Source organism: Trachurus trachurus (genome assembly GCF_905171665.1).
Source record: "Trachurus trachurus genome assembly, chromosome: 1".
NCBI classification, from domain to species: Eukaryota; Metazoa; Chordata; class Actinopteri; order Carangiformes; family Carangidae; genus Trachurus; species Trachurus trachurus.
The window spans coordinates 9,843,486-9,915,574 of record NC_139891.1 but is presented as its reverse complement, the minus strand read 5'-3'; the positions used below and the strand labels follow the sequence as shown (position 1 = coordinate 9,915,574).

Sequence of the window (72,089 nt, the reverse complement as noted above, 5' to 3'; positions counted from 1 at the left end):
AAAAGTCTGCCTGTGATGTACACATGGTCACTGGCCTGCAGCCACTATGCTGCACACACACAAACGCACACACACAAAAAAAAGTAGATACTGTACACCAACGTATACACAGGCTCTGACGAACAACACACACAGCCATGTACACACAGAGTTGCCAAGGTCCTGCTGGGCAGCTGAAGTTAACACTGCAGAGTCACATATGAGAGCTCACCTGGCGAACAGCCCAGATCTGACATACTGCAGCGAGGCTCTCTCGCTCTCTCTCTCTCTCCCTCTCTCTCTCGCTCTCTCTCTTTCTCTGTTTGGAGATGTGCCAAGTTACACAGTTAGCCTAAACCGTTCCCCTTTGTGTCTCTGGTCTCATCCGTTCACCTAAAGGCCACCTCAAGTGTGGGTGAGCATCAGTAACTGAACTGCACATGGCAGGGCACTGTGTGTGCCTGCCTGTGCATTAGGGGTGTACAGCCAGTGCACTATTTGTATTCGGTTTTGTATTTTTTTGAAACCGGAAGTGGGCGCACTGACTTCAGTCAAGCTAGTGCTACGCCGAGCTAGCTGGCTAACTTCCGCTTTAGCTTTCAGCTAACTAGAACGGGAATAAAATAATTTAATCGTGCGGCTCTTCTAGACTTTCCAAACGTGATCGGACTGAATGGATCAAATTCTGGTAGTGAAATGAGTCGTTTTGTGGGGGTTGTGACACTCAAAATAAATTATCCAGCGTTTTATAGCCGCTTCTTTTCCCATTATCGTCTATGAGAAAAATGCTAAGTTGTTGAACGGTGACCCTGGAAGTATCGATGAGCACTTCCTGTCTACTGTAATGGAATGCATGCAGGGAGTTGCTGTTTCTTAACAATCCTAACGTGAACTACAAATGAAACAGAGTGACTCCCATCGCGGCAGCCAGCCGTGCTGCTGCCTGCTCGTGTTTGGCACTCTACTCGTGTTGTGCTTCTATGGCGGGCGCATCAACATTAAGGTGCATTACAGCCACCTACTGTGTTGGAGTGTGAACCAGAATCACCTGGTTATGTGCTGTTGCTGATCCAAACGTTTCTTTTTCTTTAGAAAAAAGCTCCCGAATAATAAGGAGAAACTTCGGACAGCAAGACTATTCTGGATGCGAATACATATTTGGGTTTGGGTACACCCTTCTACAGTGACTTTGATCTTTTTCACTCTCAGCGTGGCTTACACCCAGTTTTGATTTAGCAAAGCACATACACATGAAGCAACTGCTGACAGCTATGGCTGTCTGCTATAGAAAGCAGTCATCAAACTATTGTTAAGGGACCATACCCGTGGTTTTTATGTTTTATCCCATTTAGTTTTAGTGATATTATCTTTTATGAGGTGATGAAGTTCAGACTTCCCCCGGATTACACTTCTGTGCCATGCAGCAGCAGTGTAACAATAACAAGAAGGCTGTAGGCTCAAAGCTAACTGTGAAGGATTCTTCAACATGAGCAGGTTCCTCAGAGTCTGTTTACCGGTTTTAATGCAGTAGAGTGATGACAGGAATCAAATGTGGGAAGACATAAATCCAGACATCAGAAAGTGTTCAGCACTACCACTTTGAGTGCATGTGAGACAAAGCCTACAGAGAGATGCACACAGTCTTTGTTCAGAAAGTGTGTCTGAAAATGAGCCATCAGGACTCACGTGAGTTTATGATGTCACAAAAAAAGAAAAGAATAGTGAATGCTTCAAGGTAAGGCACAAGCCTGTTAGAGATCACATATTGGATAACTTTGAAAACAGTCAGCCAATCAGGTAAGAGACTCATCATCTTTTTGATCACCAACCTGTTGTTTCTAGAGCCCCAGAGAGAAGCTATAAAGGAGATATAAAACTACATTTAGATGGATTATGGTACTTTAAACCAAGTATATCCTCTCATTGATATCAACATTTTATAAAACACCAGACAAAGTGTAAAAAAATGAACTTGACATGACATTTTGAGAAAAACAAAACAAAAAATGTGAGTGTTGAATGAGAAGACTGATACCACCACCATGTCTGCAAGCAAAATATGAAGGTAATAGCTGATGATCTTAGCTCAGCATAATGACTGATCAAGTATGATGATGATGATGATGATGATGATGCCAGTAGCCTTATATTTACCATCCATATATCTTGATCACCATGTCTTACACTCAATAGATAAAATATTCCCTTGATGTGTGTGGTGCATTTTCTGTGTATGAGCTCTTAAAATCACGTTAAAATCATCCGAAAACCCCGAACGATTGGGAATGAGAATAGATTTAACCAACAGCAGGAAATCTTGTGGGTTCGTGGCTAGCAAAAAACAACAACAAACAAATTCTGACATCTACCGGTAATAGTTAGTCTTTCTTTAGAAAGCTGGATAAGAAAAAGAAACTCTTAACAGGTCGGGGTGTGAACTGATGCTGTTCCTGGTAGAGTGGGGATTACAGCAAAAACCATAGAGCGGGGAAAATAAGTATTGAACTGTCAATAGACTTGCATGAGTATGCATAGAGGCCATGGCGGCCATGCATTACTCATTGTTATTTTTTAAACAACTGAACCTGCTAATTGCAGGTCTCTCTAAAGCGCTCTGTCAGTGATGCTTGGCTATTGGACAACTCTTCTTAGTTTTCTTTTGAGAAATCTTGCGAGGAGCACCTGGTCGTGGCCAGTTTATGGAGAAATTATGTTCTTTTCAGTTATGGATAAAACGGTGCATTCAGACATGTCTGTAACCGATGCCATCAGTATGTTCTGCAACATAAGTTTCTGAAGGTCTTGAGAACCTCTTTTCTTTTCCCCATCATGAGATGCCTCTTGTGTGACACCTTGGTGATGAGAAACCTTTTTATAGGCGTCAACTGGACTAAACCAGCTGATATTACTTTGCACTGATAGGGGACAGAATTACTTTCTAAATACTGACAGAATCCAGCTTTTTGCACTTCCCTTTCTTCATGTGTTCAATACTTATTCCCTGTGTCATTTCACTTTATTACACAAAGGTATAATGTGTAGGAATTACCCCCATCTAGTGGTGCGGTTGCATATCGGAACGTATTCTTGATGTTGCATTCACGTGAAATCAGGCAGATGTCAGACAGACAACAGACGCTGCAATAATATTAATGATAATAATGATCAAACAAAATATGCAAATATGGCTCTAATATACATACTGGGGCTTTAAATTATGGAGTTTGGATTTCATTGTATGTGTGCATTACTTGCATTGTTGCCAACATCTGGTGAAGATTTCATGTCAATAGCTCTATTAGAAACGTATTTTCTGAGAAGAATGTTGACACAGATGCCAGTCCTCCAAAGGTGGAGGACTGGCATCTGTATTCAAATCCACCTTTCATGTCCAGCAGCCTCCAGCTGTCAACGGCTCTAGCTTTGAGCTGCAACTTTTCGAGGTAAAAATCCCTGTGACTGTCCTCTGCGCTGTGGTCTATCGCCCACCGAAATTTAATAAAGACTTTATACAGGACTTTGCAAACTTTGTGTCGGGCATTATCCTCGAGTACGATCACCTTTTAATTGTCGGCGACTTTAATGTGCATGTCTGCTGTGAGACCAGACCACTGGCCAGAGACTTTCTGAATCTAATTGACTCTCTTAATCTCACGCAGTCTGTTTCGGAACCGACGCACGAAAAAGGCCATATTTTGGATCTTGTACTGTCACATGGACTGGATGTACAAATAACCGAAATATGCCACATACCTCTTTCCGACCATCTACCTGTCTTATTTTCCCTCTCGCTACCCACGCCCCCCACCACAGACACTGCGCCCACTCGCTGCCTCCGTGCTTTTAACACTTCGACTCCTCTGCAGTTTTCTGCTGCCTGGAAAGACTCATATTCCCTTGACAACTTTGGCGACCTCAATGTGGATGCTTGTTTAAAATTGTTTGACTCTCGCTGTACGGAGATCCTAGACTCCATTGCGCCCATGTCGCTAAGGCGCGTAAAGCCACAAACTGAGCCGTGGCTGAATGAGTCCACCCGTGCACTCCGACGCGCGTGTAGACGAGCGGAGAGAAAGTGGAAAAAAGACAATCTCCAGATCTCTCGGCATCTCCTACGTGATTGCCTTCTTAATTATCAGCAGGCTGTTAAAGCTGCTAAAACTGAATATTTTTCTTCACTTGTTTCAAAAAATGCTCACAAACCTCAGGTTCTTTTTAATGTGTTCGACTCACTAGTGAACCCTTGTGATGCAGTCTCTGTTCAACCGTCTGTTTCTCTGTGTGAAGACTTTTTGCAATTCTTTGTCAATAAGATTTCGGTCCTTAGATCCTCACTCCCCCAGCATGCTCAGGACCCCGCAATTCCTATAGCAAGCTCAGCTGTTTTCCACCAGTTTGAGCATGTTTCACTTCCTGCTCTCACTGAAATAGTTCAACACCTACGCCCTGCTAACTGCCCATCTGACGGCATTCCATCCCATCTGTTTAAGGAGGTTTTCAGCTCAGTTGGGTCTTTTATTCTGTTTCTTATTAACTTGTGTCTCACCTCTGGTTGCGTCCCAGCTTCCTTCAAGCATGCCACAGTACAGCCTGTTTTAAAAAAGAAAAAATTGGATCCCTTGGTCCTTTCTAATTTCAGGCCAATTTCCAAACTCCCGTTTATCTCCAAGGTCTTAGAGAAAGTTGTTTTTAACCAACTGCAAGAATTCCTACATCAGGCAAATGTTGGTGAACAATTTCAGTCTGGTTTTAAGTCCCTTCACAGCACCGAAACAGCTCTTTTAAAAGTTTTTAATGACCTTCTTTTAAACCTTGATTCTGGTAACTGTGCACTTTTAATGCTGCTAGATCTCACAGCAGCATTTGACACGGTAGATCACACCATTCTATTGTCACGCCTCGAGCACTGTGTGGGCATTAAAGGTACTGCTCTAGAATGGTTTAAATCCTACCTTGCAGACAGATCATTCTGCGTACAATTAGGGCAGTTCTCCTCCTCAGTGGCCCCCCTGACCTGCGGGGTCCCCCAGGGGTCAGTTCTTGGCCCGTTATTGTTCTCCCTTTATATGCTACCCCTGGGGTCAATATTTAGGAAACATGGCATCACTTTCCATTGCTTCGCGGATGATGTGCAGGTATACCTACCAGTGAAGGCCACCTCCAAAGAATCCTTCCATACAGTGTTTAATTGCATGGCAGACATTAAAACATGGATGGACCTTAATTTCCTAAAATTAAATGAAAACAAAACAGAAATCATTCTATTTGGTCACCCTGACCTGGTCCAGGTCCTTGCCAGTTCCCTTGGCCCACTAGCACCTTACGTAAGTTCCCAGGCTAGAAACCTTGGTGTTATTATTGATGGGGCGTTCAAATTGGACAAGCAGATCAGTTCCGTGGTCAAAGCCAGCTTCTTTCAGCTTCGGCTCTTAGCCAAGGTCAAGCCCTATCTTAGAAGGGCTGATCTTGAAAAAGTCATGCATGCTTTTATTTCATCACGTTTAGACTACTGTAACTCCCTGTATGTCGGCATCGGCCAATCTGAACTAAACCGTCTGCAGCTTGTGCAGAATGCAGCAGCCCGGCTCCTAACTGGGACAAAGAAACGCGAGCATATAACACCGGTGCTCTCCTCCCTTCACTGGCTCCCGGTTAAGTTCAGGATTGATTTTAAGATTCTTTTATTTGTTTTTAAGTCTCTGAATGGATTGGCCCCAGAATACCTGTCCAACCTTATTAATGTACACCGACCCCCCAGAGCCCTGAGGTCATCTGACCAGTTGGTTCTGGACGTTCCCCGATCCTTCCTTAGAACCAAAGGCGATCGAGCCTTTGCAGTTGCGGCTCCCACATTGTGGAACTCTCTGCCACTTTCTGTGCGGTCTGCTACGAGCCTCGCTACTTTCAAAACGCACCTTAAGACCTACTTGTTTACCCTGGCCTTTGGCTGAGTTAAGTCACTGTATTTTGGATTTATACTGTATTACTCCTCTCATGTGTATTGCTTATCTGTTCATTTATTGTACTGCTTTGCTTGTATTGCTCGTTGTATTGCTGACTTTTATCCTGTAAAGCACTTTGGCTGGCCTCCGGCCTTTAAAGGTGCTATATAAATAAAGCTGACATTGACATTGACATTGACGTTTAATGCTTATTTTCCCCATATGCCTCTTTCTTGAATCTGTGGTGTTCTTATTGAATTTTTTTGTCATTTTGACTCCCGAGGCTGCTTAATCTCCACAATGACAGGATGTCAGGTTGGCACAACAGTCTGACAAATTGAAACCATGTGACTTTTGTTTACATGCCAATTGGCTTGTATGAATCCAATCCAATCAAAGCAAACAAACAAAAAAAGTAAACTTAAGTAACTTATCAATGATGCTGTGGTGCACGGAGAGAGAGAAAAAAAGACTCTGTGTGGGGCTGTGTGTTCTATCTCAAAAATGAAACTGTGAATGTGCAATTTAATACTCAATACATCATGACGATCAGCATGGATTGAGCCATTTTCTATTTGTTCGCTCACATTCAGCTCTGAGAATGCAGCCACAGAGAGAGTGTGTGTTCCTCCATTGATTCTATAATTCACACTCACCTGTCACACAGATGCATACATCTCGCCGCTGCAGAATGGCACAGTAGGTACATAGCCCTTTATAGCATAATGTCAGGGAGATTGCAACTATCGTCTTAAAAAAAAAAAGTTCAATGCAAAAAGTAGGATAAATGTCCTTGGAGGGAGCCGTCCAGGTATAATACCATGTTTTCTGAATAAAATGAGCCCATCTCTTCAGTGGCTGGTGAACAACAATGCTCCTCCTGTATAATATAGCAGCTTTTGTCTGCACACAAAGGAATTACTTGTATTAGAAAAAAAAAATCGAATGCATTTAGTCTCTCCAAATGTTGTGTGCTATTGAATCTCTGTGTGCACATGCTGGCAAATGTCTAAGAGCCACAGGACAAAGTTACCTTGTCGCATGGAGCTGCACTCAGTGTTTTTACCCTCGTCTGTGTGTGTGTGCACGTGCATGTGCCTACGTGCTTACACTACTGTGTGTGTTACTATAATTAATCACAATTATCAGGTTGACTAATGCAGGTGCAGTCTCAAAGGGAGAGGCCATTTACAAGCTCAGCAGCACAAAATACAACCCAGAGACAAAATGGTGGAGAGTAGAGCATAAATACATCCAAAAACAAGAAGAGGAGAGTTCCCAACGGCCGGTTACCTGCTGCCTCCGAATTATAGAGTTTAACTTTTGCAAACTGCAAACGGTCAGCATGGAAAATAAACAGATTTAAAAGCGAAACTTTCCACTGGCGCTCCACTCAAATGAATGTGTTTTAAGAGGGCGAAACAATTTATTCATGACACCACATGTTAATAAAATGCATGAAGCGCTTGGAAGATGACAATGTAGGTCCCACATCAAAGTGACACTGTTCATTTCTTTTTTATTTTGTTATTCCTGGCAGTTTATCAAGCACAGGCACAAAACTGGCACAGGTCCCTTCTTCCTTGGGCGAAAGAAAAATAAAAATAAAATGAAAAGAAGCTTTTATCAAAGTAAAGAATGGAACAAGTTAAAGTTCAGGACAACCAATCGAGGGCCAGCTTATCCAGCCATCAGAGAGGATGGAAAGAGGGAGAAATAAGGGTGTGTGTGTGTGTTGGTGGAGAGGGGAGGAGAAAGAGAAGGAGGAAAAGTGGAGAAGGAGGGGTGTGTGTGTGTGTGTGTGTGTGTGGGGGGGGGGGGGGGGGGGGCATTGGCAGTATAAGAAGGCAGCCCTCGTTCCTGTTGCAACGCTAATGAGAGTCCAAATCCACTACTGGCTAATTAACCATGATACCCTGTGACATGGAGGGAGGGAGGGAGGGAAAGCTGAGAGGCAAGAAAAGAGAAGGGAGGCAGCTGTGGAGGGAGGGAGGGGGTGTTGAAAAAAGAAGAGTGGTAGGAAAGGGGGAGACCCAAGGAGGAGAAGGGGAGGACGGAGAGGCAAATACAACTGACAAAAAAGGGAGGGAAGTAGGAGGAGGGAGGTAAAGAGGGAGGACAGGAGGGAGAGGAATGAGGCCGAGTGGATGAGAGTGGGATAAACTGCAGAAGAATGGAGGGAGGAGAGAGAAAGAGAAGAGGTAGAGGGAAGGAAGTGGGGCCTGCAACTTTTATAAGGTCAGGGAGAAAGCGAGGGCAGAGAGAAGGAGGGAAAGAGAGGGAAGTGGATGGGAGGGAAGGAGGGGGAATCATCCTTTTTCATTTTGAGAATAATGAAGGGTCTATGCATTTATCAGGAGTTGCTGTGTTAACTGCTTCTCTCTACCCTTTCATCTCCTCTCTCCCTCACTATCCATCCGTTTACATGTGGAGCATGTTAATCGATTTGCTCACAGTTAGAGTAAACACGCACGGCAAAGGAATGGCTGGTGAATGAATCATTCAGTGACGCAAGCAAGCAATTGTGTGTGTCTTTGTGTTGTTGTATGAGTGCGTGCGTGTGTGCCCTTTTTCTCTTTCAGGGGAGACACTACAGGTGAGGTGAATAAGGTAAACATTTTAACTAATACATATCACCATGGAACTTCTCAAGTTTATCACTTACATTAAGACAAATATTTTTTGTATTACAAGTTTTGTCAAATTTCATGTTTAAATATGTAAATGAGGCAGTATTTAATGAAATATGCGCTAATTTGCATACATTTCCAGAACCGAAATCTGAACAATAAATAGAGCCACTTTCAAAATTCCTGTTTTATTTTAGACATATTAGAGTCAGACGTTTTTACAGAGGGGATTTTGGCTATCTCTTTTTATCACTCTGTAAATGAGAAAATACTGTCACCAGCCCTAAAAAAAAATCAGATTTTGCCCTGTTTTTACGAATAAAATGTTGTATAAATCAGGCTGTGAATGATATATCAACAGACCCCTCTGTGCAAACCTTCAGAATATAGCCCAAAATCTAAAAATTGATCAGTGCATGAAAAAACAGTGTTTTTGCCTCTAGTGTCTCGCCTTCATGCCCGCAATGCACATAGTTCACCCTGTAGTAAACAGGCATTATAACCTGTAGGTGTCCACACAATCAAACACACATACACACACAGTGTACAGTGGCCACGGAGGATCTTTGGTATTCTGTGGCCATGTGAGCTCTATGAGCTGGGCTGTTTTCTGACAGCTTGACCTTTTCTTATATATTCCTCCAATCACACAGCCCTAAATACTGTATTCATCACACATATACTGTACACACACACACACACACACACACACACACACACATGCACACTGTACTTCTATCTTTGTGAGGACACTCGTTGACATAATTCATTCCCTAACCATAACCATCAACCATTCTGTTCCCTCAAACAGCTCTTATGGATGAGTGTCGGAAAGTTGTTGGGGGAAAAAAAATCTTCTTGTTGTCTACAGGTACACACACACACACAAACACGTACACATTCAAAATGTGCACACAAGCACACACATGCGTGTACCAGAAAGTGGGCAACACAAAATGAAGTCTGGTGGTCTGTGCAAGAAGAATCCTGGAAGACAGCTTGTGTTGTGACGGGTGATAGTGTAGTGTTGACAAAACAGTGAGGAGTGTGTGTGTGTGTGTGTGTGTGTGTGTGTGTGTGTGTGTGTGTGTGTGTGTGTGTGTGTGTGTGTGTGTGTGTGTGCTTTAATGACAGCCAGAACACAGTTTAATCCAACCAGGTGGCCAGAGGATTGCATGTATGTTGACCGTGGAAGAATGCTTTTTTTGGGTTATGGATTCATTTTGTCCTCTTAGCCTGCCTATTTGTCAGCCTGTCTGTCTGTCTGTCTGTCTGTCTGTCTGTCTGTCTGTCTGTCTGTCTGTCAGCCTGTCTGTCTGTCTGTCTGTCTGTCTGTCTGTCTGTCTGTCTGTCTCTGTTTGTTCCTCTGTCTATTGGACTGCCTATCTCCCATCTGGGGGTTTGAATCTTCTTTTTTCTTCACCATATCTGTCTTATTTTTATCATTATTCCATCTGAATATCTGTCTGACGCTCTGTCCAGCTGTCTTTCTCCCAGTCCCTCACCTGTCAGTCTTTATTAACTATTTGTCTTTGCTGCCTGTCTTTTTCATCTGTTGTAGTCACTCATGGTCTCTGACACACACCTCTTCCCTCCCTCCCTCCCCTTTCCTCCTCTTTTCTCCTCCTCTTCCCCGTTAGTCCTAGTAACAAACTGACATAACGTCTGTGAACCGCCTCGGGGGTTCTAGTTGTCGGGCTGATAATGTGTGTAATAATGCCTTAGCGTTTCCTTAGCAACACCATGGAGACACCTCGCTACGTTTGTGGTTTGATTCGTTGCAGGGGGAAAGAGAGAGAGAGAAAAAAAAGAGCTGCTGTCAGAGAGCGGTGGCTCTAAATTCTGCTGTTTCATCCTTGCAGTTCTGCAGGCGGTCAACGGAGGGCGCTAGAATGCAAGGGAAGGGCCGAGGGTGAGCGGCGGCAAACAGAAGAAAAAAAAAAAAAAAAACAGGCCGGGGATCTCTCACAATGACTGAGCAACATTATAGCTCTCACACCGGGTAACTGCTGGAATCTGCTGGAGATCGAAATGAACTTCTATAGAATGGATTTCCTTTTTCCTCCTCTCTTTCTCCATTTCTCCTGATATCCATCTATCAATTCTCTCTCTTCTGTTATTTAGAGCATGTTAGCGCTGACACAAGTTTGCTCTACCCATAAGTCAATGCAGACTCCAGTGAATTGTTGTGATGGAGAGGCCCGCCCCGCACTACACCCGGAGAATTATGATCAACAATCAATAGCCATTGACGCACCCACTTCACAAACCCACACACACACACACACAATATAGGCCACACATGGACACAAGGCTTCCATCACTTTGATGCCATTGTCACCACACCTGTTTTTAATCAACTTCCAAGGCCACACACACACTTTCTTCATCCTGTCTTCCCCCATCTCTCTCTCTCTCTCTCTTTAGACTCAAAAGCACGGAATAAAAAAAAAGAAAAAGAAAGAAAGAAAGAAAGTTACCAATAAATTATTATTGATCTGCAGCGTTGGCTCTGGGCTCAGGATGGATCTCACTAGTAATTTTCACAGTCTCACAGTTTATCACCCAAACTGTTTGTGTGTGTTTCTGTGTGTACAGTTACATGACTGGTGTGTGTATGTGTCCATCTTTCATCCTCCTCTGCCCTGCATGCAGCTTTTTATACAGTATAACCTGATTAGACAGGGTGACAGATACTAGTAGAGGTTTGAACTGGACTCCTTAACCTCAATCGAGTTGTAGATTTCAGCTAATTCTCCAGTCTTTGTTTTAGACTTGCGCTGCCTTCTCACTTTTCACCACTTTACAGGTCACATTATAGGTCATCATACTACAGCAACAACACCTGCACAGTGTAACTCCTGTTTTCTGTCCGCCCCTACACTGCCATGTGAAAAGTCTCTAATTAACACCATTTCACTATTCCTTTGTTTTTGTGAAAGAAAAAAAAAAGTTATCCAGTGACAAAGAAAATATATTTTTAAAAAACAAACAAAAAAAAGAAAAACCCAACTAAATACTAATTAGGAAATCTTATAACAGTGAGCTGTTTGTTAATTTTAAAAATCATGACAGGAAGTACACAAACATTCATGGCGTAAAAACTAACAAAGGCTTTGTGTTGATAATTAATTGATGTAGCGTCTCTTAGAATGAAAAAACTCATGTAATTTGCTTTAGTGTGATTTCATGTCATGTCACGCTGCTTTTTCGTGTTTTTTTTTTCTTTTCTTCTTTTGTGTGTGTGTGTGTGTGTGTGTGTAGTCCTCTGGTATATTCTTCAAGTTTCTTTACAGTATTTGGAGCCCACGAGAAAGAAATTGAATGTGCTCAGAGGATTTTCAGTAAGCCTCCTTCAGACTTAAGCTTCTTGTCTTGTATATTACCTGTCAGGAGCACTTGTCAGATGCGATCCATTCAAACACACTTGCAACATTCACCGACCGAAAAGGACCAGTTTGGTCAGTGTTTTGCGTTCGATGAATTGTCTTTGTTAACTTTATGAAAATGAACTTTAAGAAAATGAGTTCACAATAGTTGTTTTCTTTTCTACCATTTTACAGACTTGGATGTGTTATTAAATGCCAGGATTGATTTTGTATATAAAGTTGATGTTACAGGTCATTCTGACCTTTATTGACTGATTTTGCTTCAAGTGCTGCCTCCGCTGCTTCTGTGTGGATAGAAAGATAGAAGGTATCTGATGCTGATGAGTCAAGTGTGTGTGGAGGGCCAGACTCAGGTCAACTTTTTATTCAAGTAGGTGCAAACAAAGCCAGTTTCACATTCTCTCGTGGGAGATTATAATCAATATGTTGTATGTACTCGCAAATAGGTGATGCCCTATTTCATACTGTATAGCGTGGACACCCTTTTTCTACAAGTGTATGAGTGAAGGTTTACAGTTTGGTAGACGCTGTTTCATAATAAGATACAAAAAGCAAAGTGAAGAGAAAGTCTTCCACAGCCTTCTCTACATTTCATCCAAATGCAAAAACCATTCACCAGACATGAAAAGCCACAGATATGTAAAAATGGCCATAATGAATCACAATCACCATTACAAAGCTGAGGCAGGCTGTCAGCTCTCAGTGTAACATGTAATCAGAACGGATCCGAGACCTAAAAGCTTTGCCACTCAAATCCATGACATGACCTGCTCATTTGAGCTCTTCATACGTCAACTCGTACAGAAAATTATACCGGACGTAACCAGTGTGGCAACCTGCCAACCTGCCAACCAGAGTTGGCACGTTGGCAGGTTGATTTGATGTCAGGTAGAGGGGCTTGACAAAACACTTGTACGCAAAGAACTACTTGATTTTTCTGGTGCGCAAAATGTTTGAAGTGGGCCATTGAAAATTTTAAAAAAGATGTACAATTGTGGAACCAAGAAATGCAAATCATTTTCACCAACGTTGCACGTGAAATGAATCTTCCCTGTGTAAATCTGCAAGGTGAAAGTGAAATTCATTTTTCTGCTTGCACAGATGACAATTCCTCAACATATATGTAGATGATTTTTTTTTCATGTCTAGAGATATTACTTGTCTTTTTTAGTCTCAGTTTTATGTTAATTTTGAATTTTAGGTTTCACTGTCTTAAAGATGAACTATGCAAGATTTGCACCTTAATTAAACAGCTTCAGAGTAATTGTGATGGTTAAATGACTTGTTACGGGGAGAATGGAGGCTCTCTGCCTTCCACCTAGTGTCTCTTGGCTGATAACCAACCTTGTAAGATCAGCGCCTCCGACCCGGTGTCCCAGTTCTCGTCTTGCCAGAAACATGGACCACTTTACGACAAACACACGCCTGGTAATCTGTAATCTCTTGTTACCCACCTCACTAGACATGGCTGCATGGATTGCCTTCTGTCCGGCTTTGTTGAAAACAAATGCACATGGCAGGAGGAGGGTTAGCAGTGAGTTTTTACGACAGTGAAAATATGCACTCCAAAACTGTAGGGGGAGCTCCGAAGAGAAAAAAAAAGCAGCCAAAACAGCAAAAAAAAAAAAGGACCGGCTTGCATAGTTCCCCTTTTATTTTTTTGTCATATGTTTTCATCCTCTACTGAAAAGAGTTCTCTAGACTTCACATGGTCCAAAAAAAAAGAAAAAAGATTGTCATTGTTTCCACTGTTTCTTCATTACACAAATAGACCCTGAGAGTTACCCTCCTTCATTGAACTTTGATTTAGAGCAATGGACAACCCACTGTAAAGTAATGTCTTCCGCCCTGTCTTCATTTAACTTCCTCCCATCAATCTCTCTTTGCATTTACAGCCTGCACTACTTACAAGCCCGCCTCCCCACCTCCATTGTAGCTTTCCTGGATGTGTGTTCAACAATAAATGATGGTGTTGTTGGCTGGATTTTTTTTTTTCTGCACCACTCCTTTCTTTGACTCAATTTTAGAACGAACGATAAATCTGTAATAAAGCCAGTTTTTCCTCAACTCTTTCAACATTACATTTTTCTGAATTGTCCACACATTGACAGGGGAACTTGAAACACAGTGAACAAAGCCTGAAAATCATAAACTTCATCTTACACCAGCTCTGTAATAGATATTTCTTGCTTTCCACTCCAGGGATGCAACTTTGGGACTTCCTAATTTTACTATACCCGCGTTCAAGGAGGTTGTTAATACAGGACTGACTTGTGCCAACTTGATGGACATGGGCCAGAGAGTACTTCATTAAATTTGGGGTCAGATTCATATAATTTACTATGATATAAATTCACAAATTTGGAAGTACAAAGATTCTCCTTAGGCTGTGGTGCCTGTTGGGCCAGGAGGGCCCAAAGAGGGAGGCGGCAATGTGGCTCTGTCTTCCTCTTCATATCTGCTTGCCCAGCAAACCACGTTTGGTCGGCTCCCATGTGGCAACAGACCGGAGCAGAGCAGCAGTGTGGGAGCAGGACGCAGCTGGCACTCAGTTCAGTTTTACAGAATAAGCAGTTAACAGAAGACTACAGGAACCTACAGGAAATCTACAGAGTTTTATCACTGAAAGACAAAGAGGGGGAAAAACTGCTAACATTTAAATATGTCTGCTGCTGTGTTTACTGATCTACTGTTCAGTTTGAGTTATAATTTCATACTCTCAGAAACTAACTTGTATAGTGGAAAGTGATGGTTTTAATGAGTCAGTCCATGTTCCAGGCTGACTCTTATTCCTACTCCATGCCTAGTGTGCGTTGTTCAACACTGGCTGTGGTGGAGCTCTGCTGCTACTGGCCACATACTTAATGTTCTACTTCTTAAAACTTACGTGCATTAACTGAATGTCATTTGAATTCCTTATGGCTGTTCAGTGTTCTAGGCAAGACTGGATGGCACTGGGCAGACAACATGGCACTCAATACAACACATGCGAATTGAAGGTTTACTTGAACCTCTAGAAGATGCCCTGTGAACATGTCTGTCTGACTCATTTTGCAGTTTCTAAGCCACACTTCTTGCGAAATATTATACATGATGATACATTTGCAACAACCACTGACTCTGACTAATGGATTTCAGTAATTAAAGAGCATTATTTTTTCTCCAGATTTTAAGATACACCACTTGGTAGCAATTGACCTCACAAGCTATAGGCACAATTGCTGCTTTACATTCAATTAGCAATAACAAATCACAGCTCCATCCCAAGGTTTGAAAATGCCAGTACACAAACCAATTTGTTACGTCACCGTGGACATCACTTAAGCATATGAAAGCACATGACATCAGAGAATGTAGATGAGACACAAAAAACAAAAGGAGAAAAGAAAAAAAACTGACCATCATCATTGAATTGAACTTAGCTATGTGGAGAATGCCATAAAAAGAGACTGTTTAGCAATTTGTTAAGGAAAGCGAAGGTGAATGTGTAGGCTACTTAGTGAGAAAAGGTTTTATTGTATTGCATAAAGATAATTGTTGTGAAATTTCAGGTGTTGTTCATCAACATGGTGAAACACTTTTTTTCCCTTCTATTTGAACCTCCATATGAGCAAAGTTTCTTCTCTGTGTGTGGGGATTTACAACACAAACCCCCATGGACTCTGTTTCTAATGACAGCAACTCATCTTCATCGTGCCAGTGAGAGGTCCCACTGTGTGTTATTGGACTGGTGAATTTCTCACCACCGAAGCAGTAGGAGTGTTGGATTAAAAAAAATGTACACAAGCTAAGTTTGAACTGAAGTGAATCATCCATAACTGGAACTGGATGTTAGTGGTAGTATATTTTACATAAATTTTATCTCATAATGCTCAGTATTATCATTAGAAGTATAATCATGTTACAGAATAGTATTTGTAGTAGAATGGCTTACTGTATTTTGTTGCTCTCTTACAGTAGCTACATATGAAAAGGAGATAAGTTAATTCAAGATAGTAAGAAAGCCAGAATATGCACACAACCTCATAGACCTCAACATCATATTCACAGGCTGAACGATGATAAAAAAGCCAAGAAATGTAGATGGCATTTCTGTGGAAAATTATTTCCAAAGAAGATGCACCCTTGTGTGCAAAGTAAAAAGCCTATTTTCTATCTTGTTTTTTTATCTACTTCAAACCATCTTAACAGTATCTACAGTATGTGATATCAGTTCATGCCAGAAATACCTTACACCATGCCCTATATATCTGTGAGAATACAATCTACTACTACAGGAGTACTATCATAAAGTTTTACGTGAGGACTGTGAAAAACTTTTACAGCAATCTGATGTCATGCTCACTGGTGGTCTTTAAAAAAAGTGTGTGACATTTTGCAGAAATTGTCTCTAAGCATTTTTTAAAAACTGAATAAATACATAAATACATAAAAGGGGCGTTACCCTGTCTTGGAGAACAATGGATGCCAACTTTGCTGAGAGAAGTGAAGTATGAGGAGTGAGAGTCAGATGATGAGAATCAAGCATGACAACAGGAACACAGCCTATAATATTTAGATGTTCAAAAGCCTGCTTTAATTGTCTGATTCACTTTACCCATTACCTGACATGGGTGGCATGCCTTGATTTAAACTTAAATTTTTGTTAAAGTTAGTTGTTTTTCCCACAAGGCAAAAAGAAATGTCTCAGAATCCAATCATGTCATCCTGACACACACAAAACTATATTAAGAAAAATGGTGGGCACAACAATTCCATGAGCACTCTGCAACCTCTTCCTGAAACAATATCCAGGGTTATCCATAAAGTTGAAATAATTTAGTTTTCAGACACAACCCTCTTTTTATTACCATTAAAAAGGTTAACTGTGGTTTAACTTTAACATTAAACATTTTATGTTTGGAAGAGACTGATCAATAAAGTTTGAGAAGATAAACACTTTATCAAGACTAAATCACAAAAAATATTTATTCCAACTTTATGGGCAACAGACAGTGTATAATCTGGCACATGTAGGACATACATGTTCACATCTGATACACATACAAACGATCCTAAATCAGATTTGGCCCATACACTGTACGTCTCATAAATTAATCAAATGCTCCTGATCCATCACTCACACCCAGACACACTTGAAAATGAACAGTTTATTAAACTTCGCCTCTCAAATTACAGATCCAGTTTTGCCATCTCTGTCTGCAACCTAGTTGTTCTTGTGTTCTCAAAATCAGCTTCCTGACGTATGATGATGGCTTATGTGGATGATAATTGAGGCAAAACCATCAAAAGTATATAAAGATAGACACAGCCTCTGTGATGTGACCCCTAGGTTTCCTGCAAGTAATTCTGAAGCTCTGAGTGGGCTGCCAGTCCTTGACTCCTCCTAACCCCAGCTAATCCAAAAATGGGCAAGGAGTGGGGCATGTGTGAAGTTGCAGACTTTGGTGCATGCTGCTGTACTGTAATAACTGTGGGAATCATGCACCTACGTTCACACAGCTGGGTGCCATCCTTAAAGGCTAACCCAAGGCTAATTAATTTTCAGGATAATTAGCTAGTTAACAAAGTAACAATCCAGCTATGGTGAGTGCAGATATCTGCTAGTTATTGCCTGCATACAAATAAAAAAAAATCTACAAATTTATTTAGCAAAAAACTGAAGCTCAGATTTCTTAGATATTTATGAAAAGATGCCTACTCTAAAAACATTGCTAACCTGAATAATGTCTGGCAGACACCTAGTGGAGTTTAATCGAACCCACTGTGACTCAATGCAGCCACACCCTCAATTATGTATCCCTTTTAACCTTAATAGAATTTAAACGGGTTAATTAAAAAATTCACCCCCAGGGAAAGAGTAGAAGAGTACATTTTTTTTCTTGTACCATGCTTTTAAATAGGTTTGTTTCTTCTGTAAAGGTGAGCTTTTTAACATGGGAGTCTATTGAGATGACTTTTTTTGCAATCAGTCCTTAAGTGTTAATTCAAACAGCTGCATCCCCATGTTTTTAGCACAGGAAACGGTTTGCCACATGATCGAAATCCACTGCCATGGCAGAGCAACTGGAAACTGGAAACTCCGCCAAAACCACAGATGTGCTCTTGAGACACCCGCTCCAGCTGTCACCTCGAACTTCACACCTGAAGCTACGGATCCTAAATAGAATACAAGAGAATCACTCTTCTGCTGAACAAAGGAGGTCGCTCAATCACCACACAATATACAAACAGCCAAAATGTACTTTCCCTTGTACCATTCACGCTACAACACAGGTGGCAATGCAAAACAATGCTATTCCTAACCTAATCATGGTGATGACATTATTATTACAGAGGGAACCCACTCCAACTACGTCACCCACAAGCTGGCATCTGCAGAGAGAGAACCTCAAAACAAACGCTCACAATAACAAGACAAAAGATGCTGTGAAGGTGGGCGTGGTTTGGCTAGTCAGCTGTGGGAGAGAGTGGTAAATTTATAGCCACAGGATTTCAGGGTCAGATGCAGACACGCTTTAGGACTTGTAGATGTGTTGAAGGTAATGCATAAACAGGTTTACAGGCAGATGTAGTGAACCAGTAGGCTGTCAGGGATCGAGCACAGCTTGGAAATCAGAAATAAAACAGAGGACCAACAAAGAGACGAGGAAAGACAGAGACTTAAAGGAACCAAATATCTTAAACAGATGAAACACATGAGGGATTCAGATTAACAAACAACCAATAAAGAGACAAACAAGGGAATTTATTAAAAAGGAAAGAGTAAATGATAAATGATAGTGACCAAACAATATCAATCAGAGACATAGCAACCTAGTTCACCTAATTCGTTTTGGTCCAATTCTGAGCAAAAAAGTTAACACATGCAAGTGAAGAGTTTAACTAACAGGATTCACAAAACAAATGCTAAATTGACAAAAAAAAAAAACTCCAACAGAACACAACAATGAATCAGGGAGGACGAAGCCCCCTTGGGTGCCAAGATGGGCAGGACTTCTCTAATCTATCCGGAGGACAGTGGCCAGCTGCCAGCTGTCACTTCCCTAATGGCCTCGAGCTCCACCCAAGCAGGAACCCTCTACATGTAACACGGGACACACTACACAGACACACCACACACACGCCCTGGCAGAGGCCCTGTGGCTATCACTGAACACAATTACCTCTGATGAGATTCAAAGCTCTTTGGTTGAACACGTGGTCAATCATGATCTGATGATGATGATGATGATGATGATGATGATGATGATGATGATGATGATGATGAGGAGGAGGAGGAGGAGGAGATGGGAGGTAGGGCTGAGAGTCCAACCAAATTTGGGCCACTTCACTCTGGCTCCCAAGGTTTAAATCAGTTAAAGGGATAGTTTTAGGAGTAGGTTTGTTACCTTTAATTGTCGGTGCAAGCTGTTTTTAGAACGGCAGAGCAGAGCCGCGAGCTGCTCAGAGCTACGCTAAGGAGGCTAATGGGATTTCTTCGTTTCCCTCATCAAACTCATCAAATACACAATCCAACAACTCCAAAACGCTCCGATGGACAAATTGTGACCTGCACATTCACCACGCTATGAGATGATAATGGAACGTTACGAGACAGAGTTGTATAGGTAAATTCATGCAAAACCACGCGTTCCCCTTGGGGGCAGTTTTTCGGCAAGCAGTCCCTATATCTACCTCGAATACAACTCTGTATCGTAACGTTCTGTTATTATCTCATAGTGTGGTGAATGTGCAGGTCACAACTTGTCCACCAAAGCGTTTTGGAGTTGTTGGATTGTGTATTTGATGAGTTTGATGAGGGAAACCAAGAAATCCCATTAGAATCCGTAGCGTAGCTCTGAGCAGCTCGCGGCTCTGGTCCGCTTCTCTAAAAACATCTTGCACCTACAATTAAATGTAACAAACCTACTCCTAAAACTATAGGGATTATGGCAATGGGTCAATTTCCCAAAATGTTGAACTGTCTCTTTAACATTTGTTACATTTTGGTGCTAACAACATTCATGGCTTTAGATCTTATATTGATGAGCTGTCTATTTCCGAGGTGTTGAGCTAGATGCACCTGAATTCATTCAGTATAATGATGAAGTAAGTTTCAATCTTGGAAAAGGCAGTGATGGGGGAAGGAACAACATCGACTTACGTGCCGTTGTTGTGGCTCCATAGGGGAACATGTACACAGCTATAAATCACCAAAGCTTCCCCAATCACCATTCAACCCTTGGCCCCGACAGCACTGCCAATCTCATCACTTTCCTGGAAACATTATCCTCACTGCAGCCTAGCAGCCAAGGTACATTGTCACCCGGGACATCGTAAGGTTTTTCCACCAGGCTGCTCTAGTCAACAGCTGGTCCATCAACCTTCCATATTATCAATTTCTTAAGCCCTACAGGAATTGGAAGGTATATGGAGGTATATGAACGCAAGCCCCCTCGAGGTCTGAGCCCCTACCCTTACCTACAAGCAGTGGAGGCAGTGCACGGTGATACAGCTGCTGAGGCGTATCGAGTCTGGATCCGTCATGCCATGGGATTGTCTCCCTGCTGCCGCTTGGAAAGGGAGAACATTGTCTGTGATGTCAGTGAGGTTGTGTGGCCAAACAGAAACAAATGGCAGGGTGCAGCCTTATTTACCTTGCTTTTACAGAAAATGTATAAGGTGTGTTTTCTTTGCTTTGCATGAAGGATACGTTGCATCTACATATGTTTTAGATTAAAAAAAAAAGAAAGAAAATAAATCATTCTAAAAATGCAAATGCTAAAGACTTAATACTGATACGATTATCATTGTAGTGTTATCCACTCATTATAGTGTTTTTTTTAATCAAGAACATCAGTGTTCAGTTGATCCTTAAAACATTTAATTGTGTTAGTGTAAGTAATTTGAAGACAAAATCTCCTTTTGAGTTTGGGTTTAGAGTTTTAAGAAAATGAGGCACTTGTGGAAGCAGTTGAGAAAAAGCTGTGATCATGTTTCGGTCCTGTTTCTTCACTCTCCTCTCGGTTGATCCGCACCTATAAGACAATAAAGTCGTGGCTCCAATTGTGTTTTCCTCATATAGGGGTTTGCTGCCGGCAGAGTTCCTTCCTTTAATATCTGTCAAAGGGCCCTAGCAGCCCTCGGGCTCCCAGCAGCCAATATGAATGGAGACAGAGAGAGAGGGGGCATGGTCTGAAATAGTCCACTGTGTATTACGACCCGAAGGTGGGTCCACACCCACACGCTCGCAGACATACACACTCACCCAATGAAACACAGGATTGAAGCTAACACATGCAATCACCAACGCAGACGGACACAGGTATCAGAGCCCGAGGAGAAGACTGTGCTCTCCCCAACCTCATTACATCCACAGGCCACAGGTGGATATAGTGTGTCTCATATCTGCAGGGGAAGGCTGGTCCAAGGATGTATCAGTATGTGTGGGAAGAAGCATATGTGTGTGTGTGTGTGTGTGTGTGTGTGTGTGTGTGTGTGTGTGTGTGTGTGTGTGTGTGTGTGTGTGTGTGTGTGTGTGTGTGTGTGTTTGAAAGAGAGAGAGAGAGCTTGAAGTCCACATGGTGGAGCTCATCTGTCACATGCATGTATGTTACAGTTTTTCTCAATTGTTTACACACAATTACTGGTACTGTAGCTACCTGTGACACAATGACCTCAACATCTAACTCATGCACCAACCCCCTGAACCAATTCTGCTAAACTACAAGCGCAATTCCTGCTTTACACTCGAATTGCAGTTCTAAAACACACTTTTTTCAAAACACTACACACAATTATCTGCATTTAAAACACATTAATATACTATGTACTGTCTGTAGTTGCAGTTTTTCTCGATTGTTTACACATATTTTCTGAAAGCATGCCTCATACTCTCAGAACTCTTCACACAAATCAAAAAACACACACACAATGGGCAAAACCCCTAATTTCTCCTGCAAAATGAAACTTTACAAAACAATGTTATTTCTTCTCAAAATGCTATTTTAGTTTCAAATGACACACACAAACAATCATATGAATAGACATTTATAAGAACCAGTTGAACACTGATGTGCTCAATGCGAAACACTTTGGTGAATGGAAAACACTTCTACTCCATTCATTATTAGGCTGACATAGGCTTTTTTTCTTTTTTTACTACAGACAAAATGTATTAAATTTGTCATAAAATATTTTAACAAATGACAAATGTAACGAATGAAATGCATGAAGCCGATGCAGCCGTGCTGATGTGACCACAAAAAAAAAAAAGGAAGTCAGTCAGGGTCAGCCAATTTTGAAGGACTGAACACACAATTTTGATGGGATGAGGATTAACGTGTAGCTCACCTAGTAGAGCTGCACTCTTTGGAGTCAAAAACTTTGTTCCAGTCTGGGTGCGAGTCCTTCCATCAACGTGCAATTTTGGCGATCAATGCATTTTCTTTTCTCATCATCATTATAATCACTGCTATATACAGTATATATATATATATATATATATATATATATATATATATATATATATATATATATATATATATATATATATATATATATATATATATATATATATATTTATTTATTTATTTCATATATATAGTCATTATAGTCATTATGATGAATGGAGAAGAGGTGTTTTCCATTCATCATAGTGTTTTACATTGAGCACATCAGTGTTCAACTGGTTCTTATGAATGTCTATTCATACAGTATAATGGTTTGTGTGTGTCATTTGAAACTAAAATAGCATTTTGAGAATAAATAACATTGTTTTATAAAATTTCATTTTGACAGAGAAGTTAGGGGTTTTGTTTTTGGATTTGTTTGTAGAGTTCTGAGAGTATGAGGCATGCTCTCAGAAAATGTGTGTAAGCAATCGAGAAAAACTGTAATATAATTTCTAAATGCAAGTCTTTGGGTATAATCCAGAAGATTCAAACTGTGCACGATCAACTCATTTTAGCCCCTTGTTGATATTCAGTATCTGACAGCTACATGTTGGCCTGTAGCGATTTGATTCGCTCTTTCATTCCTTCCTCTCTGTCTTTTCCCTCCTCTATTGGGTTTGTTTAAGCTGACTCAGGGTCACTTCAATTTAGCTTTTTGGCCCAGAGCATCCGAAAGCTAGAGTGCGAAGGGTATATCGAGCCGGTGCCTCAGCCTCCATGAGGGTCTGTGCGTGTGTGTGTGTGTGTGCATGTTTGTGGATGTGGCAGATATATATGAGGTTATATTGGACCCGGTGGTCACTGGCCAAATGGAAGTCAAAAGTCAAATGCTCATTGTTTGAGTTGTGAGTGAGAATATATGAGCGACGGAGGAAGAAAGGATGGGCACACAATGAGAGACAGAAAGCTTGTGTGTGTGTGTGTGTGTGTGTGTGTGTGTGTGTGTGTGTGTCTCAGGTCCAACCTTAAAAGCAAAAGCCTCTCAGCACCTGATTAAGTGTCCACTTAGCTTGTACTTTAAAAAGTGGACACTTGGTTGGTTTCTCAAGGGATTTGAAGCCATGTGTGTTTAAATCTTCATTTCGTCAATTGTCCACATGTTGTTGTTTTTTCAGTTGATAAACACATGAACAATAGGCGTTGCTAGGTTACGGCGTGAAGGTGGTAGTTTATAGCTTCGGTACTACTGCAGATTCAGTCACTTGGCAACTTGACAAAGTCATCCGATAAGGTAAGTGGTTGGTTGGAGACTTAACCAGAAAGAGAGAGAAAGGGAAGCAGCAGATGTGTACAAAAAAAAAGAAAGATAGAGAAAAAAAAAGGAGACTGCAAATAATTTAAGATGCTTTTTGCTTGTTTCCCCATTCCCGGTTTTCCAATTTGCCTCAATGAAGAAAAGGCGTTTCTGCCCAAACAAAACCATCAGTGTCTAGCTCTCTTTCTTTCCCTTTAACACTGATATGGTTCTCTGGTTCTCAATCAAATGCTCACTTCATTAGCCCTCTCCTCTTCTCTCCTCATTGGCCCTTGGAAAAGAAGGGCAGAGATACGCACGCACGCACACACACACACACACACACACACACACACACACACACACACACGTGGACACACTGCCACCCCATCGGCCAGCCAACCCTCCAAATACACGCGCATTCTTTCACTTCCACAGAGGCAAACACACAGAGTGGTTCTGACTTTAAATAATGAGAGAGCTGTCACATCAGATCAGTGTCTGTGTCGCAGCATGGCCTGGTGGTCAGCAAGACGGATGGGAGTAACCGCTAGCGGCTGACACCCTCTGGACACATAGGGAAGGAGGTGGAGAGAGGGGAGGGAGAGGAGTGGGGGTATGGAGGGGGAGACAGAGAGAGAGTACAGTGGAGATGGACAGGGCTGTGGTCTGCAATCTTCTCTAGCATCCAAATCACTGTTGGAGTACCCAACAGAGGGAGGAAAAGAAGTAGGACATGAAAGGGAGGGAGGAAAGAAAAGACTAAGGTAGGAGAGGAAAACAAGTCAAGAGAGGAGAAGAGGATAAATGAAAAAGGAAAGATATGGATGAGAAAGTACAAAAGAAGGGGAGAGGAAAGAATACAGAAAAGGGGAAGTGTAATAAAAAAAGAACGAAAGGGAAATGAAATGAGAGGAGGGATGATAAAAGATAAAAGTGTTAACTTGAAATAAAAGGAAAGCGAATGAGACCAGAAACACAAAGGAGAGGGAGAAAAAGATATATGAGTTGAGGCTGAGGGAGAAGAGGGGAGGAAAAAGAACAGAGGAAATGAAAGTACAGGAAATGACAGGAAAGGAGAAGGCAAGATGAAAGGAAAGGGAAGCAAGTATAAGTAGGAGAAGTTGAGAGGAGAGGAGAAAAACGAGGGAGAAAACAAGGATGGAGAGAGGGACGACAGACAAAGAATGGGCGCCGAGGAACAGATAACAGAGGAGGTGAGAAGGGGCAGATAGAGGGAAGATGGTGGTAAAAGCTAATTCCACCCAAATAATGGCATGAAACAGTGCCCTGGAGACAATGGAGGGAGAGGAGGAGAGGAGAGGAGCGCAGGATTGAAAATCTGGTTGTTTGTCTGGTACAGGTCAGAAATTATTAGTGTCAGTGCAGCCGACTGAGGCCTCGGCCTCGGCCCTCCCCGTCTCCGTCTCCCACTCCTCCTCTCTCACTATACAGCACATACTTTAGTGCTGGTAACAAAGAGCGACAAAAGAATAAATAGATCAATTCAAAAGCTGATTTAAATTAATTTTCTGACTTGGAATTAATAATACATCTCAGATGATCCACTTACAGACCGTGTCATGTGCTTCAGTGGAGACAAACTTTCAAATGAAGCATCATGAGGTCTACTTGTGTTCCTAATACCCAAGTAAATAAATTCTCCTATATTTCTTGCCTTGAAGAATGCCTGCAGCGTAGAGATTTGTGTACACCCCACTTCTCTCCTTGTCCCTAGCGTAACCCTTTCCCCACACAGCCTCCAGTTCAACCCCCCCACACCCTCAGCTAGCTAAACCCATCATCTTTATTCAATATGGCCCCTGGTAAGCATTTTAAGTCGGCTTAGCTTGTCAGAAAACTTCCATTTTTTGGAGGGTTGACTCTCTCTCTCTCTCTCTCTCTCTCTCTCTCTGTGTGTGTGTGTGTTTCACTCTCTCCAAATTCCACCTCCACATTGCACACAAATCAGCACACACACACAGAAAAACATAATGTGCGGTAACATGAAGATTAATAAAAAAAAAAATTTTAAACTATGGCAATTTTCAGCCGTGTCAATTTGTCAGGCAAATCAATCTCCATAAGTTCATCAGTGTGATAAGAATGAACTGTCTGCCTAACACACTCATACACACACACACACACACACACACACACACACACACACACACACACACACACACACACACACACACACACACACACACACACACACACACACACATACATCTATCCCTGTAACCCCAGAACGCAGTGAGATGGTGCCAATAATGGAAATGGAGGACACCGATTTCTCCAATAAAAATCATAAATAAGCATATTCCCCTGACAGTCTGGCTGGGCTCTGAGAGAGATGTTCTGTAAAAGTGTGGATGTGCTGTGTTAGTGTGTGTGTGTGTGAGTGTCTGTGTGCGTAACCATAAATACATTTCGGCTCATGGATGGATGGGGGATCTCCACGGTGATTTGTTTGCTTGGATTAAATGTCAGTTTTGGAAATGTGTTGTTATACCTGAACTCCTGAGAGAGACAAAGTGCAACAGCAGACAAGACGGACAGGCTCACCTGAGGTGTGTGTGAGTGTGTGTGTGTGTGTGTTTACTGTATGTGCGTGCTTGTGTCTGTGGTGATAACAAGTAATCAAAAATAGCTATAGGGACACAGAGTGTGCATAATACATTATATTGTATGTGTATGTGCCTGCCGGCCTCTGAAGTGTTTTACACACATTTATACTCAGGATTAACGAAGCTGGGATATTTATTGGAATTTGTCACATTTTGTCATTAGAGGCTTTTATTCATCACAATTGTAGAAGGATTAGGGAATTTGTATTCAAAAATAAATGTGCACAAACATGCATGCTGCTGGATGCTTTTCTTTATGAGAAGCAAGAAAAGCAGCAGGAGGTAGTTACTTAGTCACCCCAGCTATGTGTGCTCATTCCTAGTCAGCTTGGGTCTTTTCATGGCCCCCTGACACAAACAGTGGTATCTACTGTAAACATAAATATCAACTTAGAGCCACAGGCCTGTTATGCAGCTAAGGTCAGGTAACAAGAGTCTCAATGAAGAGTACAGTTTTGGCTACAGGATACTAAAACTACTAAAGAGATATTGAAACAGGGTCTGCCCTGCTTTACATAGACAGATTCCCCAACTGGTCTGTGACCAGCCAAAATCATGGCTAGGCCTACCTGATACCAGCTAGGTCGTTATACCACCCCTAAGCAACACCAATCAGGAGCAATAAAAATGAGTGACAACCGCTGCGTCCTGACCCTGTGAAGCAGTTGCATCATCGTTCCCCAGAGATGGGAACGTGTGCAGCAGGCCCTCGGGCAACATCAGATAAGCAAATGTGTTCATTCCCAGGGGAGGTGCATCAATGATCCTCAGGAAGAACCTCTTCTATGTAAATACCTCAGGTTGAAGTGATGCCAGCTCTGTGTCACAACAACCTGGTGAAGTTTCTATTAACATCAATAAGGCTCATTTAAGTGTAATAGGGCCTACTCTGATAAATATCAGTGGTATTTATTTCATTATTTTCATGGGAATAAGTTAAGGATAAAATGCCAGTTCGTGGTGAAGTTAAAATCTATATAAATAACTATTTCATATAAACGAGGTATTAAAATGTATAAATAATTTGTTTAAAATGAGTAACTTTAAAAATATCATTTCATGGGGTGTGAATGCCTTTTAAAAAAGTTAAAAGTAATTCTATTACTTATATTACGTGCGTGAGTTCATGACCTGAATGTTTACACTTCCGGGGCAACCCGGTCTCACGGGAAATCGTGTTACCTGACACGAAATTTTAATCTATTGATCGTGCTGGCCAGCACGATTTCCTTGTTTTTTTCGTGTTGCTCAGAACGAATTTTAAACTAATGTATTTCAATTGGAAGTTTTTTTCGTGTTGCTCAGAACGAATTTTAAACTAATGTATTTCAATTGGAAGTTAATTTCGTGCGTGCAAGCACGACATTCAAATGCCACGGCGCACAGAAGGGCTTTGATTTTATTTAATTTCTGAACCTTGACATCAACTGAATACAACATTTTAATCATCAGAGATTCCTCATATATCATATTACATATCGTAGCCATATCGAACTCGCCCCCCACCCCCGTTTTTTTAATGTTAGGCTACGTCAAGCCTGTAGAGAAGTGATATTCAGCATCATATCGTCCTATATTTATGATCTGGTGCTTTTATTGTTTCCTTTTGTTGCAGGATTCAGGCATTTTGTGATTAGAAACCTATTTTATGGTTATTTTTAATATCTGCTTCCTGATCACCCCCTATAGAATGTCCCGTTAATATAACATCCATGTCCGCATTTATTTTTCATATTGCGAGGTAAACTTTTTTACATATTCTATCAAACAGTTTTTTTTCCCGGGTTTTTTAATGTTACGTCAAGCCTGTACACTAAGAATGCAGGGATTCTCGGCATCATAACGCCCATATTTATGATCTAATGCTTTTATTCCTCTTATTTGCTACTACTAGAAAACTATTTGGGTTATTTTATTTTGTAGGAAAAAACAGGAAACAGATATCTGTTTCCTGTCTTTCCTACAATATAGCTAGAATGTCCGCATTACTTTTTCAACTACGGACTACGTTTTTTTTGTTTTGTTTTTGTAAGGTACCACTACGTTGACAATGTCATCTTATATTATTTTAATATCGTTTTTTCGTACTATTATTGTGGAAGTGTCCTGTATTTCTCTTGTCCCTCTCCTTATGTTGTCCGGTGGAAACAGATTCTCCCCCTTTCCCGCTAACCCTTCACCAGGTAAGATGCGTGTCTGCTGGATGTTCACATTAACATTGGTTTCATTATTAAACGCAAGACTATGTATGAAAACCATCTTCTAACTTGTGAGGGAAAAAATAGCCATATCTTGTAACTTTGTCCAGCTAGCTGACCGATAAATCAACTATGTGTAAGCCTATTCCCGCCGAGCGTGGAGCATCACCAAATAATTATGTGATATGCAATAACATGAGATATAATGTCTCATTAGGCACCCTTACAAATTGTGTATTGATTTAGAAAAAACGTGACTTTTTGTATACATTCAGAAGATGGGGAAATCATGGTTCAACCAGTTGCATATACTTTTTAAACCTTTCTGCAAATTAACACAGCTAGACACAGCTAGCTAGACTTAATCTATTGATCGTGCTGGCCAACACGATTTCCTTGTTTTTTTCGTGTTGCTCAGAACGAATTTTAAACTAATGTATTTCAATTGGAAGTTTTTTTCGTGTTGCTCAGAACGAATTTTAAACTAATGTATTTCAATTGGAAGTTAATTTCGTGCGTGCAAGCACGACATTCAAATGCCACGGCGCACAGAAGGGCTTTGATTTTATTTAATTTCTGAACCTTGACATCAACTGAATACAACATTTTAATCATCAGAGATTCCTCATATATCATATTACATATCGTAGCCATATCGAACTCGCCCCCCACCCCCGTTTTTTTAATGTTAGGCTACGTCAAGCCTGTACATTTAAGAAGTGATATTCAGCATCATATCGTCCTATATTTATGATCTGGTGCTTTTATTGTTTCCTTTTGTTGCAGGATTCTGTCTGTGTAACTGTTTGTTAGTCAGCCTGTTTGTCTGTATTGGTTTGTTTGTTTGTTTGTTTGTTTATTTGTTTGTCTGTATCTGTCTGCCTGGTTTTCTGTCATGCCAGGAGGGTCTACAAAAAAGACGTGTCCCTTTTGCAAGGGAGTTTTGTTTTGTGCTTCAGAAGTTTGATTCAGAAGTTTGATTATAAGAGAGAAGAATGGGTGGTTGGCCGTAAGAAGAACCACAACGTGGCATCCATTAAGGATGAAGCCACCATAATGGTTTGTGCAGATTTTAAAATGACATTGAACTGCTCAGATAATACTGGAAATAAGTTATGTGGTATACATGGAAAATCCTGTGATCCTCAGGTATTTATGTGTTCATAACAAAAAAGTTCATAGAAGAAATGGACTGCATATATACCACTACAGCTTGTAAAATGTATACACTGCCAACTATAAATGCATTTGCAGCATTCACCTATTCAGTCACAGAAACACAAATGTTTCTCTCTATTTTGAATACATTTAGAAATTATCATTGTTGATGCTTCAGTTTCTTTCTAGTTATCTAAATGAAAAACAAGTGTTACAAATGTGATAAATATTGTACACTTACTGTTGCTATTTGTCTTAAAGTTTAGTTTTTTGCTTACACATAATGAACTGTTCCTGTTTGCACATACATGTTTATACAAAAGTGAAACTCATCACGAAATTAGATCATCCTAAATGGCATTAGTATGGATTCTGTCCTCAGTATGTCATATTTTTGTCATTAATCAATGTGTTCAGTTAGTTTTGTAGTTGCTATTCCATTTTTTTCAACTGATAATACAAACTTATGTCATTGCAGCTTGAGAAACTCCATGCTATTGGTTACAAACCAGTGCTTCTTCTTGGAAAGAAGACAAAGAAGGAGCAAACCAAGTGTGACATCCTCACCCCTCGTTGCAGCCTTACTGATTTTGCCAAAGACTACCTCCAAAAGATTGGCTCATTTTATGAGTACCTTTGTGAAGGTAAGATGCATGCAATGCATGCTTAACAAATGGTATTATTAAATTATTGTATTGGAAAGGAATTATGGCCTTCTAGTTTTGTGGCAGTGGCGCAGTGCAAGTTTCATGCAGCGCAACACAGCGCCCGGTCAGTTTGGTAATTTGGTAGACAGCAGTGCGCTGAGATGGGTGTGGCGGTGCAGCAGGGGGAAGTGTCACAGATTCAGCTTGGCGCAGTGACAATTTCGTGCTAAAAAGCTGTGCCGAAAGTGTGCTGAAAGCCCGCCAGCTCCAACCTGGTCTACTTTCTGCGCAAGTAGTGATGTTAGATAAATGACTTGTAACTTGTTACAAGGAGAGTGGAGGCTCCTTCCACATTGTGCCTGAAAACCAAACCTGCTGATCAGAGCCTCTGACCCGTTGTCACAGCTCTCCTCTCGTCTCGGTGCAGCTGGCACCGCAGATCCACAACACAAACGCACCCCGTAAACAGTAAAGTTAATCTCTTGTTTATGACAGATACGACTACACACAATACACACATCTTAACACGTGTATGGTAATCTATCGATCCACTGATTGATTATCAAAGGCTTCAAATGCACGAACGGGAGGAGGCTCGGCAAAACAGCAGAAGTGACCAGTCTTGCAGATTCGTTAAATGATGCAATTTTAAATCGTTGAAAGTCGTATTTTGATCAACATTATGTTTCAAATTAATTATTTCACTTGTGAACCGTGTAATAAGCGGGATAATGTATAGTTGGTCGGTTGTTATGGAGAAATAAACCAGGTTCCATACAACCTGTCGGGGTTTATTTCTCCATAACAACCTCCGAACTATACATTATCCCTTACATATCATGTGACATCACACAGCGGTCGCAGAGTCTGTCATCTCGTGGGCTGTGACAGCAATTCTCACAAAGGGAGTGGATTAACCTTTTTTTATGACACGGCTCTTTTGAATGCTGCATTTTGATCACACTCTAATGAATTACGCTCTTGATTCTACATCCTACGGTCTTGTATTTCTGTATAACAGTCCGTTGTTAACTATAACAGACCGTAAAGAGTAAATGTGAGCGTATTTATTAGTGGAAAAGGGTGCGTTTTCCTGTTTTTTTATTTTTTCCACACTGGGCAACAGTTCTTAGTGTATCTGGGCAAATCTGATTAACAGTAACCTCCTCCCAGACTATTTCTGCTTCATCAGTCCGTGGAGGTCTGTCCGTGTTACCATATTCGGCCACTGTGAGCTTGGACCTCCCGGATCAAAACATCAGTTTCCTCCTGTAAAATGTTTGGCTGTCTGGCGTCGCTGTCTCCTTTGTCCATGTCAAAATATAAAGTGACAAAATAACGGTGCTCCTTCACCACACACATGTTAGTTTAAATAGTTTAGTTTAGTTTGATGTCAATCTTGTGAGTACTCTGTCATTGTCCTGTATAAACAATGTTATAGATAAAATAAGATGAGATAGAACTTTTTTTTAATCCTAAAGGACATTTTCATGCCAGATTATTGGTTTATTATAGTGTGAATGGAGTAAATGCTAATAATAGTTAGAGTAATGTGCATGTGTGGCATGCAGGGGGTGAGAGAAATTGTTCATGATGCTGAGAGTTTTCTCAGCATCTTCCTCTCTCACAACCAACTGGAGTTCCACTCCCATGACAGGAGCAGCTTTCCTGATGAGTTTATTGAGTCTGTTGGCATCAGCTTTCAGAACAGGACGCTGACCATAAACGCCACACGAAGTGGCTGGATACATGGTCCATTATACACCAAGAACAGCAGTGATAATAATGGTTGTTACAGAGAAATAAAATAATATTTGAATTAATTGAACCATATGATAATATTCTGAGTTATAGTTACAGTCACAAAGAATTAAATACAGTATAGATTTGTAGAAATTGAATAGATCCAGGAGACTCAAAAGTTTCCTGTAATCTAAAGTGAACACAAATCTGGTTGAGATTTGACAATTTGTTTAACTGCAGGTTGGAACCAGGACCCAGATGTAAATGAGGAGGCGCTAATCACACTGCACCTCACACCCTGTGACCCACTGGAAGGGCCAAGCAAGGCGAACATGGAGGGACAAGCAGAGCAGACCAACATGGAGTGGTACGTGGAGCAGCAGACCGACGCAGAGGGACAGGCAGAGCAGACTGACGAGGAGGGACAAGCAGAGCAGACCGATGCGGAGCAGACCGACGCAGAGGGAAAGGCAGAGCAGACCGATGCGGAGCAGACCAACGCAGAGGGAAAGGCAGAGCAGACCGACATGGGTAAAAAGTCAGGTATGTACTAATGTTTATAGGGTGTTCTCAATTAATTACATTGGTAATCTCATGTCTCTGTTGATTATCAATATCTCATTATCACTGTTTATTAATACATTACATACAGTTAAGAAGGGATAGTGTCATATTTTAAAGGATATATGAGTGAAGTATAATCTTATATTGCAGTGGCAACAAGGCATATGCCAGAGAGAAAGAAGCTACAAAAAAGTAAGTTTAAATTATTCCTGTTTGTTATCCTTACAGCACAAACCAATCATTTAATAATTTTGCATATTCACAAGAAATCTCTTTGGCAGGAACTTGGATAATGGTTTACTGGTTGACTTAATCAGAAAACATACACTGTGTGCCACTGCACATATATTGCATAAAAATTGAGTGTAGCATTAGTTCAGGCAGGCCACAATAGTCAAGCTGTGCTGCTCACCTCATCAGCTGATGTGGGCAGGCCATGTTGGACAGGCTCATATCAGCTGGCTGGCTGTGATAGGCCATCTCCTTATCAGCGGACCATATCTCCTCCTTCTCATTCAATTGGGCGCTCTATTTAAACTGCATCAGTCAGCCATCTGCTTCTGCTGCTTTCTCAGCTTGCTTACCAATGTCATAATTGGGTCATTGGTGCTTGCTCTGTTCTGGGGGTCTTGCTGACTCTGCTCTCCCTGCCTCATGCCTTCCACATAGGTCAGTGAGAGCAGGGAGGTCCCAGAAAAAAGCCACGCCGTCAAAATAAAATTTTGCAATTGTAATTAAGTTTCTTTGACTGAAGTGGTCCCGGCTGAAATACATGTATTTACAGGGGTTGATGCTTTGATCATTTCCCCCACATTATTTGCCAAATAGTTGTAAGTTTTTATGAGAGATGATTTTTAACAGAAAACACAGGAAATCCATCAGGCTTAATGTGTTTAATTTTACCAAATAACTTTTGTAGTTAGGGTATAACATGCTAAGCGTTCTATAACCATTCTGGCTTGCATACCACTCAAGTCTTCACAGTTGTATTTTTCTTGTTGCTCCTAATCTAAAAAAAAAAAAAAAAAGTTAGTTAGTAACAGCTATGTTTTTATGTTCACAGATTGCTCTTACCATGCTCGTCTTGAGACTTTTCCCATAAGGAGAGTAAAGAGGGAGAGAGTGAGAAAGGTTAGACAGGGTAGACAGACACCCATGTAAAATTAGCTAACTCTGTTGCAATTAATTGTAATCATGTACTGCCCCTGCAAAAACAAAATAAAATACTTATTTGTTGAAATTCTACACAAATGCACTGTCAGTTTTAGAAACATCCTTGTGTATATCATCTGTAGGGTTTCAAAGGAGGTTAAATAGAAAGCAACTGGACTTAGTTATTTGTCTAGGAAGACGTTTCACCTTCATCAGTTCATGTACGCATCTGACCAGGCTGGGACTGGTCCAACTATCTGGTGTGGAGACTCACTATTTAACCTCTTGTGTGGGTGTTCACAAGGGTGATGATGTCACTGGTTCCCTTTTGTGCTCCAAGTGCCAACGACAGTCGTTTAAAGGACTGCCTTTGATGGAAAGTTGGTTTCGACTTTGTTAGTGCCCTATTGTGTTCTAACGACAGTCATTGGAGTCACTTGCCACTTGTGAACAGTAGTTGTTCTTTGAGGCTAGATTGTTGAATCTCCTGGGAAGGGATGAAAGGGCAGCATTGTAAATTGGAGATAGGCCACCTCCCCTGTTGAGGGATGGTTTCTCTACTTTTACATAGATGGCTTCTTTAACTCCTCTTTCAAACCATCTGTCCTCTCTGTCTAAGATCCCAGTTGCTTTCGATTTAACCTCCTTTGAAATACTATGACCTGGGCAAATGAGAATATGCACCGGCCCATCTGTAGGGTGTTTTTGAATCACAGATTAAAACACAGTTTATACTGAACATATCATTATGAAACAATGTAAATATCAGGAAAGTCCCAATGCACCAACAAAACTCAGTGACTGCAACCACAGATAATAGCTGATTCGTAAGATTGATTGATTGATGCCTTTTAGAATAATGATAGATGTCTTTCTTTTTTGTTGTTCTTTACTGTCTTTACAGGGCAAAGCAGAGATGTTGGTGGAGTGGGAGCCCTGTCCAGTTTGGTATGTAATTATGCAATTTTGCTTAATGTCTCCCTCGATAGGCCTAGTCTGCATTAATACTTAAAGGGATATTACAGCATAAATTTAACCCATGGTGAGTTAGACCCCCCCCCTCGAGAGATAAAATCTGCTAACCTTTAGCTTCTCTAGTCGTAGCAACTTTAGCAAAGACAGCACCATAACAAACAGCGCAGTATATTTCTCGACGCGCAAATTGCGATCAAGCAGCCACTCACAGCGACAAATACTGCTCAGAACAGCACCAAACGTCATCAACAGTAGAACAGCGTCCCAGCCCATAATATGAGGCATCAAACATCTGTTTGCTTTGCCTGGTTTCTATTGAAAAGAGACGAAAAAAACTCACCCACTCTGCTCCAGTTATACGCTATGCAGCAACTTTTCATGTCCAGCATCGCGTCCAGGCAGTGACAACACACGTCCGAGGGTGACTGGCAGCACAAACATTCAGTCTCAGCGGCCATTGGCCGGCAGTGAACACAGCCTGACAACTCGAACCCCCCAGTAGACTCCACTGCAGCTGCCCCTCTTTCACTTTTCTTCTCCATTTCCTTCAGCTTGTCTTCAGTAAACTCGGTCTCAAACTGATCCATTGAAATGAAACCAGTTGTCATTGTTCTCAAACTCCATAAACTCAGCCGTGATGTCCCTTCTGTGAAGTCTGCTTGTTACAGCCATGGTTACAGGTAGTCAGCTGGCGCGGAGGCGATTACCGAGTGAAGTAGAGTCCTGCAGCTCAAAGATGAAAATGTGTGTTATTACTCCATGCAAATGCAGTCAAAGTCCCTACGTATCTTGCCTATCAGTTTATAAAAGTTATTAGTTTGTTATTAGAGTGTTCACAGGGACATGAACAGAATTGGGCATTTCTAACTTTAGATATTTGCGGGAGAGAATCACGTAAACAAGCGTGAGAATAGACATGACGTCACATACGAGATCAGGGCGACGTTTGTTGCCAGAAGAGACTGTCTGTAACGTAGTGAAGCAGACATCACAGGAGGGACAACACGTCTGAATTTATGGAGTTTGAGAACAATGACAACTGGTTTCATTTCGATGGGCGCCACTATCAGTTTGAGACTGAGTTTACTGAAGACAGGCTGAAGGAAATGGAGGAGAAAAGTGAAAGAGGGGCAGCTGCGGTGGAGTCTACTGTACATGTATGTGCTGGACCTGGCAACATCAAATTGTCAGTGTGATCAGTGGTCAGTGTGCCTGCCCATGGCCACTGAAACTAAATGTTTGTGCTGTCAGCCGGACAGTCCGACGTGTGTTGTCAGTGCCTAGACGCGGAAAGTTGCTGCATAGCGTATAACTGGAGGAGAGTGGGTGAGTTGTTTTCGTCTCTTTTCAATAGAAACCAGGCAAAGCTAGCAGATGTTTGATGCCTTATATTATGGGCTGGGACCCTGTTTGTACTGTTGATGACGTTTGGTGCTATTCTGACAAGGTTGATAGTCAAATCAGACCTCTCCGAATTGAATCATCGACTATTTGAGGTCACCCCTAGAATATTCTGTAGGGTCTGTCCTTGACACGTGTTAGAAGGTTAAGCTTATTAGAAATACTCAGCAAGCACCAGTAACAAAAATAACATTTCTCATCTGTTTTCAGTGGCAAGGAGTGGGCCCATTCCTGGCAGCCAAAGGATTCTCTTCAAATTGTTTAAAAATAAAAATGTGTAATGTGAATGTTTTTGTTTCAATGTGAATGGTTTGGTTGGAGCATATATGTCATCAAGTTTATATTTTGTATTTAAGGTCATGTTTATTTCTAGTTGAGATAAGATGGAGAACTCCACATAAACTTCACTTCTATTATATCAAAGCTGACGTATTATTTGATTTCATGTTCTTGACATTTTATTGCTTCTTAAAATTGGTTACTTTCGCAGTATGGAAAAACACAAGTTGTTAACTTTGTTGCTGACAAAAGGTCATGGCTGTACATAAAGAAATAAAGATCATTAACAAATGGGAAAAGGATAATGTGAGGCTATTATTTGTTTGACCCTCGCTGATGTCATTTTTGGTAAGGCAAATGCTGCAGTACCTGAGGCACTGTTGCTATGGAGATGCCAACACCAGACACACACAACACACACACATGCACTCCACCCCTGTCCCAGTTCAGCTCTGTCCACAGCCCGTGCTGACATCAACATCGTTGACCGGACCTGTTGGTCCAAGTGGCCCTGCTCCGAGTGGTCCTGCGGGCCTGACTCATGTCACACTGTTCCAGCCTCCACCCGAAGAAGTCAGACAGTAACACATGACATACTTCTAGTGTGAATACACTTAGGTCTGCAACGTAACTCTGCAAACAGTCATCCCTTGGTGGGGGACCAATGCGCACCTGCAGATCCACAAATGATCATCTCCTATAAGCTTTGTGCAAATTCATGCAGGACATTGAAGTCATAAGGGGCCCCTAGCTGTTGTCATCTGACAGCCAGCTGATTAGTCTTTAGCCAATCACATTCAATCTAGAGTGGAGCCTTCAGCCCAAGTCTGTTAGGGAGGAATTTGTGGTGATGCCGATGAAGAATAAGTACCAGAGTCCTGTATGTCTTATGCTGAAGGAGTTTATTTACTTGGTCCAAGGAGAACAGAAGATTCGTCATCACAACATAAGTGCATGAGTCCACCTCAATTCTGAGGGTCAAACAGTAAAGCTCAGATTCTTATACTAGAAAGGTGGGCTGAGATAGCAAAGGGGAGATGTGTTAACATTCAATTGGCTATAATGCATAAACATGAAGATAAGGATTCACACCAGCTAGGAAACACAAAGTGTCATCCAGTGACGGAAGGCATTATCATCTAACTCTACAGCTGTGTCTGTAAGCAGCCAGAGAGAGAACTGATCACAACAGTAATCTAACAGAAAGTCACTATGACACAGAGGGATTGACTATTAACTTACACAACTATCTATAGGGAGATGAATTATCTAACAAAGTCTAATAACTTTGTTGCAATAAATGGTTTCAGTCCATGATGAGAGTGTTCCTGAATGCTCACCACAGGCAACTATATCAAAACATGACCTGTCAAAGGCCTGTCACAATGCGAGGAATGAGGCACAGGCCATATAGGCCACTCTTTCCTTTTACCACACCCTGCCCATGTAAGGTAGGTTGTTTCTGCTGTGGCCTCAATCAATACAAAATACATAAAAGCTGGACATTGCAGAAAGAAGCGCTGATCTATTCTATCAGTGTGGGAAAGGGTGCAGTAGCTATAGCCTAGGCTATGTTTATGGTCATATTAAGGGAATGGGGAATATGCTTATTTGCAAGAATATGTATTTGTATGGGAAGATTGGGTCTTAACTGATCCAAATTGAAAAATATGACTGTGTTGAAGGCAAATATCAATATTGTGAACATATTTGGCCATTAAATAGGCCTTAAAAAATGTTGGATTTATTTTATCTAGCTGGGACCCTAAGGCATCTGAGAAAGTACACCTGAAAGAGGCTTGGCTGGGACCAAGTCGAAAATGAAATTTTGTCGTAGGTGGACAATGAAGACATCATTGGAAAGGTCTTGACCTAGAGAGTAATATATTTCAGAATGAGACATATGGGTGTTTCCTTCTCCCCAGGAATGACCTTTGAACCTTGAAATTGGGGTGTTTTTGAAGACTCATAAATCAGCAACAGAAAGTGCTAGAGATATGGGATCAACAGTTTTGGAAAGCTCTTGATCTATACTATTATAACCGAATCAGTGTCAATAGGGGGCGCCACTGATGAGGGCCAAAATCTAAAAAAAACATGATTTCACCATGTTGTCAATCACATGCATAAAATCTGACCTAAAAAATGTGTTCCCTGTCCTTAAAAACTATAAATAAGCCAACAATATTCTTGGTTATGACTTCACATAATAGAGAAAACACATTGGAACTACAAAACAATATGGCGGAGCATAGCACTGTGTATTGCAACTTCCGGACATGTCCCCATCTTTGTAGTTTTCAGTTGATGTTAGGGTTGGTTGATAGATTAGGGTTGCGAAAACATATTTCTGATTACTTTTTAATACAAAAAAATTAAACTTAAGATATATGGTCATGTTATTTGAAAAGGTATGTCTCAAAAACATAAACATATACATTTATTACGGTGTAGTACACGTCTCTCAGACGTAACTTATGCTCGACTGACGGAGATGCGTTCAGTGGCGGGAGGATTTAGGGTTGCGAAAACATATTTCTGGTTAGGCTACTTTATAATACAAAAAAAATTAACTTAACGTATATGGTCATGTAATTTGAAAATGTATGTTTGAAAAACATGAACATATACATTTGTTACGGTGTAGTAGACGTCTCTCAGACGTAACTTCAGCCTACTGACGGAGATGCGTTCAGGGGCGGGAGGATTTCAAAACATGTCTCGCTCGAGAGAAAAAAATCACAGAATATACACAGGCGACACGCCTATGCCTTATATGCATGGATGTATTAGCTTGTATGTCTAAAGACTGTCCCGTCCTCATGACGTGAGTGATTGAGGATCGGATTAGTGATGAGGAAACTGTCACTGTCAGCAGCTGCTCCAGACACACCACCAACTTATAGGCTAGATGTTGATTGTGTTAACACTAAGCACCATAGGCTATACTCACCGTCATTCATAATGATTATTAAACCATAACCTAACGTCATAAATCTGTCGGCTGCTGTCCAGTCCGGTGCAATCGCCAGTTGTCCCCTGCCTACCAAGGGGGCGATTTCACAGTTGCTCTTTGTCCAAAGTGGAGGATGACAGAAAGAGTTTCAGTGATAGTTGTGTATGTGTGAATAATTTGGTCTCATATAGTGTCATGTTTTAGTGTCTGTATTATTTTTTTATTGAACAGAGCTGCCAGTGGATGCAAAACATTTTTTTTTTATCTAATGTTGTATTGAATCGTGTAATACTGAATACTGTACATAAGTTAAATGTTTCATAATACATTTTAAGACACATGATTATACTTATATTAAATAAGTGTCAAAGTAACACACACAGAAACAATGCATGACCTCCATTCATGTGCACAGTGGTTTTTATTTCTGAACACTACAGACACTGCCTTGGACATGGTAGGCTAGGCTATGTATAACTCAGCAATAGGCTATAGTAAAACGCAGAGGCCAACATCTTGAGGATAGTGGGGGGACTGCTTTTTATGATTTAGCTCTGCTTTTAACACGCTTCAGCCACATCTTTTATTTCAGAAACTGAAACAACTGGCTGTCAGCCCCTCAGTATCACTCCTTTTTAACAAACAGAACTCAGCTACTTAAGGTCAGTAATAGTGTTTGTCAGGTAAAAACCATAAGCACAGGAGCTCCACAGGGGTGTCAGCTGACCAGTTCTGTTCACATGGTTCACAAATGAGTGCTCAGCAAGTCACACACAGAATTATATTTTCAAATACTCTGATGACTCTGCAGTGCTGAGCTAACTCCAGGAGCATGACAACATCATGTATTTATCATTCTGAAGTGGAAAGGTTTGTTGAGTGGTGCGATCTCACAATAAATGTTAAAAAGACAGAGGAGATCATTTTCGATCCCACAGAAGTTTGTGATCACAGCAAAATTGTCATCCACAACCAACCAATTGCACAAGTCCAGTCCTACAAGTACCTTAGTTTCCACATACGCCAAACTTAAACATGGACCACCCATGTAGACTGCGTGTGTTCTAGACTCCTCCAAAGATTGTACTTTCTAAGGAGTCTGCGACTATACAGAGTTGAGCAGAGAATTATGTTTTATTTTTATCAGGCTGTGTTGGAAAGCGTTATCAGATATGGTATGCCTGTTTGGTTTGGAAACCTCCCTGTTTCAACTAAATCAAAGCTACTGCACCTGGTTCACACAGCCATGAACATGATTGGCCTTAAAGATCATTACAATCTGTAGTCACTGAAAGGTGTGTACTGAAACAGGTCTCTTTGTCTTTTAGTCTCTACCTCTGGTCCTCTTCAGTGTAAGGAACCAAAGACTGGGTGGTAGCGGGAACTGAGGCACTCAGAGTGGGAGAGTGATTTAAAAAGCCTTTGTTGCAGCATGGCCATACAAATTAAAACAAGCCAATGCCTTGCGGCCACAGGCCTTCATCAGGGCTGATATAAAATGGCTGCCCATATGTAACCTATATACAGGGAAAGGTCACATGTCTGTGCAGGCCTTATAGTAGAAATAATAAACTGGTAACTTAATGATAAACTGGTGAAGAGTCATCTCACTTCAGCTCCCCATAAAACATGGCTCAATTTGAGAACAGGGATTGTGTCAATTGCAATTGTTGTGATAATAGATCAATGCCAACCGATTCACGGACGTTACTTCAGGTTAGAGATATGATATTAAATCATTTTTAAATTGCAACACGTTTGTTGTGTACAGACTGGAATGCCTGTGTGGCTGGTTTTATATTGGGAGAATGAAACGTAAATTGAAGGTATGATTAGCTGAACATAAACATGCCATTAGGACAGACAACCAGCAATATCCTATGGCTTTACATTACAACAAGACCAACCACAGCAGCTGTAACACCTTGAAGATCTCAGGCATAGAGCATATAGCTAGTTCAGCAAGGGGCGGAGACAGGTTAAAAAGTCTCTCACAGAGAGAATCCATTTGGATATATACTCTGAAAGCTACACAGTACCCAGGCCTAAATGGTGAACTTGACTTCTCCCCTTTTCTTTGATCTAGGCGGGATCCAGCTCCCTTGGCCAATATAAGTCTTCCTTCAACTTCCTGAATGAGAAACCCTAACCTGATGATTTACAGTGCTTGAAATGTTCTCTATTGTTGTTTGCTTGTATATTTTGTATTGTTCTTCTTTCATGTCCGTTTAAGTGTGGATGTATATTGTATTCTACTGATAAACACCACAATCTGTGTTTCTACTATAAGGCCCTTTCCTAGGAGGTCAGGTTACATATGGGTATGAGGTTACATATGGGCCGCCATTTTATACCAGCCCTGATGAAGGCCTGTGGCCGCAACGCGTTGGCTAGTTGTTTTTAATTTGTATGGCCATGCTGCAAAAAAGGCTTTGTAAATCACTCTCCTACTCTGAGTGCCTCAGTTCCCCCTACCACCCATTTCTGCATTGGAGTTTAAAATATCACTACAACTTTTATGATCTTATTGTGTTTTTTGTAACTCTTATTGTGTGCTTTCTATCGTGTTTTTATGTGTACATGGGTATGTGGCTGATGGGTCTGGCAGCACGGAGTCCAGTTCATCATGCAGCATCAATCTGTGAAAAAAAAAACATGGTAAGAGAAGGTGAAATCTAGAATGAACAAGCTGTATAAATCATTTACAGGTATGGGTTTGCAAAACAAACACTAGTATACAGTACATACTTGAGTAAATTACCTAAATTGTGACATCCTCTTCGTCTTCACTGCTGTCTGGACTGCTGAGGTCACTTTGATCCTCCTCCTCAATGTGCAGATGGACAGAGGCCTCAGGACCTAAAGCAGTCTTGTACTGTCGGAGGACCACTTGCAACTGCTCCAACAGCTCAGACAGTTGTTTTTTCAAGAGACAGCAAAGTCCTTTGTTGCCCTGGTCTACATTTCCAAGGACACAAGACACATTATAGACGCACTCCACAGCAAGATGTCTTCTGTGACTGACACTGATTTCGGCTTACTTCTTTTAATCTTGAAAGCAATTATTTCAATGAATACATTTTTGTTCCATCTTACCATTCTCAGCCACCTTGTTCTTCAGCTCCTCTGCCTGCTTCTGCAACCATGTGCAATGTTGCTCCATCTCCAAAAGCAAAATGCTCTTCTCCTCCTCCAGCCGCTTTGTTAACATCACTTGGTCAAACAATGCCTTCTTGATTGTGATGTTTTCTGTACACAATAACAGTAAAATTAAAATACACCCACAAACCTAATGGATATTAAAACGCTTAATATGTTATGATTTAGTTCAGTATACTCGAAGTCCAAGAACTCAAAATAATTCTTATGAAGCTTTACAAAACTGACATACTGTACCACTGCCATGAACCTCCCATGGCCACAAAGGGGACACAGTGCTCTCTCCAGTGAATGTGTTTTCCACAGCAGCCACATCGATTGCTGCAGAGTCCGGTACTAGTCCATTGTACCTCTGCATCTCCTGAAGAAGCAGTTTTTTGTCCTCTCTCAGCTTCCTCCGAAGGCGGTGGCGAAACTTGCTGCTGTCTGAAAAGACATTAAGAGCAAGAACACTATCTAGATTATCATAATCTAAATGGCAGTTTAAATAATGGACAGTTAGAATTCATGAATTGCAAGTTGTTGGAATGTTAACACTATTAAATACAGTAGATTGATTTTATGAACTTGTTTTATTGTTATACCATTCTGACGGTAGAGGGTTTGCTTCTGTTGCCTGACACTAAGGTAGAGCCCCAAAATGGACTGCTGAAGTTTGCTCTGTGTGGTGGCTTCAGTGTTATGCGGTGCGTTTGGTGTCTCTATAGAAATAAAAGTTACAGTAAATTCAATATAACAGAACACAGGACTTTAAATATAAGAGCTTGTTTTGGTCTACATATAAAATCCATTTTAATACAACTTGGTTGTAAAACATGCGATGTGCACTCTTTGCACTGATTTCTGTTATCTGGTCTTGCTTACCTCCAGCTGCCCATTCAATCACCTCAGAGATCCACTGTGATGTTTCATCATCTGAGCAATATACCTGTTTTTAGTGCAGCTAGCCTTGCAGTCTCGTCCAGGAGTCTTTGACATGTCTGATAAATAGTGTTATACAATAATCAGGTTAAAGCCCTTAAGGATTAACAAGCCAAGTGACCAACAAATACAGACTTACCTTTACATATCTCGTGGAAAGCGCTTGGTGTAGCGAGGCCCTTTTTTTGTGGTTCCACCCCAATGCATGCAGTGTAAGCATGTCCACACGTGCTGTTGAAAACAAATAATGAGTTTATGAAATGCATCTAAAAAATGGTGCAAGAATATGGTAAACAGATTAATCACCTGCTTTCGACATATATTTTGTCGTCAGGGCACAACGAGATAGGTAGCTGTTAACTTGCTCCACCTCCTCACCAGCAGTTGTCCCTGTTCCCTCCTGGTTCCTACCACTCCATTTGATCTTCAAGTAAGTTAAGAGGGATATAATGTTACTGCAAAAGGCTACATACCATAGTTGTTCATAAACTTGTATATTATTACTGTGCTTGTAAATGTTATAAATGCACATATGACACAAAAATGTTAAAAATACCTCACACTTAGTTGCATGTGCTCTTGCATGCATGACACTCAAGAATGGCTTCATTTTTGTCAGCTCCTGGAGGGCAGGAAGGACACTGGCAGCTTTCTCCAAGTAGGGCCAATATTTGCAAGCCACATCCATAGCAAAGAACTGAGGCTTGGCCGGCATCAGCTCCTTTTGAAGGTACAGGGGGTACGCAAAAATCTCCCCCCTGTACATATTAAGGGCTTTCAAAAGGAAGCCATGGCGACACACAGCAACCTCCATCCCCTCTTCATCCAATTTGGAGGCCCTCCTTGAACTTTCTCTTGCTGCTGTCCACTGGGAGTCCCCACATTTTCCTTTTCCATGTCTCTATATAACATACACAACAAACATAAATAAAATAAATGCAATTGTGTCTGCTATATAGGTCATTGTTTCTTTAAATTTAATTCCAGTAATATTTCAGCAATAAAGCTATTTTGTCACATTTTGTCACACAATATAACTTGCATTTTTCACTGCTTTTTGGATGGCCTCAGTAAATGTGGACACTTCACTGTCTTTTGCCACAAAGAGCCCCTCAAAAAAGGCAGGGTCCTCACTGCTGAAGAAGAAAGACAAATAGATAGATGCATTAGTCACACAGGAATATAAATGAATCAATAAAAACAACGGAAAAAAGAGCACCTTCCACTTTGGCCAAAGCGATACAACTTCCTGTTTCCATCTGCAGAAACAGCCAACATTTCAGGTGTGCAGGCTGGGCAGGTGAATTCAGCACCACAGCAGAGTTGGTTTTCCTCAAATGAAGAGTACGAAAACTCTAAGAAACTGTGCTGCAGTGCATCTCCATTGATATGTCCAGACTAGAAGATACAGAGAATTACACATTTTTGTGATGTTGTCTGCTTATGTAAATACAGTTTTTTAATATGGTTAGGAACAAATAAACGTACTCTTCCTCCACACTTTGTGCGGTGCTCCAGCAACTTTGCGAAGGCCTGTCTGGCAAAACCAGGAGAAATGACCTTCAGTTCCTGGAAGGAGCTCAAAAGGTCCAATGTGTACAAAGTAGACACATTAAGAGAGGCCGGCCAATATCCGCTCCTAATGAGGTCCTTTAATTCAGGAGTCCACTGCCTCTGGCATGTTCCACACAAATACAGTGGCTGATGCAAGTCATAACGCCTTTGGAACATAATGCAAATAAACAACATCATGAATACACACCAACCACATACTTAATACACATGATCTGTGTAGTGTAGTGAATTGTTCTTACCATTGATGGTAAATAAAATCACTGGTTTCCCTGGTGATATGATGATGTTTGTGCCCTCACAAGAACAGCATGGTGCCTTCACAGCTGGCAAAATGCATGCTGACAAAAACAAGAAACCACTGCATTACATTATTTGTAACAAGTTAGAAATACATATAAAAATTAGGCTCAGATTGAGATACCTTGCTCATGGGTGCAATATCCATCCTCCTGTTTCATGATGTGTGTGGTTGGAGGAATAGCTTTAAAAAAACCCATCAATAATGGATTCCCTGTTGTGGAGTGGCTGCTTTTTGTGATGCAGTACATCACAGTCGCCACAGAACCACTCGTCAGGAAGACAATCTCTGCACCTAGAAGGGAAAGGCAAAATGGTTATAAAAAATTATTAATTCAAGTTAGGATATTCTGAATCAGGTGAGATACATTTTATTTATTTGGTTTATGTGTCTCAGGGTTTAGCCCCTTGCAGTTGGGCACAGGAGGTCCTAAATCATTTTCCACATTCCTGTGGGATGCTTCTGAAATTTTCAAGTTTTCTACCAGCACAAAAGAAAACATAATTACACACTGACTCTAAAAGCCGATCATGGAATAAGTTTAGTATTTAAGAATACCAACCGAATGACAGCAGGCTCATTGCAGAGGTAACACAAAGGATGACCAACAGCCTCCTTCTCTATGAGGCACTGGAGGTTGTATGGTCTTGACTCTTTCCAGCGCTCCGAGGCTTTCTGCTGACGGAAAGACCAGGATGATGCTGAGCTTCTTTGAGGCTCATCAGAATGACATGATGCCAAAATAGCAGAGAGCCACTCCATATTTTTTTCTGTAAAGAAAATATAAACTTGAGTTATACAAGATGATTTAGATAACATACATAATATTAAAACAATTAATCAACAGATAGCATACACATATTTTCATGACCATGGACCTGGCTATTACCATTAGTGTTCTTTATCTATGTAATACATTGTCTTACAGTGTAAGGTTTGTTCCAATGTCTATCTTAAATTAAATTATACATGGAGATTTGAAGGTAACATTTAAAGTTAAATTCATTCATCACTGTTTTTATTTTTATTTTTATTTAGCCTTTATTTAACCAGGTAAAAAAAGACCCGTTGAGATCGAGATCTCATTTTCAAGGCATTTTCAAGCGATTTACCAAATTTTGCCAGAGGACTTGCTGAGGGGAAAGTAGGCAGATCTCCCACACTGGATGACAGGGAGCAGTCAGGTGGAGGCTGCACACCTGTAAATAAGCACATAGAAGAGTAAGAATGGATTAGGGTAGGCTTAGGACTGCAATCATGTTTTTTCCACCTACATACTAATTAACAACTGATATAATCAGACAAACTACGTATATTCACATGAAATACTTGGTTATGCAATTAACTGCAATCCCACTGAAAAAAATTGTTATCTACTTTTTGATACATCAACAATTTACACAAACAACCTTTAGCTGAGGCGCTGCGTCGCCCACCACGCCTTCCCCTGGGCTTGCCTTGTCCTTGCCTTGTCCTCTTAGACTTTGATGGAGAGTCCCTTCCAGAGCATGTCCGTTTCCTCATCTGAGCTGCTTCCTATGAGTTGATAAAAGTCTTGTCAAACTGATGTGGTTAAAGGTACCTAAGCAAAAACAGATGACAAATCAAAGCAAACCCCAACATCTACTGAATCAAGGGATTTATCCACTATCCCACCCTTACCATAATGTCGCCATCTGTAGTTAAGGATATTGGAAAACTTGCTCTCCAATGTTTTGCATTACATATTTCACTATTGCACTACAGTCATGAACAGTCTGCCTGTGGCCTCAATTTACTGTATGCATTTGTTTACTGAATCTATAGCTCTAAGAGCAGATATTATTCACTACTGATACAGAGTCAGCATCGTCTGGGCCTTTTTCATCATTTCTAAACGCCACAGAGCATGCTTGGATGTTAAATACTCAACTGCATTGTTTAATAAAACAGTAAAAAAAAATCTTCTGCACTCATATTTCTACACACATTCAGTAAGGGATATAATTTGGATGGTCAAGTAAAGAATGATGTAAACACTAACCCTGGCTTCAGCAAGAATCTGATCATGCTTCAGTTCAACAGCCATGCGTCTCCCCTCTTTGTATTTGGGATTCTGGGGGTCAACGGTATATCCATATCTATGGGTATATCTGTCCATTGCAATACAGACAGATACAGACAAACAAACAAACAAACAAACAAACAAACAAACAAACAAACAAACAGGCTGACTAACAAACAGTTATACAGATAGCTGAGAGATAGATAGAGAAACAGAGAGCTAGATAGATAGATAGATAGATAGAAGATGGCTCTTAAAAGTGCCTTTGGGTCTATATGTAAAGATGCTGGGTCGGTGTTTGGGATGGGGTGACAGAAACTGCAAGGAGAACAGAGACACATATTCAGTACTGTAGGCTAGCTATTAGTCTAGCTGTGTTAATTTGCAGAAAGGTTTAAAAAGTATATGCAACTGGTTGAACCATGATTTCCCCATCTTCTGAATGTATACAAAAAGTCACGTTTTTTCTAAATCAATACACAATTTTTAAGGGTGCCTAATGAGACATTATATCTCATGTTATTGCATATCACATAATTATTTGGTGATGCTCCACGCTCGGCGGGAATAGGCTTACACATAGTTGATTTATCGGTCAGCTAGCTGGACAAAGTTACAAGATATGGCTATTTTTTCCCTCACAAGTTAGAAGATGGTTTTCATACATAGTCTTGCGTTTAATAATGAAACCAATGTTAATGTGAACATCCAGCAGACACGCATCTTACCTGGTGAAGGGTTAGCGGGAAAGGGGGAGAATCTGTTTCCACCGGACAACATAAGGAGAGGGACAAGAGAAATACAGGACACTTCCACAATAATAGTACGAAAAAACGATATTAAAATAATATAAGATGACATTGTCAACGTAGTGGTACCTTACAAAAACAAAAACAAAAAAAACGTAGTCCGTAGTTGAAAAAGTAATGCGGACATTCTAGCTATATTGTAGGAAAGACAGGAAACAGATATCTGTTTCCTGTTTTTTCCTACAAAATAAAATAACCCAAATAGTTTTCTAGTAGTAGCAAATAAGAGGAATAAAAGCATTAGATCATAAATATGGGCGTTATGATGCCGAGAATCCCTGCATTCTTAGTGTACAGGCTTGACGTAACATTAAAAAACCCGGAAAAAAAACTGTTTGTTAGAATATATAAAAAAGTTTACCTCGCAATATGAAAAATAAATGCGGACATGGATGTATTATATTAACGGGACATTCGATTCGGGGAGGGGAGCAGGAAGCATATTAAAAATAACCATAAAATAGGTTTCTAATCACAAAATGCCTGAATCCTGCAACAAAAGGGAACAATAAAAGCATCAGATCATAAATATAGGACGATATGATGCTGAATATCACTTCTCTACAGGCTTGACGTAGCCTAACATTAAAAAAACGGGGGTGGGGGGCGAGTTCGATATGGCTACGATATGTAATATGATATATGAGGAATCTCTGATGATTAAAATGTTGTATTCAGTTGATGTCAAGGTTCAGAAATTAAATAAAATCAAAGCCCTTCTGTGCGCCGTGGCATTTGAATGTCGTGCTTGCACGCACGAAATTAACTTCCAATTGAAATACATTAGTTTAAAATTCGTTCTGAGCAACACGAAAAAAACTTCCAATTGAAATACATTAGTTTAAAATTCGTTCTGAGCAACACGAAAAAAACAAGGAAATCGTGCTGGCCAGCACGATCAATAGATTAAAATTTCGTGTCAGGTAACACGATTTCCCGTGAGACCGGGTTGTCCGGGGAGAGACTCCAGCGAGGAAAAAGAAGGAGCAACGTGTTGATGGCGTAGAAGAGCAGAGACTCCGGGACTGTGTGTGTCGCCAGTGTGGAGTTTAATCAGTGAGTGAATGTGAAGGTTGAGCGACGTGTTCGGGGTGTGTCTGAGTCGGACTCTCCACCGCCGTTTGTGTTTTGGTGTATACAAGACAAGTTCGGGTCTGTTAGCTAGCAGGAGCTAGGCTAACACCACGGGAGCTAGGCTAACACCACGGGCCTCGCTGAGGGGAAACGCCGCCTGCATTGACGGGAGGAGCTTCGGTGTTCTATCTTTTTTTATTTTCTAAATCTCTCTCTTCCATAGAGAACTGTTTGAATGTGTGTTGTCCTGCAAACTGTGATTCTGAAACTGAGATCCTGTGTTTGGGTTTATTGAATTGTGTTTCATTATTGAAGTAGGCTACACAGGTCAAGTGTCCCACAGTCTCCAACTTTATTTAAGAGTGAGAATCATAGGCTACATTACCCTAGACTGATATTTACTATTTGAGATGTGACTTTTACCATAAAACATTTGATAAGCGTTAAAGCTTCATCTTCATAACATAAGGTGGGTTTTAATACACGAGCCGGTGGTAAAAGGGTTACATAAGTTAAAAACCAAGCCTATTTTCTAGGCCTTTTCTCGAAAATTGCATATCTGTAATAAAATGAGTATATCGCTGCAACCACAAGGTCTATTTGAATAGGCTACTTTTGGTGTTATAGTAAAGGGAAAAAATTGAGAAATTGCTGAGATATGTAAATTTCAATATGTGTTACTGATGAAGATGACACACAGCAAAAATTAAATAAATGTAATGTTCGCCTAAAACAAATCATATTTTAGATTAGTGCCATTCAGAATGATGCTACTAAAGCTTAAAACCTCTATCAAATCATCGTACAATGTATGAACATTATCTCTGCAGTGGTTGATTCTGATAAAGTGAAGCAGTACTACAAAATTATTGAGATTTTACTACAAAATATTCAGGTGAGCTTTCCAAAATGTCCATTTTTGGCACAGCTTGGAACCACCTGCTACTATAAACCATTGTTTAATCTTTATTTTCACACAATTTGCATAAACTAACTGAAAAAGAATCAATCGGGACTAAATAAGAACTCCTTTCCAGGCCCTCTGTGTCCCTCTGCGTAAATCTGCACTGAGAGCAGCTTATTTGGGTGTAGTTACGCCTGGCTCTCTCTGCAGCTGATTGGTTGATTCGAGTGATTGAAAGCTCATTCGAACCGTTAGAGCCAATAGAATGAGGCTATACCCACATTGATGTGATTGACAGCACTGGCAGCCAATCAGAATCAGACTTCTCATGAGCCAATCAGAATCAGCAGAATCCACGTGCAGGCTGTTGTGTGCTGTGCTGGTAAAGGTTCCCCGGCTCCTAAAGCTCGTCTGGGCCGGTCAAAGTTCAAAAGGAAATATTGTGGATTTACCCATAAAACAAACTTTTCACGGCAAAACAGCAAAGGTAAGAGGAAAGTTACAACCATGTTTTAGGCAAGCCAGTGTCTGTGTTTGCTTGACTTTGCTCGTTTTTAGCTTCTTCTCTGTGTAGCCGCGGGTGCTATGTATCGTTCCAATCTTTGTAGCCGGCTCTTTCATATGAGCGGTAGCCAATGTGTTTTGCATAATGTACAGTAGTATACGAGCCAGAAATGTGGCGACTGGGTCCACATAGAGGTGCTTCATGAAGTTTGATGTTTAGTTGTTTATTTGAGTAGTGTTTGGGTCATAAAAACATGTTTTTTACAGCCTCTGGGCCAGCTTCTGCTGTTTAATTTGACATATAGCCTAATATGACTATATTCTTTAATTAGTGCAGTGGCTCTGTGATTGTTCAAGTTCCCCATATGGAGGACTTTGGTTTTTAGCAGGTAAAGGCAACACTGATGAGATATAAAATTTGACCTCTGCATATTTTGTCTAATGCTCAGTGCAGCGAGGCCCACGTCTATGTGTGGTCACATAGGCTACAGTTCCAAATGCAATATAATATTGCACTATTTCCCATTTGCTTCTCCATTGGATAATGTACGGAAGTGCTGTGTTAGGAAATAGAGAAGTTATTATCAGCATGTTCATTCATCATACAACCAGACTACAATATGCACTGTCATATATTTACAGTTCTCATTTACTTAGATGCATTTTTATTTATTACCTGCATCAGAGCTGTGACCTCATGTCCAATATTGAGGGTAAATTTGTTAGATAGAAACATCATGTGACTTTATCCATGAGCCAGCCCTCCTGAAGGTGGTAGTTTCTAAAGACTGCATCGACTGCAGTATGCACAGACTGATTCAATCTCTGTTGACACTGATTGCAGTTATGGCTGCTCAAACAAACACCGGAGACTCCCTTGTGTCTTCGGGAGAAGTTTGTCTCAACAAAACCGACTCAGAACATGTGCTCCGGCAAAAAAATTACACCTGCTCCGTCTTGTACTCCCTCACATTAAGAAGTCTGAAGTTTTCATGTACTGTGGAGAAGTAAAAGTGAGAGTTTTTGTGCACCAAAGTTAAAACTTAAAGAGTTGCAGCTCAGAAAAAAAAAAAAAAAGTTAAGCCCAAAGAGCAACTCACTGAATTTATCAAAGGATTTCCTGCTGTTCACCAGCGACTGCCTACAAGAAGCTTTGTTCCTTGATATTCTCACTTCAAACGAGCTTGCTAATGTCAGCAAACTATACATACACTCGGAGCAACTCTGGATATGAGTCTGCCTGTTCAGTGGTGGTGAGCATATTTCTATGTGATCCACACTGAATGTAACATTGGAAATAGTAATTGATCCTTTTACATCCACTTCTAGCATAATATAAAAATGAATTATAGAAGGTGTGTCAACTGTCCTGAAAGAGTGCAGTGTGCTGACCCCCTCCTGCCCTCTGAATAAATGAATGAACTAGGGGCAAATGGAAATACAGAAATACATGCTTCTGTTTGTATATTTTAATATACAATTTTCCATCTATTCTGTAGCTTTAAAATGTTGTATAAAGATGCGTTGTATGTAAATGTCTCTAAAATCTAGTTTATTCTTACTACCTTATTAATGTATGAGTGTGTAGGCTCAAAGATAAATACCAGTCATTATTCAAGACCACTCATATTTTCCTGAAGAAAAAAAAAAAGACTGTGGCAATAACAAGGTTTCATATCTGAAAAGACTGTCATTCCTGTGATGCAGTGCAGTTCAATTGGTATGTGTTGACAGAAACAATTTTCTCTCCAAATTGCAAACCAGAGAATCAATACTAAGCTGTCATTCCAAATTACAGTTCAAGTTGAGAGACTTTAACTTTATGGATTCATTAATGGTAATCTCAGCTATTACGGCAGAATGAGCTTTATATTACCATGGCCCAACCGGGATTTAACCAGAAATATCCACACTGTCACTTTCTCTCCAGCCATCCCAATTATGTCAGCATGGCTTTACTTCTCTTCGGCTGCGACCTTCCTGCTACAGTACGCTGCTTCAATGCGTGTAGTAATTGACTTGACTTGAAATGATTGGCTGACTGACTGACCAACATTATTCAGCAGTAGTACCGCAACTGCTGTAAAATATTGTATGGAGCAGTATAGTATTGCCAATTATCACTGTATATGATATCCAACAATGCAATATCAATGTATGTGGTTGGTACAGTTGAAGGACTTAGTCATGACATCAGATTAACAGCCACGGGTAGCTTCTTGTGTTGTATCACATATTTCTTTGTGTAACAACATTCATTTCCAAATACCAACGATTTGTGTTAGTATTGGACTATATTTTCATGTAAGTTCCAGTGGTAATGGATTTTCAGCCATTTTACCAACAGTTTGTTGACATGTCTGTTGTGTGGTGGAAATTCCTGTGAGCTGGAGTACACTGGGAGCACAGATTCAGGTGTCTGTCAGGAGGAAGGGTTTATCGAAAGCTTGATGACAGGGAGAAAAGGATGAGCAGCACAGTTTGGTTGTGAATCAGAGACATGGCACATCATTTCTCTGGAGATGGCTGGTCGTACAGGGGCGTACGCTGGGTCGTAAAGTATACCCCCGCATTCCATGGGGGCCCCGCCCCTGCCCATTAAGCCGGGTTTCCACCAAATCAACGGTCTTTTTTTTTTTTTTTAACACTGCAACATACGGTTCACGTCATGATAACTTATGTATTTTGGCTATTCAAAATTCCACAGTCCATAGTTCTCTTCTTTGGGTGGATACCTCCTAGGCAGGATTGTTCTGCTGTGTCGTCGCCGCCGCATTCACCACGCTACGGGATAATAACGGAACGTTACGAGAGAGTTGTTTTCAAGGCAAATGCAGAGACTGCTTGCTGAAAAACTACCCCCGACAGGAACGCGCATCAGTTCTTAAAATAGCTTGCACTGACAATTAAAGGTAACAAAGCTACTCCTAAGACTATGCCAATGGGCCAATTTGCCAAAATGTTGAACTATCCCTTTAATGTTTACTCTACTTCTAACTCACCTTTGCCTGACACTGTATGTGGGCAGTAATTTGAGGTCCTGTAAAGTTGTACTTTCTTATAGTCCCTGAGAGGAGAAGGCCTCTCGTCCTTATATGAGAAGCTTGTGAGCAACGGCCTCAGGTGCTCCGAACTTGATTTGATGAGTAACACACCAGGAACCTATTAGGTAGACAGACACAAACAACAGCCAAGCCAGAACAGGCAGAGCCAGGATGTTCACATCACAAGGATGTCTCTCTGCCAGCCTGTCAGTGTTTGCTGGAATAGGCTGCAGCTCCTCACATGACTCTAAATATGGGTAAAGAAAATGACAGACTGAATAAATGAACACAACTGCCAAAAGGATCACCTTGACATCTCAAAGGGAATGCCTCCTTCGCAAAACCTACAGTGCTTTCTCAGTCATTTATGTTTTAAAGCATTGTTTAGATGTGTCTTTGTGTGAGGAGGGTGGGATGAACTTGTAGAAGTAGGAAAAGAGCGAACAACAGAAGTTCTAAATGGCTTTTCTCCTGGCTTGTTTGGACTCTTCCTCATGCCTGACCTGTGATCTTGCCTCTACCCACCTCCCCTGCTGTCACAGTGGCAAAGGGCTTGCCTGCTATTTTCTATTACTGTACAACAAGTTTCAAATATTTATTTTTTCCCCTCTCAAATCACTGCCTTTCCCTGCACCTTGATTCCCTGTCATCTCCTGTTGCTTTTCTCCTGTTGCTTTTTCCTCAACATCTGCCTATCAAAAGCTTACCCAAATCCATGTTAAGATCCACAGGACTTAAAAATACAGGGAGCACATGCACGATTCTGATCAATTAGACATTTTTCTAAGGAAAAAAGTAAAAAATTGGATATCAGCCTTAACCTTCGTCTTGTGTTAGCTTTCTGCTACCATCTCTTGTGTTAGGGTCAGTTTTGACCCGTGTTTTAAATCAGCTGTAAAACACACTAAAAACAATTATTTATCATCCCATTTGTTTCTCATCTCTTGGTTACATTGTTAGGCTTTCTTATCCATGAAAAGGTTGGTTTTGCACTTATGATTTCAGTTTTAACTCTACTCATTGTTCTTATATCGTTATAACCGGGTCAAAATTGACCCGAACACCACAAACGTCATAATTTTAACCAGAGCATTTTAGAAATTTGTGGAAAAGAAAAAAAAAAGTTTTATTTTGTTTAAATAGAGGTTCCTGACAAAGTCAAAAAGCCTTGATGCTATAAACAAATTTATGTGGTAGGCCTACTTAGTATGCATTTAAAACCTGAAAACGTCTAACTTTGCTTACTGAATTAGGCTTTAACACAGATTAAGTGGGATTTATGAAACCCATCGTGAAATATTTGTAGGTAACAACTGTGATGATGAAATAATTTTTTTTAATAGTGGAAACTCATCTTATTAGCTTGGTGTTATTTCACTGGTTTCAGGGTACACGCGCCTCTTTAGCAAACAAGCTCAATAACTGCCACCAGATTTAGCCAGATATCTCCTGTTAGCTAGACAACAACATACTAACATGTTTGTCTTTTTGTTTTGTTTCTATGGCAACGGTAACAACATATCACTACTCCTAAACATTCTTCTCCATCTCTATGGTCTTACTTGGGTGCAACACCTTTTCTCCTGACGCTTGCACATAGTCCTTCCTCGTTGGGGAAGATGAGAAAAACACAGGTGCTTGGAGAGAAAAAGTGAAAAAGAAAGAAAGAAAACACTACTATAAAGACACATACCACTATGTAATGCTTTTGCAATGACCAAAATGAGACCAAGCACAGATTGAGTAACTGTCCCTCAAATTTAGTCTTTGAAGTTAGCTAACATTAGCCATAATCCATTTTAAGCCACTGAAGTGATCACATCAGAGTAGCCTAACAGCTTGGACGCACTAGACGCGGAACCGAAGCGCAGCGCCCTGGAGCGGAGGGAGTTTCAGTTCGGCGCACATGTTAACAGGTCTGCCTGGCCGCACATCTCGCGCTGTGGAGCGCAGTGCGCGCGCCTGGAGCGCTTCAGTTCGGTTCATTTCTATTTTTCGCGCGAGCCGTGCGCGCCGAGAGCGCCGTCTGTCAAGCTGGACAGACGTGGTCGTACCAGACAGGAAGTCGGGCACAGAAAAGGCGAGAGAATCCGGTCAATTTTCAAAATAAAATAATTAAATGATGATTGATTAAGTTGTTGCTTGTCCATCTATACATATTTGACCGTTGCGTCTGCACATGAGACACACAGACACATGTTTAAAATGACGTGTGTGTGGAAAACCGAGTGAATACGAGTATGAACGACTGCAGTCGATGTCTGACCGGCGCGGAGAGAGGAGGAGAAGTATGCTCCCAGTGCGACCACCCAAGCGCCCGAGAAGCCGCGCGCAGTGCGTGCGCCCAGCTTCCGCGTGCAGTGCGTCCAAGGGGTAAGTCTGCTTCCTTAAAAGCCCTGAGTAAATGAAATTGAAGTGTGTTTTGGTTGTTCCAAATTCTGTTTCTGCAGATTTAGTCTTTCAAATTACAGACTGTTGGTAGTTTGAGTGACTTACTGGCAAGTGCACAGCAATATACAGAAAAAGGTATGAGAACAAGAAGAAAAACTGCTCTTATAAAGCCCCATGTAACTGATAAGCGGTTTTATATTCTGTTTTGTTTTTGCTCTTTTATTAATATTGCTCATTTTGTTTGCTGGCAGTCCAATGTAGTTCTTGAATTCTGCAGAGTCAGCTTTAAACATTAATGCAGTCAGCAGCACAGGTATTGTACGGATTATAGCTGACTGTTTTGTTTTGTTTCCTGGCATTTTGCAGCATATTTGGCTTACCACTACTTATAATAATAATAATAATAATAATAATAATAATAATAATAATAATAATAATAATAATAGTAAATGATGATGATACAAATCAGAATTTTAAAAAAGCTGTACATTGTAGTCGTGTTCATTACAAATCAATATACAACCAAACGTGATGAGAAAGTGTGAAATTGCTTTGAAGAGCTTTGAAATCATTTCATTAGTTTCTTTCATCACTGTGAAATCTAAGATGTCTGCTGATATAATTTATGAATCACCAACATTTGGTTCCTTACATGCCTGTTAAACATTTGTACAGACATTAAAGCATATCCAGCTAATGTGCACTCCACTATTCACATATAACATGCAGCTGTTTAGATAAGGTGCAGGTGCTCTTATGGACAGACACAGCAGTCTTTGCATTTGTCAACTGCCTCAATCACTTGGTCACTTTCTCTCTCTCTTTCTCTCTCTCTGTCGCTCACCCCAACATGCCAAGTGCCTTGTCTGCCCATCCATCACGCAGGGAGGCAGATGATTGGCCGCCTTGGACTGCTCCTCATAACAACAGTCTCTGCATGGTAACTGTTACTGAGGAGAGAAAATTACCAAACCCACCGAGATACAACCTGCTAAAAATAGCTGCCATCAAAAATCCCTGCTGCTTGTTACACCCTGTGTGTGTGCATGTGTGTTTTGGAAAAAGAAGTGTGTGTGTGTGCATGTGTGTGAGTGTATGTACTGTGTGCATGTGTGGAGATAGTGATACAGACAGAAATATGGAGGGAAAGAGAGTGGTAACATGACGGAGGAAGTGATTGACTGACAGACTGACTGACAGTCTAAATGGCTGACTGATTGTATGATTGATTTACTGGCTCCTGCCTGCACTAAGTAAGTAGCATAAATCAGCGCTGCAGTGAGGAGCAACACTTTAAAAGACTGCCAGGCCTTAGATTTTTCTGGCTATTTCAAGAGAGATAAGTAACTGATACATTAAACCCGTGTGATGGCTGCTGAACATTGAAAATACATGGCTGGCTAGATGGGAGTGTGTTAATGGAAGTGTGTGTGTGTGTGTGAGGGAGAGAGGGAGTGAGAGAGGGGGGGAGTCGAGGAACCCAGTGGCGTACTGATGTGTCTAGTACGATGAACTCCTTTGATGTGCTCATATTTACAGACATGACCCTGGGGCCAATATTGTATTTAGGTACCTGCAACTATGTTGAGCTGGGAGGAATGCTGAAATGTAATATTTCTGTGTGTGTGTGTGTGTGCGTGCACGCGTGTGTGAGTGTGGATCCACGGGTGAGTTTCTGTCCAGATTCAACAGCCTGGCTTTCAGCTTTTCTTTGCTTCAGTTGCTTTCAGTGGCAGATAAGTAACTAACTGCTCCAAAAGCTGGTTTACTGCTGTGGAAAATAAATTAACGCTGCGACAGGCTTAAATTATGAATTCTTATTTTAGTTGCTGCCATGCTTATACTGATAATCAGCAGTTTAGATCTGAAATTGCAGTTTGCCGCATTGGTCTGATGAAGATAAACCAAAGAGGGGGGAAAATTGACCCAACGCTTTGGGAATATGGGAGTGCAAATGTAAGAGTTTCAATTTATTACATCAGGCTAAAGATATAATGTTTGAGAGTTCAAATTCAGTAGTTTATTTTTTTCCTCTCTTGAAGCCATGTTGGAATAAACAGTAGGAGCAAACAAGCATTAGGGAAATCTAAATTCACACACACACACACACACACACACACACACACACACACACACACACACACACACACAGGTTGAAGTAAGTGAGCATGGTTAAGTTGGACTGTGTGTTCCCCTTTTCCTGCGGACAGGCCCGCGGTGCACACTTGTTCGGTTGGAATGATCTCTTTCACAGTCCAAGAAGCCTTAAAAACTTCAAAACAAACACACAAACACATTCTGTCAGCACAATATCAATACATATTGGCATGCCGCTGTTGTGTCCTGCCATCCCTACTATATTCCCTCTTCTCAGAAAAACTGCAGCATATTCTGCCAGCTGGAAGCCTTAGTGATTATTTAACTGCTCTGGGCTTAGCTTGGCAGCCCGCGAAGGGAGGATGAGGGAGGAGAAGAGACGAAAGAGGGAGGAGAAGGGAGGAATTAGCAGGGGATGAGGTGCTCGGGAGTGCAAGTGTGTGTGTGTGCGTGCGTGCGCGCGTGTGCGTGTGTATGTGTGTGGACTTTTGTGAGTTGTGTGTGACCGTGCGTGCATATGTTTGTGGATGCTCTAAAAGCATTAATGTGCGAAAATTCACTAAGAGCATCTCTGAGCCGATTTTAGAGTGTCAGATCCGCTTCCCGGCTGTGTGCATGCAAGTTCTCCTTCAATTGGGAATGATGTGACAGTGAATCCAGCTATATGGATCAGTCCCTAACATGTAGTATCCTCTCTTTTTTTGTACCCCATCTCTCAGAAACCCTTTCCCCCCACCTCTCCAGCTCACACATCCTGAAGGATAATACAACAAATAATTAGCAGAGATGTTGGAAAGAGAGAGAGAGAGAGAGAGAGAGAGAGAGAGAGAGAGAGAGAGAGAGAGAGAGAGAGAGAGAGAGAGAGAGAGAGAGAGAGAGAGAGAGAGAGAAAAAAAAACATATGGAAGAATCCTCTCAATATGCCCAGAATAGTCACATCTGAGGTCCTCTAAAGCAAAAAAAATAACGTATTATAATCCTGTAATTGATTTCCAAATTTGGGGTGCTGGGTATACTATTACTGTCATGTGTTTTCTCTTCTTCACTATCCTGAAGAATTCTCCAGAAGACATTTCAGTGATTTGGCATGATGTTTTGATCCAAAAACACGTTGCCAAAGCAAATAAATAAAGAGATACAAAGCAAATTATTAATGCAGTGAAAGTTATAAACTGCTTACTTTATCCACATGTCTCACGGTAAGATGTAGCTATAAATATACAGTAGGTGCATGTGTATGAAATATGATACACAAAAGCATGTCCTGTTAAAATAATTCTACTAGTTCAGCCATACGCAAAGCTTCACCACTGAGAATTGGAATAATTTCCTCTCCAGAGAAAAACGGAGCGACTGGAATTTTTTAAGACAAATTGTATTTTCTTCAGTGGTGCATTACACAAGAAAATTAAATTATTCTCTCACTTTGGCCACAGGATGGGTTTTCACTGTCCAACTATTGTTGTGTGTGATTATTCTTTGATGATTTCATCATTATGTGAATTGTACAAAGATTTTTTTTACACTAACACCAATAAGACAGTCTTATGGACTGTTTCAATGTAAATAAGTGATTAAATAACACCACAAGCTTCACAGCTTTTCCTTAAAGCAGAAGTAAGCGATCCGGTCGTTTTGGCTAACTTCTTGTCAGCCGATGGAGTTAGCAGTCCCCGCCCTCGTCCCTACGTCACCACATTCACGCGCATCCCTTGGCTGCACACAGAGAGGACCGCCCCTTTATGCTGTTCTCTCTCCTCATTGGATAAAGGTTGTAGGATACAAGGAAAGTTTTCTCCTCGGCTTACAGCAGAGTAGAGTGACTGACAGACCCGTGTTTCAGACCAAACACTCTATATAAGTGATTGCTGTCGGAAGATATAACTATTTAAGACTTATATTAACACAAACATTCCGCTAACTTCTGCTTTAAAGGTACATTGTGTAGGAATTACTCCCATCTATATCACAAGCAACTCAATCGTATTTTTCATGCTGCATTCACGTGAAATTGGGCAGACGGACGGCATCCGCTGCACGTAACAGCATTATGTAAACAAGTGGTTGTCATGGCGATGTCATATTGTTTACCTGACCCATGTTTTACCGGCTCTCTCTCGACTTCTGTGACTAAAATGACATCTGGTTTGTTACCGACGGCCGTCTGCCCGACTGCATGTGAATGCAGCATCAGTGTAACGCTCCATTCCTCCTCACTGCGTTACCGCGGTGACTTTTCACAGACGCCACCTTAGTGAACGATCGTTCATGAAAATTTTGAATCATGAACTCTGAACTGAACTAGTTCATTTATAAATTTGTGAACTGAACTTTGAACTAGCTCATCTAGAAAGTGAACTTTCCCAACACTGGCCACCTCGACCTGAGCCGACAGCTCCGGTGTCTCCGATGAGTTTCCGTGGTTTCCTACCGTCACGCTGCCACTGAACGTAAAAACATGGTGATAGACATGGCGGCCAGCACCGAGCTTACCCGCTCGATGTAGATATGAATGATATGAACGGCAAACTCAGAGCTTACCGGAACAACGTTTGTTGATGGGGGTGATTACTGATTAATGAAAACATACTTTTGATTGAAATAATCGATTACACAATTTACACAATGTCCCTTTAAGATATGTTTTTTAATAATTTTTTTCCCCCCTCTGACCATCGAAGGAAGTATATGCTGTTGCCTTATTACACTTGATTATTGAGGTAATATCTCCATTTTGTGGTGTGTTCTGTGTCGATATGTTCTCTTCATTTGAAGGAGCTTATTTACTTTTGCTACATTAGCATTAACAGCTTTTACTTTCCGGTCTAAAAGAAATGGTGTAACCTGTCACGTCTCATCACTTACTGAAAGCAGCCTCCAATCTGCTACGAAGACCTCATGCTGCTCAGAGGGCGTAATGTGAACTCTGGTAACCTTAACAGTGGCTGAAGCTCTTGTCAAGTGTCAATCAGCACCACCTGCTCCTCTGCAGAAAACACTTGGAGCTGCTCTAATATTGTGTCTTTATATGAGATTTTATCTGGAGAGAGAAGCTTTTGGCACAGTTTCAGGGCTTAAGCAAGCATATGATGGTGAAGAGGTTTCAGACTTAAGTGATGGGAACCAGAGTGAGGAGGAGAGTTCAGTCTGCAAACCTGAAGAAATAAAAAGTGTGTCAGCTGCCCCATCTGCTACTCCAGGTATGAGTCTGCATCCTGTCACACACAACCTTACTTACAGTAGGCCTTGTCCACACGAAGACGGAGCTTCCCCCAATGGTCTTTTTCTTGTTCGTTTTGAAAAAAGTCTCCATAAACATTGCATTGTTTTATGAAATATCTGTGTGTATACACAGATCTACGCTGGGGCAGCGTTTTCAGATTTTCCCACGCTGGGACCCATTTCCAAAAAATATCATTTTCACCCCCCGAAAACACTGTTTCCATCTGGACGAAACACCAAAACGATATAAAACTAATGCGGATTCATTAAATCTGTATACATCTGGACGGGCTCTTAGACTTTGGGACTATAAACTAGGTCTAGATGTAGAAGAGGGTAAAATCTTCAACCCTGATAAAACATGAGGAATTTGATGGTTAAATTTCAACAGCACAACAACCTGGGGCCGTATTCACAAAGATTCCGAGTACTAGGATTTTCACCTCAGCCATGCTATGTTTTTACCCTAATTAAACAGCTTCTGTGTAATTGTGATGGTCAGATAAATGGCTTGTAACTTGTTACAAGGAGAATCAAGGCTCTGCCTGCGTTCTCTTGGCCGAAATCCCACCTTGTCAGATCTGCGCCTCTGGCCCAGTGTCCCAGCTCTCGTCTCAGCAGCACCGACACTCAACTCAACACAAATATATATACACTCATAACGCAGATATGATTTTTTAAATTCTTTTTTATTTTTTTATTTAACCTTTATTTAACCAGGCAGAATCATTAAGAACGGGATTGCTTTCTCGCCGGCTTCATTGAAAACAAATGCACATTGCCAGGAGGAGGGTTAGAAGACAGCAGAAAAGCGACCGGACTTGCATAGTTCCCCTTTAAGAACCTTGTAAAGATAAAAGCTATTTCACTAAGCATCTTAGCCCTGAAGGTGAAAAACTGTTAAGGAGGAAAGAGGAGGACTTTTAAGAGGTTTAAGTGTTTCTTGAGCAGAGAAGAAAACGGCGGAAAGACAGAGAGGTCGGAGAAATATTCTCCAAACACTGAATGACAGTGATTTAATGAAAGGCTACAGATTAGACCGTGCAGGGATAATGTTTTTGGTTGACCGGATAAAAGATGAGTTCTCTTCTCCCGTCGCAGAATACCAGCAATAACGCCAGAAATGAAGGTGATCACAACATAATAAAAATTAAGCAACAGGGAAAATGCAACAATTCAGCAGTGATGACTTGAGTCTGTCCCAACCTTCAGTCAGCACAGTGATCAATGACAGTACTTTCACACCCTTATATTGTGGCGCAGTTTGTTCATTTTCTGGGCATCACCACACGTTGCAGGCTCACAAACAGACATTCATTGACATAGAAGGTTGTTACGTGTTATTGGTGTAACTGATGAGACAATGAGGGAGAAAGAGGGAGAATGATGCATTCATCTGCTGTGCAATGTTTCCCCAGTCTTTCTCTTGGCTTTCACTGTAACTCTGGAGCTAAATTTCTCTCTCAAAACTGTTTTAGCTCTCTTTAACTGTACCAAAAGTAAACACTGTTCCTCTGTCCAGTTGGGTTTTCTTGTTCTTTTTATGTCCATTGCTCGCTGGTTTGGTTATTTTGCCAACACACACATGCTGACACACACACACACACACACACACACACACACACACACACACACACACACGGACACACACACACACCCCCCGCTTCACCACTGGCCAGATATTTCTGAGACTGCTGACAGCTGAGTCAATATCCACCATTAACATCAAAGAGTTTAAGTAGTAAAATTACTAGCATGATGATTAAACATGTAAATAAATATGATAACTATTTACATGTAAACACTGCACAAGTCTGTATGTTCAAACATTTTGCAGCTTCATTTAAAGTCTGTTGTTCATGACATAAAATTATATTTACACACAAACCTGAATAATTATGTCTTAAAACAGTCTTTGTTCTGTGATTTGACACTGTCCATTCATCGCTGGAAGTGCATTTGTTGTTTGTTTTCTTTTTCCCTCTTTTTTGACAACCAATCACAGCTTTTAAAAGAATGACTAACAAAGGGGCTCATCCACACCTCCTCACTATGATAAAACTTCCTGTCCCTTCCTTGCTCAGAGTTGCTCTCAGCACCTGCCTGAATCTCTCCTAAGCTGAGATTCTTTGCTAGGAATTTTAAGGTGAAGTTAGGGGCTCTCTGAGAGGATGCTCAAGTACTGCCAGCTGCTGTCCAGTCCAGTTCACAAGACACTGTGAGAGCTTATTCATCAAATCTAGATAGATGCAGCAAAGCCTGCATTTACAGGCTGTGATTGATCTGCAGTGAGTATAGGACACAAACATACACATATAGTGTAAACACTACAAAGAAAATCTGAAAAATCAGTGAAGAACAAAATGGCAATGTCGCTGACAGGACAGGAGGGGTTTCTGAGGGGTTTAGTGAGTATGATAATGATGTGACTCATATGCTACGGCCTTTACAGTCACCAGATCAGAAACTAGTTGAAGACCTACGGGACGTTTGACCGTGCCCTCATCACCGTCCAACCATCAAAACACCAAATGAAGGGATAGCTTTAGGGAGAACAACGCTTTTCCCTCCAGTAGAGTTCAAACACACTGCAGCATGTGGTGGCCCATTACCCTACGAAGACACTTTATGTTCATTTTTTCTTTGATTTGAGTATATTTTGCAGTGTCAAGTCCATGTGAGCGGGAGGGAACTCTAATGCCAACACCACTGAGTGGGTAGATGGGAATAATATGGTACTAATTGTGCTTTGATGAAAGGGAAAACAGCTCAGCCCGCCTCACAAAGACAACTTTGCACGGCTTTTAGATGCATCGGGTCGATTGGTCATGAACTGTATTCCCTGCTTTAAAAGAACAGTTCAACATTTTGGCAAATTGGCCCATTGCCATAATCCCTATAGTTTAAGGAGTAGGTTTGTTACCTTTAATTGTCAGTGCAACCATTTTTAGAACGGCGGAGCAGAGCCTTGAGCTGCTTAGAGCTATGTTACAGAGGCTAATGGTTCGTTCGTTTCCCTCATCAAACTCATCAAATACACAATCCAACAACTCCAAAACCACTCTTGTGGGCAAGTTGTGACCTGCACATTAACCACCAGACAATAACAGAACATTGTGAGAGTTGTTTTCGAGGCAAATGCAGAGACTGCTTGCCAAAAAACTGCCACTGACCGGAACATGCATCAGCAGTTTTGCATGAATTTACCTCGAAAACAACTCCGTCTCGTAACGTTCCGTTATTATATCGTGGTGAATGTGCAGGTCACAACTTGTCCACCAGAGCGTTTTGGAGTTGTTGGATTGTACAGTATATTTGATGAGTTTGATGAGGGAAATGAACGAACCATTAGCCTCTGTAACAAAGCTTCCCTAGCGTATAGCTCTGAGCAGCTTGCGGCTCTGCTCTGCCGTTCTAAAAAAGAGCTTGCACCGACAATTAAAGGTAACGAACCTACTCCTAAAGCTATAGGGATTATGGCAATAGGCCAATTTGCCAAAATGTTGAACTATCTATTTAAGCCTAAGGCCGACACTGTGGACCAGCAGCTGTTCCCCCGTCATAGTGCAAATTTCCAATTAAACTTAGGTCCAGATGTGCTGACGAAATTACTAGTTGAACAACTAATAAACAGAGAATTTTCGGATTCAATGCGCTCCAAGACTTTAATATTGCAGATTTTATTATTTCTGAGTAGCTTAATGCTGCCTTCTCGGCTATGAGAGGTGCTCTACTACATATACATATACTGTAGCCACTGAGAGAGAGCTTTCATTTCACTGCATTGTAGCATTTAAAATAGTGTGGAAAAACTGCATTTGGATGGGAGGCGTGCAGCAGCACTAAATAAATCAATGTGCATCGTGACACGGAAAGTGTCACAGGGTCATTACCAGTCGTTCTCTATGCTCTGTGATATGCTCTGTGTGTGATAAAGTGCTCTTATAAATGATTTTTTATACATAAATCAGGCTTTCTTTAAAAAAAAAAATCAAATCAATTCATGTCAGTCTCCACCTCCACTGTGGCTCTTACAAGGAAATATTACAACATTTATCTGACAGTTTTAGCCTATCAATAAATAAACAGACATAAATATACAAGTACAGCTGAGATGGTCTGTCAGCTAATTGATTATTCTTGTGATTGACCATCTTTATGCACATAATTTGATGAACCTACAAATAATCACCACACAAATCTGCAGCGAGTGCTTAATTCTCTTGACAGTGTAGTCAACCGTCAGTGTTGGCTATGGGTGTTTTCAGTGTATTAAGAAAAACAGAACACTTTACCTATATGTGTCAGTCTGAAGCGTACACTTGCCAGCTATAGCCAGTGGAAATACTGTTGTATTTACATTTAAAAGACCCATATATTTCTCTAAAGAGTAAGGAGTCAGTATAGAGCATAACCAAAGTTAAAAAAAAAAGAAAAAAAAAGAGTGGCCATGAATATAAATTCAGAATCCAAAGAAAACATTGGCAATGTTTCTTTCTAACTACTGATGAGAAGCTGAGCAGATTCTGGATTGAATTTGCCAAAGTAATTTCACAGGTATGTCAGTGCTATATGTTCACACAGTATTATGTGCTGCCTTTGAGTGGCCACAAATATTTTAATAGTCCACAGTCACAGACATGGGACCGATTATTTCTCATTTCCAGTTTGTTAAATGAACACATATCGCAGTGTCTTCCTAGTTAACCAAGTCGATCTCATCACGCAAGCTTTTCTATGATGTAGAAGGTAATTTTATTGTATTTTCATTGCAAATATGATGCACAATATAACAGTGTCTGCATTTACCACAGGTGTGTAAGTGAATTAAATATTAATGTAATCTTCATGCAAATGAACAGCACTAAATCTACTTTGTCTCTCACAATGTCAACAGTATACTTGAGAATAATGTCAGTAATTCACTTGCTTTATTTTTGATTAAAAGTCACCATACTTTATTCTTTGAATCTCTCTGTATGAGTAACAAGACAGAGGATGAAAAATATTCAGGCAAGACATGATGGAGAAAATAGGAGTAGACACTATTCTCCCAAATATAATGTTGGTAAATCACAGCCTTGCACCGTGCACTTGTGTGTGTTTGTGTGTGTGTGCTGGGTTGAGCTATACGCCTGCTTATGGGGACTGACTTCTGCCATCCCTCTGTTCCAGTGAGAGTATTTTGGACTGAGGACTGGACTTTTTTTGGGCCGGTCCTCACAGTGACCCATCATAGCTGATTTTAGGGTTTGCGGTTGAGATGGCGAGCCTCAAAGGAATGAACGCTTCCATTCAGTGTCCTCAAAAGTAACAAAAACCACTGTGTGTGCGTGTTTATTTTTCTATTCATGGGTGCGTATGTCTGTGTCTGAAGATATAAAACAGTAAATAGAACATTTTAACCTCAGTGGGAATGTCTGTAAGTACCTTCTTGCTGATTCAGGACCATTGAGTAAAAAATGTTGTTGTCTCCTAGTGTGTGTGTGTGTGTGTGTTTGTGTGTGCGTGCGTGCGTGCGTGCGTGCGCCTGTGCCAGCCTCAGCACTCGGCAAAGCTTTGAACATTTGTGACACGCATGCATGCATTTCTGTATGTGTGGACAAAAAGCTGAGTATTCCTTTGACACACACATAAATACATGTGTGTTTATGCTTCAATGAAGCATTTAACAAAGTACACAGGAAAATGTGACTGCTGAATCCACAATGTACAAAGGAGAAAAGGGGGAAAAAAGATTCCAGTCCCATCTCACTCTCTTTCACTGCTTTTCTTTCCTTTTTCTGCCACTATTCCCCAACTGCTCAAAAGCTTCATTCATATTCTAAATCATCTACAATTGATTTTTTTCCCACATTTAAATAACATGCAGATATTAAACTGGGCTATTGTGCTATATAATGACTTTTTGTGTTAGGTCAGTGGTTACCATCATGATTTCATATCATGAAACCTTGAGGATCTTGCGCATACAGATCACCTACTGATGGCCACATTATAGAATATACCCGTAATATTATTACACAATCCATTACCAGGCTTTATGACCCCAGGCGCCATTCAAAACTAAATTGGTCCCAGCAGCAAAAGAAAAAAAAGAAAAACGAAAGGCTGAGCAGTTAGTGCTAACATGAAGTTAGTTTCTGCCGACAACCAGTCAGATGAAAAGTTACACAGTCATACAGGAAGGGGGAGATGAAATGCACCAACACTTCATTTGAATCCGGGCTCATATTTGATTTCTCTCCGTATGGTCCATTATTTTTCTTTCCTCGCTTCAAGATCTTTAATGAGTGTCTTCATTCTGCAAGTTACTGTCTGAAGCTGTGCTCCCAGCGACATCTTTACACTCCAGTACGCATTATAGAGCCCACACCCTCTGTCCTCATTCCCTTCCGTTCCTCACTTTCTCCGACAGTGGCTCAGACGATGTCCGTCCAATTTGCAAACCACTTTAAGTGATACGTTCCCACCTCTCTTCACCAGTGTTCAATATTTCCCTCTGAGCGAGGACGTCTGCTGACGCCCACTCCACCCTCTCTCAAATCTCCACTTCGTCTACACTTTTCATCTTCATATTTCACATCTCCATATCTGCTCTTAGTTCTTAGTGGCTGTATTCTTCTAATATATAGTCAATGCAAATTCACTTTGGGAATGCTTGAGCATTCTTCGTGAACTTTATATTCTATATATATTAATAAATCTGCCATTTGAGTACATTCTTATGAGAATTATTCTGCATTATAATTACAATAATCCTTATATGGATTAATATAAATGTACAAAACTGCTGCTATAACCAGTATTTTTTTTTTTAAGCACTGGGTTAAATTTGAAAGGAGGTGAGAGAATAATCATCCCACTCTGCCTTAGTTCTAGACAGTACTTGAGTTTCACATTTGGTTTCTGCTTACTCCAGGTTTCTCAAAAAGAAAAAGAAAAAAAACATTAGTGAAGGTATAAAGCTGGATAAATTAAAAAGGCAAAAGCAGAACAAACTAAGACTATGGCTGATCATCTTTCAAAGATTCCCACCTTAACCTTGATCAGACTGATCCTTTTATGTTGAAGCCTACACTTTGAGAAAAAAAGAGCAGTGCAGATTTCTTTTCTATATTTTTATTGCTAGGCAACCACTAACTCACCTGTCCTTGGTCTAACTACTGAAGGAAACTCTATAGGCCTACATACAAGGCTGCAATTAATGTTCACAAATAATTCACAGGACATTGGGAAAGGGAGATGGATGGAAGGACGGGAGGAAGAAGCAGCTCATCTGAAATCTTACTGCCTTCAGGCTGTTTTCTGTTCAAAATATGGTCACTATAGTAGATATACCATATCGGAGGTACACAGCAACAGACACAATCCATTTTTCATCCATGATTGTTGTTTCCAAATTAAATACCTACCTCTCAGTTGACTGGTTTTAGACAAGGGGGGGAACCTATGACAGTGCATGCTTCAGTTTGAGGCCTTCAGACGCTCCCAGGATTTAAAGGCAGCACACAAACCGTATGCAATCACTCCAAAAAGAGCAAAGTCTGAGCCAAGGTTATAATATTGGATTCTACTTCAGCCTAACTTTTTTTATTTCCTTTTGACATTTAGAGGCGAAAGCGCTAACCACTGCCCCGCTGTCTCACCTCATGCACAAAAGGCAACTATAAAATATGTGAGTCAAGTCAAAAAACACAGAAATACCAGTATTATTATAAGATGCAGCCTTACATTGAGCTGACCCCCCCCCCCCCCCCCCCCAAAAAAAAAAAAAACCCAACAACAAACAAATGAGAAAAAAGTGAAAACAAACAAAACAATCCAATGTCTAGACAGTGAATTCATGGACCAAATGTAAGTGAACTCATCAACAAATTGGTCCACCCAGTATTTCAGCTCTATTGTACAACATAACATATAACAATAATAACCTTTTGCATGCTGTACTTGACATGGTTAACCCTTTAACAGTTTCTGTATCCTGGGGGATACAGACATTTGGCAGGCTGTGGGGGGGAGGGGCATTAAGTATCTGAACTTAATATCATGAGAAAGTCTTATGGGGGGATGGGTCAAGTACCCAGGTCATGTGACTTTATGGCAGCATTCAAAACTAAATTGATACTTTTATGTCAAACTCCAAAATGGTCACCTACGTGGACAGAGACACTGGACATAAGTAAAGTGTTTTGGTTTTTCTTGTTAATTACATTATGGGGGGATTTGTTTTTGAAATGATTGCTCTTTAAGGATAATTTTATGTATTCTTGTTGAAAAATAATGAATACCATTAACACAACTTTGATAAACAGGCATTGAATGTCTGTATCCTGGGGGATACGTTGTCCAGACAGGGGTATATGAACTGGCATAATCACTCTCAGATATACTTATGTTTGGAAGCCTAAACTCTACAGATAATCAATAATATAAAGGTGTTAAAGATTGAAAATGGAATATTACTAGAATACCACCATCTATTGATCAAGACAGGCAACAAATAATTAGAAAAGGGAGCGAACGACAGTAAAAGAGAGAGGATGTTCAGGTAATGATTAGAGTAGTATAGTGAATTCTTATGTAAAAGATCCAGTGATAGATACAGCATCTGTCTGCAACAAAACATGATGTGTTGTGGAGCGGTGTTTAGCTCAGTGTGGAGGCTATAGTCCTAATTGCAGGCGACCCCAGTTTGAATCCCGCGCCAAGTGGTCCTATCCTCCACACATACACTTGCACACACACAGAGCCACAGAGTGTGGCTAATTAATTGCTTATAATATGTTTTAAAAGTTCATAAATGAAATATTTGATAAATTGGTAAATGGCAAATTTATACCCTAAACGGGCAATGTATCTTGGGAGATACAAACTCTAAAATGAAAAATAAAGGTCATATTTTGAAAAAAATCATAAAATTGTGCTATTCTACCCTAGAAACATTAGAAAATAACATCTTTTTATTTTTCCAAATTTTTTATATATGCTTGCCCATTTAAGGGCACTGACTGTTTTGGACACACGCAAGCCCACCACAACAACATGATGATTTCTGTCAGTCCAGTATTCGCTCTCCACTGAAATCCACCAATCATACTTTGCCTGTCAACTTGGTGTTTAGGGTTATTTATTTATCTTTCCCCAAAAACACCTGTCTTTTGCTTGTGGGAATAATTTTCAGAAGGGATGAGCTGCTCAGAGTAGTAAACAAAACAATAATCTGAAATGGGCTAAAACAACAACGTCTGTGAGACACGGCGTTGAACCAGTGTTGTCCATTAAAAAACATATGGAATCCAGTCAGTGTGCTGCTGTGGATCCATTAAGTGTGGACCACTGGCTGGCTTCAACACAGAGCAGACAACTTTGCATGAGCTGGTAAAGTTTGACAGTGAAGTATTCACTGGCTGCAGTGGTGAGTGACTCTGAGCTTGAAAAGATACACAGGTTCATTAAGCTCTCACAATGATAATCATTAGCAAAGCAGCGCTATTCATTTTAGCAGGAATTGAGCGTCGGTGTCGGTGGTTAAGTGTTGCTGGTGTAACGTCACTTTAGCTGTCACTAATTAACATTAATTGAGTAAGTAGATGACGGCCCTGAAATGAACTTGGCTGTTGTATGTTTCTGTGCTCTCTGCATGCAGCTGACAGTACATGTAGCTGGTGAGGGAAGCTCCTATCTGTACAGTGTTGTAAAACCACAAATTAACTAACAGAGTGAGACATATTCTTTCTTGTAGATCATGTCATGTCACTGTCAGAGTGAGATCTCCCGAATTAACTTCATAACCTCAGTAATTTAAGTTTATAGAGCTCATATCAGCTGGTTTGTTCAGTATCAACATTCGTCATAATTATACTATTATTAAAGCAGAAGTAAGTGATCCGGTCGTTTTGGCTAATGCTGTGTTCCAGGCAGGCTTTTGAAACCGTAAATTACAGCTTCAAGTCACGACTTACGACTTTGTAGCGTTCCAGGCAACCCACTCGTGTTTTTCCGACCTGTTTTACCTGTGAAAGTGCATTATAACGGCCACTCGTAACTTCCGACCCGTGAACTCGTACCAGATCGAACTGGTACGACATCACAGGTCGGAAAAACACGAGTTACGAGTTGCCTTGAACGCACCATAACGTCTTGTCAGCCGATGGAGTTAGCAGCCCCCGCCCTCGTCATGGATCTATTGGTCCTCGTCCCTACGTCACCACATTCGCGCGCATCCCTTGGCTGCACCGGGCTGCACACACACAGCCCTTCATGCCATTCTCTCTCCTCATTGGATAAAAATTGTAGGATACAAGAAAAGTTTTCTCCTCGGCTCAGAGCAGAGCAGAGGGACTGAGAGACCCGTGTTTCGGTCCAAACACTCTATGTAAGTGATTGCTGTCGGAAGATATAACTATTTAAGACTTATATTAACACAAAAATATCGCTTACTTCTGCTTTAAATTAAGGCAGTTTTATGACAGTATAGTTTAAAAATGTATGTTTTTGTGGTCAAATGATGTAAAAGATAAAAATAATAATACTAATTAATAAATAAAAAATACTTGTTGGTTAGGGTTTCCAGGTCAGATGATTTCCCTCAAAACATCCAAATAAATTGATTAAACCCTACCAAACTGACTTCAGTTCAGCACACACTACACCTCATAAAGCCATTGTATTGGCCAAGGTGAAGGAATTGTTGAGAGAAAACTGCTTTAAATGGAGCCACACTTAACATTT

The 72,089-nt window shown here is 40.8% G+C and overlaps 2 protein-coding genes across 8 annotated transcripts; one reads left to right on the top strand and one right to left on the bottom strand.

The window, feature by feature from the left end:
• Nucleotides 1-20,352: 20,352 nt before the first annotated feature.
• LOC310993689 (uncharacterized protein) lies at nucleotides 20,353-36,465 on the top strand (the record flags this gene model as incomplete). The annotated part of the gene is made up of 6 exons (XM_083982119.1): nucleotides 20,353-20,527; nucleotides 28,392-28,423; nucleotides 30,075-30,240; nucleotides 32,227-32,529; nucleotides 34,607-34,650; nucleotides 36,289-36,465. The coding sequence occupies 6 exons, from the start codon at nucleotides 20,353-20,355 to the stop codon at nucleotides 36,382-36,384; spliced, it is 816 nt and encodes a 271-aa protein (XP_083838245.1). The 3' UTR covers nucleotides 36,385-36,465.
• Nucleotides 36,466-39,736: 3,271 nt separating this feature from the next.
• Nucleotides 39,737-48,418, bottom strand: LOC310986851 (uncharacterized protein). 7 transcript variants are annotated; one of them, XM_083972946.1, is made up of 17 exons: nucleotides 47,290-48,418; nucleotides 46,676-46,802; nucleotides 46,379-46,465; nucleotides 45,829-46,036; nucleotides 45,390-45,560; nucleotides 45,208-45,306; nucleotides 44,882-45,114; nucleotides 44,613-44,791; nucleotides 44,436-44,529; nucleotides 43,950-44,294; nucleotides 43,700-43,817; nucleotides 43,533-43,624; nucleotides 43,337-43,452; nucleotides 42,705-42,898; nucleotides 42,410-42,562; nucleotides 42,075-42,271; nucleotides 39,737-41,952 (listed from the first exon to the last, which is right to left on the bottom strand). In XM_083972946.1, exons 4-13 carry the CDS (start codon nucleotides 45,845-45,847, stop codon nucleotides 43,384-43,386), a joined length of 1,419 nt encoding a protein of 472 aa, XP_083829072.1. In that variant the 5' UTR covers nucleotides 45,848-46,036; nucleotides 46,379-46,465; nucleotides 46,676-46,802; nucleotides 47,290-48,418; the 3' UTR covers nucleotides 39,737-41,952; nucleotides 42,075-42,271; nucleotides 42,410-42,562; nucleotides 42,705-42,898; nucleotides 43,337-43,383. The 7 variants fall into 7 exon arrangements, with proteins under 7 accessions (XP_083829072.1, XP_083829073.1, XP_083829076.1 ...); XM_083972947.1 differs by having other exon boundaries at nucleotides 42,710-42,898; XM_083972950.1 differs by having other exon boundaries at nucleotides 44,436-44,526.
• Between the last annotated feature and the right edge of the window lie 23,671 nt (nucleotides 48,419-72,089).

Coding starts and splice junctions, on each gene's coding strand:
- LOC310986851 (XM_083972946.1), bottom strand. Junction 44,792..44,881: donor GCACAAAGTGTGGAGGAAGA/GTACGTTTATTT, acceptor TGTATCTTCTAG/TCTGGACATATCAATGGAGA. Junction 43,818..43,949: donor CACATGCAACTAAGTGTGAG/GTATTTTTAACA, acceptor ACTTACTTGAAG/ATCAAATGGAGTGGTAGGAA.